The following is a 64,208-nucleotide window of genomic DNA, read 5'->3' as shown; positions in this document are numbered from 1 at the left end:
AGAGCAAAATGATCCTTGGTATGACCTTCTTAAAACAATTCCATATAGAAGAACCTTGTATTCAGACTTACCTTATGAAGGTGCGTAACGGGCTTTGCAGGTGTGGTTCCCTTGCTCGCTCTGAATAAATATAATTCAACCACTGAAAACCCTCCCATTTGCTGGCCAACACATTTTCTCATGGAGTTTTCATTCAACAGGGTTTTCAGTACATTTATCTTAAGCCATCCCTTTAAAAACAGTGTACCTTTAATTTGAATTTGGTTGATAGACTCGAATACATCAAGACAACGGGCTCAGACGATAGGGCTCAATGAAAGTAAGACATCTAAATATATGCATATTCGTTTCCGTTTCAACACCAACAGGTAGATTAAAAAATACTCCGATGTAGATTATTTAGGCACATTTTGGAGTTAGAGAAGTATGTATGGTAAGCTTTTTACGCAGAAAATATATTAACCCATGGTAATGAAGGAAGATTAGTGTACATAGAATTATAATATGGAGAATAGCGAACAATAGTAGGCTATACACTCCTCTATTGCCTGCACTAACCATGGAACAGTGTGATGACAGACAATTATTGGGCCATGTGTCAGGTTTAAACTGTTGCAGTTTAGTCTGCGCTCATCTCCATAACAATTTAATTAGCCTACATTTCTTTTTATTTTATTTTAAGAACTGTTACTAAGGATCCTCAGCAACAACCACATGTCCGTGACAGTGTATACAGAGGAAACAAATGAAGGTAAATGAAACAATGTCATTAAATGGAATGATAATGCAGGCTATACCAACTGAAGGGAATTAACAGTAAATTGGCAGTTGAATACGTGTGATTATTAGGCCTACTGACGGTCAGTACAGATAGTGGCTAATATTTAACATGATAGAAATAGGAAACGGAGAATGTCGGGGTAGCCTATAATTAACACATTCGAGACTTAACATGCAGGAATGGGCAAAGGCTGTACAATTTAAATTCGACCTAATGGCACAGCATTTCATAAACCGTACTGTGGGAAAGTTGATACAGTATGTTGACATGCTTCAGTGTGCTGCCATATGACTGGTTTCACATTTGTCTCCAGAGATGTTAAGGTAAAATAGATCTAAAACAAGTATAATTGATATTTACAATTCCCTTATCCAAATGGATAACTCATTTACCTAGCTCTTATCAATAGTTGTTCTCAAGTTGTAAATTACAGTGCATGGAGAATGCTGCTATTTCTATCAGGAAAAAATTAAGTAGATGATTTTTCCACTTGGTACCGGTAGATTCATGGGACCTTATTCATGGTTTCCTCTCGCGTAAAGGTAGTGGAATTATGATGATTTTAAATCAAGGTGAGAATATCTGTAGACATACCTCCACCACACCTTCATTTCTTAGATCTCCATCCAGAACGAATAGCAGGTGAATATCATGTTATTCTCATGCTTACAGTAAGTTCAAGGTCAGAATACACATAGAGAAAAGTGCAAAGAAAGGGAATTAACGTTCAATTTACGCGTGCTTAACTCGGGTCGGAATCGGGGCCTAAAAACGTTCACTGTCTTTGTGATATGCAACTCCAGTGTAGATTTGGCCTTGTGTTGTAGGTTATTGTTCTGATGAAAGGTGAATTCCTCTCCCAGTGTCTGGTGTAAACCAGATTGAAGCAGGTCTTCCGCTAGGATTTATCCTGTGCTTAGCTCCATCCCGTTTCTTTTCATCCTACACTCCCCAGTCTTTGTCGATGTCAAGCAAACTGTTACGAAACCCATAACTAGCCTACGGATATTGTTGCACTCGCTTTGTCTAGGGGTCCTAGGCCTAGTTGCATGGTCTGTAACCTGAATGAATGTGTGCATTTATGTGAGAAATCACTATTTGAGGACTGTGTTGCAATTTACAGAGTTTAGGGCCAGCTCCGTCTTGACCTCTTGGTCAGACAGTTCAGGCGTATGATTATTTTTTCAGATGATGACAAAAAATAAAAATACCAAAGGTATGCCAAAACTCAAAAACACTCTGACAGATCACCTTAATTGGAAGCACCTGATGTGCTTATCAAGCAGGCTCAGCATTTAGACAAGATTGCTGCTGCCCCCTGGGAGAATGGAGTGTGGAAGTGTAACCTGGATAGTGTGTTTGCCTTTGTCCTAACACTAACCTCCCCATATCATAACAATACCCATACCATGATGCACCTACCACCATGCTTGGAGGCAGTTACTCAGTGATGTGTTGTGTTGAATCTGCCCAGAACATAAGGCTTTACATTTAGGTTGAAAAGTGTATTTCTTTGCCATGTTTTTTTGTTTGTTGCTGTATTACTTTAGTGCCTTGTTTGCATATAGGATGCATGTTTTGGAATATTTATATTCGGTGTATTTTTATTGTTATTTTCACTCTGTCATTTAGATCATTCTTGTGGTGTAACTACAATGTTGTTGATACATCCTCAGTTTTCTCCCTTCACAGCCATTGAACTCTGTAGCTGTTTTAACATCACCATTGGCCTTATGGTGACATCCCTGAGCAGTTTCCCTCCTATCCTGCAACTCAGTTCAGAAGGACGGCTGTTTATTGTGTCTGGGTGGTTTAATGCATTATCCACAGCATAATTATTAACTAAGATTAACTAAGAGATAAGAGATATTCAATGTCTGATTTGTTATTGTTACCCATATACCAATCACTGCCCTTCTTGAGGCTTTCGAAAAGCTCCCTGGTCTTTGTAGTTGAATCTGTGCTTGAAATTCCATACTGACTGAGGGACCTTACAGATGATGTATGTTTGGGGGACAGAGGAAGGGGTAGTCATTCAAAACTCATGTCAAACTCTATTATTTCACACAGAGTGAGTCAATGTAACTTATTCTGTGATTTGTTAAGCTAAATTGACTCCTGATCTAATTTAGGCTTGCCTAAACAAAAGGGGAGAATACTTCTGCAATAACTATATTTTAGTTATTTAATTTGTATTAATTTGTTAACATCGTATAATTATCTTTTCACTTTCACATTAAGGAGTATTGTGTGTATGTCAATGAAGAAAATCACGATAAATCTGTTTCAATCTTGGTCATGCAACAATGTGAAACAATCCAAGGGGGGTGAATACTTATGATACTCACAGTATGCTATACCAACAGTAAGTTGAGATGCCGACTGACTCCCCCCACACGCAGCAAGTAGTCTGCGTACGCACACATGCACAAACACACTCTCTCTCTGCCCCCCTCTCTCTCTGCAGCATTGAGAGAATCTTGAATGGCTGCATCACTGGTTGGTATGGCAACTGCATCACCCTTGGACTGCCCAGTACATCACTGGGGCCGAGTTTCCTGCAATCCAGGACCTCAATATCCAACCTGGTCTCATACACTAGACGTAACGTAGTTAACGTTAATCCGGGACACTCAAATGATTATGATATGTTACGTTTGGTATGGACAGAAAGTTACTTATTTAACCCTTTAACCTTACTCCTAATCTTAACCCCTAACCCTGAGCCAAGCTAACATTAGCCAGCTAGCTAACTCTAGCATTAGCCACCAAGCTAATTGTTAAAGACTCCAGCCACCGAAGCCATAGATCAGGGATGGGCAACTTTGATGGGGATGGGGGCCACAAACAATTGGAACTCATAATGAGGGGCTGCAGTTGCTTGCTGGTCTGGGTACCTACATCTATAGCCGTGGGCTAATTGACTGACTATCGGTGCCTGACATAACAAGAAAAAAACTGCTGATGCACGACCAAATGTCTAAATTGCACCTTGTTCTATTATTCTAACTCGCAACAGTAAGTCGAGACCTCGACTGAGTTCCCTCCCCTCAAAATAATAAAATAAAAAAGTGAATTGAGATACCGGAGCGATACTGGAGTAACAAGTCTGACACCAAATGATCCTGAACAGCTTCTATCCCTAAGTTTTCACTCACTCAATCACTCACTCACTCACTCACTCACTCACTCACTCACTCACTCACTCACTCACTCACTCACTCACTCACTCACTCACTCACTCACTCACTCACTCACTCACTCACTCACTCACTGTCACACTCCAACACACACACACACATACATACACACACACACATTTAATTTGCTCTCATACACATAACACGTCACACATTCATACTGACTCTACACACACACACATACAATCATCATATACTGTATGCTGCTGCTACTCTGTTTATCATATACCTTACCCTTATACTTATCTGCCCCTACGACTCCAGTATTCCTGCACATTGTATATATGGTATTGGCACTGACCCTGGAACTGACCATTTATATAGCTCACTTACTTTCTCATGTTCTTCTTTTTTGTTCTGCTTTACTTTTTTATATAGTACTACTGATATCGATTACTTCATTGTTGGGAAAGCAAGAAAGGCATTTCACTGTTCTTGTGCACATGACAATGAACCTTGAAACTCTCTCTCGCTCTCTTCTGACTCTCTCTCTGTCTCTCTTTCTCCCTCTCTACGTCCTCTTAGATGAAGTCTCTGTCCGGAGTAATTGCTTGTATGGCCATTTTGTTATTGTCAGCTCGGCAGAGATTTTGGCTGGGCCCCTCACACAGCGGCTGACTCATACAGTACTTAAGGCGGCATCCCAAATGGCACCCTATCCCCCATTAAGCCCCATGGGGCACTGGTCAAAAGTAGTGCACTATATAAGGAATAGGGTGCCGTTTGGGACACAAACCTATAATTTATGTTTATCTTAATATTTATGGGGGAAAAAATACACTGAGTTTGCAAAACATTATGAACACCTGCTCTATCCATCACAGAGACTGACCAGGTGTATACAGGTGAAGGATATGATGCCTTATTGATGTCACTTATTAAATCTACATCGATCAGTGTAGATCAGGGCTGTCAAACTCATTCCATGGAGGTCCTAGTGTCTGCAGGTTTTTGGTTTTTCCTTTCAATTAAGACCTAGACAACCAACTCTGTATTAGGAAGGTGTTCTTAATGTATAGAACCATCTTTTATGCCCTCATCTGTGGTAGCTATACTACTCTGGTAGTGCTACTGTTACTCAAATGGTGTCAGAGAAGCCATCTTTGATGTGATCATGGAAATTTGAAGTGAATTGTGATTGTGAGGGATTGCAGCTGGTAGGGCATTACAGTAAATGGTAAATAGCAGCTGCCAATAGTGACACCTGCTGGGAATGACAGGTACAGTACAATAATAGATAAAATGCATATTTGATGTACAGTGGCGACCCGTCATTCAGGACAGGTGGGGCAGAGCCCCACATGTTTTGAGCCCCACATTTTTGGGGGCTTGCCTGTTAAGGCATGTTATTTTGGCATTCATACGTGTCACATATCAGTTTGCAAATAATTAAAAATATATATATCATTCAGCTAATAAAGCTGCATACACACATGGTCTCCTTTTTGTTTTCTGGAGTAAGGCAGCTCCAGAATGCAGGGGCTTCAGCCTAGCTCAGTGCTTGTGGTGGGGCAAGCCAGCAGAAAATAGGAGCCCTGCGCCGTGATTGGCTCAGTGTTCTGTCACTCACAGGGACAGTACGTCATCGGCAAGTTTAAGTCCTTAGTAAGTGTAGACATCCGACATTTCAGCCCTTTGGGTCCTGCCATAGAGTTACATTACAAGTGTCCTTCCAAGAATGCTCAAGGTCATTGGCCACAGATACAATTACGTCAACTCACGTTATATGTACAATAGCTTTGATAGTACTGATCATGTCAGCATCTTACTTTTATTAATGTCTTAGTTAGCAGTCATCATCATGAATCAAGTCGACAATCTACTGGCAAATCCTTTTTAATCCTTGTCATATGAAGAGAAAAAAATGAAGAGAAATTATAGATCAAACGTATCATCGGCCATTGGACATAAAGATTACCCTACAAGTTGGAAATCGCAAATTCAACAATGAGTCGTTTGGAAGGAATCAGAGGCTAACTGCAAGCATTGCAAAGCAACTACTAATGTTAGCCTGCTATTCAATGTAATAGTTGTGTGTTTTTTTCCCGAGTTCCCACCATTAATCCAGAGAATGCCAGACTTTGATAACAAAATTTGCCCGCAAAGGACCGCCGCGCCACCTTCACAAGGTGAGTCCAAAAATGTCTTGTATGCTACTGCATAAATTATGTAATATGCAAGGGAGATATGTATAATGTAGCTAAGAAAGTAATACTAAGTGCATGATGTGTAGTAAGCTGTAAGTAGCCCATGTTCCTCACCCGAATAATTTGGTCTATTTTCACCAACGGTGTATTGTAAACACATCGTACGTGGCCGGTGTATGCTTGCTTGACAACTTTTTTTATACAGCTTTGACAGTGCTACTGATAGTAGTGGTGGCGCTTGGCTTGAACATGCAAATTCAGCACATACAACATTCTATAATAGAATTGTGTTGTTTGACGTGTCAAATTAAAGCTTATTTAATGTGTCAAATAGTGTTATGACATGTATCTGTTTTGACACGCAAAGACCCAAACGGCGTTCAATGTGCCTCACCCTAATAATTTGGTCTATTTTCTCCTCTTAATTTTGCCTACTGTTCTAACTTGGTGGTACACATGTAGCCATAACCTGTTTTTAGTGAAATGTAATCATCAAATATTGTAAGAGCTTTCATTGTCTGTTTATATGCCCCATTTATTTATCCTACGGTTCTGACTTGTTGTACAGGGGGTACACAGTAAGAACGGCCCATGTTCTGAATTCTGTCGCTGTACATTTCAAAGGTGCTGAACAAATAGTTATATTGACTACGCCCGTCGTTGCTCGCTCATTAATGTCTTAATGGAAATCACTGACTGCCTCTTATCTGCTTGTCGTCCCCTTATGCCATAGTTTACACATCTCAATTGTCAGTAAAAACCACATTTGTTTAAGCAAGTCAGCCATATCATATGTTTTTTTAAAAGGCAGTAATTGAGGCTGAATGATCTGTTTCGCTGCCAGACAAGGCTCCGCTGAAAGCCAGGTGTAGAGGTGGTAAGGTGTTGGGACTCTGCCGTTGGGACAGCTTTATGTAGGCCCTAACAGTTTGTGGGCACCGTTTGTCACTGTTGTAGTGCAATTCATGTATTGTTTAGTGTTGTGATGTGTTGTTAGTGGCTTGGCTGACATGCATCCCACATTGTTTTTATTGCCCCACCAAGATTCGCCACTACTGGTCTTGTGTAGTTTGTCCAAACCTAGCTACCGTACAATGTACCTGATACAGTCAGTTAAGGTTTAAGGTTTCGCTAGTTCCTCAGTTGAATCGTTAGGCTGGAACAAAACCCTGCACCGACCATGGCCACCCTCCAGAACTGACATAAAATTTAAAAAAAAGTGGTCTTTTTTTCCATTTTTATTTTGCTTGACATTGACAGACGTCATTGAACCATCAGTAAATACAAACAAAATCAAAGTGTCTTTTTGGCAATGCAAAGAACAGACAGGTAGTGTAATCAATGGGTTCCAGGCTTTGATTCTGTCAATCCCTTGTCCTTTCAAAAGATAAATGACCTCTCTTCTCTCTGGCTCTGAATGCAGTTAAGGTACATACACCACGATACTTATTCAACTGGTCCAAACATTGTTTTCAGTCTGAACGTGACCCATCACTTTTATAATGCTGTTTCACAGAGGTCTGCTCATGTCAGTTCATCACAGTTCACTCCACTCATTCACTTAGCAAAATAATCAGCTGCAATTACAATTACCAATACACTACCCTATGTTTACCCATATCATCCCGAAATTGTCCTGTGCAATGGTTTCGTCATTCAAGTCAGTGGCTTTCACTTTGTTCTATGTGTTTGCTCTGTTCAGACAACACACATCTGTGCCCAGCTGCATTGTGTTAAGTTGAGCTGGATGGTCTGATACCCTAGAAAAGGGATGTTTGTCTGTAGGTTATATGGTAGAATGGAGGTTCATAGTGTCTCCGTGTTGCTGCTGGTTGTAGGGGTTGAGCTGTTTGGAGTTGAGAGTGAGAATGCTCAAAGGACACAGTGACCGGCTGCTGATGAGCCCAGCCTGTCATTGAGAAGTCAGTTTGACATCTTGCCACCTGTCCAGAAAGTGACTTTTCCATACCCACTTATTGTTCTGCGTTTATCTTTTTAACGCAGCTCCAAGAAATAATGTTTCATTCCACTTCACTTCAATCGCCATCCAACAAAATGAAACAAACACGATACAATCATTAAGGTTTGGTATCATATTTTGGAGCAATTTGTGCTTGGATCAAAGTGCGCCATTTCCAGACAAAATGAACTCAACCCTTTGATCGATGTCCAAACAACTCTCTGCAGACAAATGTTCTTTCAGTCCTGTTTGTTTGCTGGTCAAATGTTCCCGTGATAACCCCATGTTCCGATCTTACATTTTGTGGAATTTTCCGCATTCCATTCCATGGCGCAAGTGGAAAAGAGCACTTTCCTTTTCCTTTTACCTCTTTCTGGTTGGCAACGGCAAATCCCATCTAGGTGTTTTATGGCGGAATTATATTGGTTATTCCCCATGTTGACACCCCAATGGCAACCATCAAGCGCTTTCACTTGCAGCGTCACTGCAAATGTCATTGAAGAAGGTTAAGCAATTGAATGACAGTAGCCATCCATATTAGCCAATCCCTTTGTCTGTCCCTCAAGAATCTAGATGTCTGTCTCCTTCAGGCCGTAGCACTCTGTGAGGTCATAGATCTGATAGCAGCTCTGCTCGGCAACCTCGTTGTAAATCCCCATGGAAACCGTGTCTATCTCAGTCCTCGCCAGGGCGGGGGCCGTGACGCCTCCCTTCCCGCCCGGACCTCCCTTAATCTTATTGGACAGATTGTTCATCTTCTCTTTGAGCTGGAACGATGACTTTTGTAGCGGCGGGAACAGGCTCCACCCTTTAAAACTCAGCGAAGGTCCTTTAGTACCCTTGTGGTAGTGCGAGCTCCCGCACGACTCGTGGTTGATGGTGTAACCCGGTCGGCAGTCTGTCACCCTGGCATTGCCGATACCCATCGTATCCATTTCCCTGCCACCTATGCCCTGGTGGTGGTGGCCCTTGACGGCCGTGCGCCAGCGCTGGTTGTAGAAGCGCCGCAGGACCCGGCGGCGGCGGTGGCACTGGCAGCGGAGGAGGCGGGTGAAGGCGCGCTGGAACTCTTTGCTGGAGCACGGGTAGATGACAGGGTTAATGCAGCTGTTGAAGTAGCCCAGCCAGAAGATGACCTTAAAGACCATGTCAGATGGCTTCAGTGCCGGGAAGAAGGAACCTGGGAGGGGACAGAGGAGAGAGGCGTTAGGATCTGTGATAATCTTTAAGATAACTTATGTGCTAGACATTTTCATCTCTCTTCATTTTTAAACTTTGACTTTTTGTGTGTAAGACAAGAATTGGCCTGAAATGAGACATCTAGCTGGTTTTTCTATGCATCGTCAAGACCGAACGGCAGCTTCTTCGGGTAAGGTTAAGGGGGAGGTGTGTGTTTCTTTGTTAACAACAGCTGGTGCGCAATCTCTAATGTTAAGAAAGTCTCTAGGTTTTGCTCACTTGAGTGAGAATACCTCATAATAAGCTGCAGACCAAACGATTTACCTTGTGAGTTTTCGTCTATATTTTTCGTAGCTGTCTATTTACTACCTCAAACCAATACTGGCACAAGGACTGCACTCAACAAGCTGTATAGGGCCATAAACAGCTGTATAGGGCCAGTGATTTTAATGCAGGGAATCTGAAAAACTGTTTTACCTAATTTTCCACAGCATGTCACCTGTGCTACTAGAGGGGAAATGCTCTAGATTACCTTTATTCCACACACAGAAATGCATACAAAGCTCTCCATCGTCCTCCATTTGGCAAAGCTGACCATAACTCTATCCTCCTGATTTCTGCTTACAATGAAGTGGATGCTAAGCTGGAAGACTGTTTAGCTAGCACAGAGTGGAATATGTTCCGGGATTAAACAGTTTACCACATAAATCACTGACTTCATTAATAAGTGCATCGACAACACAGAAGCCATGGTTTACAGGCAAAATCTACACTGAGCTAAAGGCTAGAGCTGCAACTTTCAAGGAGCGGGACACTAATCCGTATTGTCTGCTTGAAACATGTTGGTATTACAGACTAGGTCAGGGAGAGGTTGAAAATGTCTGTGACGACACTTGCCAGTTGGTCCGGGTATGCTCTGAGTACACGCCCCTTGACCTGTTTAAAGGTCTTACTCACAATGGCTACGGAGAGCGTGATCACACAGTTGTCTGGAACAGCTGGTGCTGTCATGCATGCTTCAATGTTGCTTGCCTCGAAGCTAGCATAGAAGGCATTTAGCTCGTCTGGTAGGCTCGTGTCACTGGGCAGTTTGCGGCTGGGTTTCCCTTTGTAATCCGTAATAGGTTGCAAGACCTGCCACATCCGACATGCATCAGAGCTGGTGTAGTAGGATACAATCTTAGTCCTGTATTGACGCTTTGCCTGTTTGATGGTTTGTCAGAGGGCATAGCAAGATCTCTTACAGGCGTCCGGATTAGTGTCCTGCTCCTTGAAAGCGACAATTCTAGCCTTTAGCTCGGTGCAGATGTTGCTTGTAATCCATGGCTTCTGGTTGGCATACGTACATATGGTCACTGTGGGGATGACATTATCTATGCACTTATTGATGAAGCCAGATAAATCTCACCATTGGATAAATCTCGGAACATATTCCAGTCTGTGCTAGCAAAACAGTCCTGTAGGATCCGTGTCATCTGACCACTTCCGTATTGGGCGAGTCACTGGTACTTCCTGCTTTAGTTTTCCCTTCTAAGCAGGAATCAGGAGGATATAATTATGGTCAGATTTGCCAAATGGTGGGGGGAGCTTTGTATGCATCTCTGTGTGTGGAGTCAAGGTGGTCTAGATTGTTTCCCTCTGGTTGCACATGTAATATGCTGGTAGAAATGAGGTAAAACAGATTAAAGTTTTCCTGCATTAAAATCCCTGGCTACTAGGAACGCCGCTTCTGGAACTGCATTTTCTTGTTTACTTTTGGCCTTATACAGCTGGTTGACTGCGGTCTTGGTGCCAGCATCGGTTTGTGGTGTTAAATAGACAGCTACGAAGAATATAGATGAAAACTCTCTTGGTAGTGATGTTTCAGTGGAGAGGAATGCTTTGTACAGCCCCCACATCCCTAATCTCATCTCATCTCCGCCACGGTGTTGACCAGCCCTCCTTTCCCTCATCTCTCCTTGCCCTGGCTTGAGCCCTCTCCTTAGGGACCTGTGGGCAGTTTAGTTTAGATTGGAGCTGACGTGGCACACACGCACACACGGACACACACACACACGTTTGTTTTTACTATCCTTGTGGGGACCAAACAATTGATTCCCATTCAAAGTCCAATTTTCCCTAACCCCTAACCCTGAACCAAACTCTAACGCTTAACCTTAAAGGGAAATTTCACAATTTTTTATTTCCTATTCGTCATCTCCAGCACCACCCCAACATCAACATATGGAAACACACCCTCTATCTTTTTTTTACTACAAAACATAGAAACGCCCCATTTTAACATATGTTGATGTTGCGGGGTTAAAATGTCCTTTAAACCTTAACCCCAAACCCCTAACCTTAACTCCTAACTCTAAACCTAACCCCTAACCCTAGTTCTAACCCTAACCAGGGGTGAAAGTTGAATTTATTTCTTTGCGGAATGGGACCTCCTATATGTGCACACACTTGCATGTTTTTTTTTTAATACTCCGAATCATATAATTTCATATAGAATCCCTATTAATTCAAAAGGATCTCTGTGGGCCTCGTCAACATGTATTACCTTTTATTGTGGCATAAACACAACCAGTCGTGGTTTCATATGATTGTCAAATAATCACTTCAAATGGCTCCTTTACTAGGCTACCCATGCACGATCATCCACTCGCAACATATTTCCAGCCTCATAAACAGTGGTTAATGGAAAGAGACATCGGCTACACAAAACACCAAGAAGTGTAATGACATTTGGCGATTGTCATTAGGCCAGAATTTACAGTCCACTGCTCTCCGCGCTCGCCTTGGTCTCGGCCACTCGTCCCTGCCTTGGCGAAATTTCAGTGTTCCCGTCAAACCACGTTCCAAGTACATTGGCGTAATAGCCTACGGTTTTCTTGTCATTTTGATTTCATTATTGTGACCTTACAGTGAAATGCTTACTCACGAGCCCCTAACCAACAATGCAGTTTAAAAAAAATACGGATCAGAATAAGAAATAAAAGTAACAAGTAATTAAAGAGCAGCAGTAAAATAACAATAGCGAGACTATATACAGGAGGGTACAAGTACAGAGTCAATGTGCAGGGGCACCGGTTAGTTGAGGTATTATGTACATGTAGGTAGAATTATTAAAGTGACTTTGCATAGATGATAACAACAGAGTGTAGCAGCGACGTAAAATAGGGGGGGGGGGGGGGGTCAATGCAAATAGTCTGGGTAGCCATTTAATTAGATGTTCAGGAGTCTTATGGCTTGGGGGTAGATGCTGTTTTGAAGCCTCTTGGACCTAGACTTGGTGCTCCGGTACCACTTGCCGTGCAGTAGCAGAGAGAACAGTCTATGACTAGGATGGCTTGAGTCTTTGACAATTTTTAGGGCCTTCCTCTGACACTGCCTGGTATATAGGTCCTGGATGGCAGGAAGCTTGGCCCCAGTGATGTAGTAAGATGTTCGCACGTCCCTCTGTAGTGCCTTGCGGTCGGAAGCCGAGCAGTTGCCATACCAGGCAGTGATGCAACCAGTTAGCATAGTCATTTAGGCAGGTTACCTTAGTGTTCTTGTGCACAGGCACTATGGTGGTCTGCTTAAAACATGTAGGTATTACAGACTCGGACAGGGATAGGCTGAAAATGTCTGTGAAGACACTTGCCAGTTGGTCAGCACATGCTCGCAGTACACTTCCTGGTAATCCGTCTGGCCCAGCGGCCTTGTGAATTTTGACCTGTTTGAAGGTCTTACTCACATCGGCTGCGAAGAGCGTGATCACACAGCCTTCCGCAACAGCTGGTGCTTTCATGCATGTTTCAGAGTTATTTGCCTCGAAGTGAGCATATAAGTAGTTTAGCTCGTCTGGTAGTCTTGTGTCACTGAGCAGCTCTCGGATGTGATTCCTTTGTAGTCTGTAATGGTTTGCAAGCCCTGCCACATTCGACGAGCGTCAGAGCCGGTGTAGTACAATTCGATCTTAGTCCTGTATAGACGCTTTGCCTGTTTGATGGTTCGTCCGAGGGCATAGCGGGATTTCTTATAAGCTTCTGGGATAGAGACCCGCTCCTTGAAAGTGACAGCTCTAGCCTCTAGCTCAGTGCAGATGTTGCCTGTAATCCATGGCTTTTGGTTGGGACATGTACGTGTGGTCACTGTGGGGACGACGTCATCAATGCACTTATTGATGAAGCCAATGACTGATGTGGTGTACTCCACAATGCAATCGGAAGAATCCCGGAACATATTCCAGTCTGTGCTAGCAAAACAGTCTGTAGCTTAGCATCTGCTTCATCTGACCACTTTTTTTTATTGATCTTGTCACTGGTGCTTCATGCTTAAATTTTAGCTTGTAAGCAGGAATCAGGAGTATTGAATTATAGTCAAATTTGCCAAATGGAGGGTGAGGGAGAGCTTTGTATGCATCTCTGTGTGTGGAGTAAAGGTAGTTTTTTCCCCCTCTGGTTGCACATTTAACATGTTGATAGAAATTTGGTAAAACGGATTTCAATTTCCCTGCATTAAAGTCCCTGGCTACTAGGAGTGCCGCCTCTGGGTGAGCGTTTTCTTGTTTGCTTATGGCGGAATACAACTCATTCAATGCTGTCTTAGTGCCAGCTTCTGACTGGTGGTGGTATGTAAACAGCTACGAAAAATAAAGATGAAAACTCTCTAGGTAGATAGTGTGATCTACAGCTTATCATGATATACTCTACCTCAGGCGAGCAATAGCTCGAGACTTCCTTAGATATCGTGCACAAGCTGTTATTTACAAAAATACATAGTCCGCCACCCCTTGTCTTACCAGAAGCCGCTGTTCTATCCTGCCGGTACAGCATATAATCAGCCCACTGGTATGTTGATATTGTTGTCGTTCAGCCACGACTCCGTGAAGTATAACATATTACAGTTTTGAATGTCACTTTGGTAGTTTAATCTTCCGTGTAGGTCATCGATTTTAGTCTCCAAAGATTGCGCGTTTGCTAGCAGAATGGAAGGAAGTGGGGGTTTAAGCAACCGCCTACGAATTCTCAGAAGGCAGCCCGCCCTCTGGCCCCTTTTTCTCCGCCTCCTCTTCACGCAAATCACGGGGATCTGGGCCTGTTCCCAAGAAAGCAGTATATCATTCGCGTCCTACTCATCAGACCCGTTAAAGGACAAAAAGGATTCTGTCAATCCATGGTGAGTTATCGCAGTCCTGATGTCCAGAAGTTATTTTCGGTTATAAGTAGCAGCAACATTATGTACAAAATAAGTTACAAAAGAAGTTACAAACAACGCAAATAAACAAACAAAAAAACACAATCGGTCGGGGACACCTAAAACGTCAGCCTTCTTCTCCGGCGCCATTGTTAAATTGTGTTTTACCAGTACGGCGTACCCACACTATTTATTTTGCCGGGACGCTGTACCGGACCATACCGCCTTACTTTTACCCCCGACTCTAACCCTAAATATAACCCTTAACCTAACCCCTAAGCCTAACATAGCCTTTTTACTTGTGGGGACTGGTGAAATGTTGTCCAAGTGTTCCTTGTTTTACTATCCTTGTGAGGAAAACACACACCCTCAGACGCAAGTGTGAAATTGTCAGAGTTGCTCCGGCTTCACAGGCACTATATCAGTAGCAAAGCGATAAATAACGAAAGAGAGGGACACTTGCAAGTAGAGAGGAAGGGAGGTAGCGCAGTGAGGGAGGAGAGGAGAGGTTATTATCACCCATCGTCACCCACTGGAGTAGCTTTAACAACCTGAGATAGGGTCACAACAGGCCCCCTCTCTTGGCCAGTATGGCTCTAATTTGGGGGTAATCAGGTCTCTGAGATGAAAGCGCGTTCCATTGGACAAGATGGGTGTGTGTGTGTGTGTGTGTGTGTGTGTGCAATGGGTAATTGGTGTGTTTGCATGTGCTTGTGTGCAATGGGTAATTGGTGTGCTACTGTTGCTAGGAGGAATCCACCGCCACCGAGCAGGATGTTTGGGGCATTACTGTACAATAAATATTCCTTGAAAGAACCAGAAGACCCCTTGTGACCCCCTGTGTGGGATCTGACTGATGACACCATTATAGACTACTGTACTGTTGTTGGATGTATGAGGCCCATTAGGCTACTACTGTACTGTTGTTAGAGAGGGCCCTACAGGGGCCCCACAGGAAGCCACGGTATCATTAGGTGGGTGATGTAGACAGATGTGAAACTAACTGGTGGTTCATTGTTTGAAGCTTGCTGTGTTTTTCCTCGTTGTTAGTGTTGTGTACTTTATGTAGAAGGCTGATGATGAAACAAAGATAAAACTCTCAGTGTGTTGTATACAGTACAGCCGTTTTGGGGAATATACAGTACAGCTGTATACAGTACAGCCGTTTTGGGGAAATATACAAGAGTTCGAAGACTATTTCAAATCTTTCAAATCTATTACTTGCTGTTATTGAGCTTGCCTGGCGCAACGGAACCAATGAAATAGTCCCTAAAGTGTGCCCATCTGGCACTCCAGGCAGATTCAAGAGAACGTTCAAAAGTATTTGAAACGATTTCAGACCCAGGTCTGTTGTGTATACGGCACACACAGATGCATTATTCACACTCACATGCACACACTTCTAACTTTGCCGCAGGGGGTATGTATATCATATAAACAACTCTATACCCTCCTTCCCCTAGTCTGCCCTCATCTGCCCAGTTTGAGATTGACTTTCATCTGGTGTGGAGCTAGGAATCGTGTTTCAAGAATGAGTCACGCCAATTTACATCTGCCAGAAGGAGAGCTTTATGTCCCTTTGTTCCTGTTCTTCCCTAAAGGCTTCACTGGTGACTGGTTCAACACATCAACACAGCATTAAAATGAACTATCAGACACAACGCATCATGGAAAAAGTAGTTGTGTATTGATTCTAATTGGCAAAATGACAACTTTGAGCGATAACTTCCGATTGTAGTCACAAGTCATATGCTACTTAGGAAGTGCCTGGGTTGATTTGGCTTGTTGCCTTGACACATCGCCGCTGTTGCCATGACCACATCAGCAGCGGGAGACGATGAACTACTTTATAGTACTTTAGCTGCTTTTAGGAGATCGTGGAGTCTCTTTTATGGGGAGCTTCTCTGTCGATAGGATGTTTTGTTTTAGTCTTTTGTGAGGATATGGTTTTGAAAAGTTCAGTCGTGACAGTTTAAAAGAGTTCACAGAGTCCCAGCCCTACAGTGCCTTCAGAAAGTAGTCATACTCCTTGATTAATTGCACATTTTGTCTTACAATCTGAATTCAAAATGGATTAAATATTATAATTATTTTGCCCATCTATACACAATACCCCATAATGACAAAGTGAAAACAAGTTTTTAGAAATTTTAGCACATTTATTCAAAATGAAATATAGAAATATCTCATTTACATAAGTATTCACACCCCTGAGTCAATACATATTAGAATCAGCTTTGGTAGAGCTTTGCACACCTGGATTGTACAATATTTGTCACGCCCTGACCTTAGAGATCCTTTTTATTCTCTATTTTGGTTAGGTCAGGGTGTGACTAGGGTGGGTAGTCTAGTTTTTTCATTTCTATGTTGGCCTGGTATGGTTCCCAATCAGAGGCAGCTGTCTATCGTTGTCTCTGATTGGGGATCATATTTAGGCAGCCTTTTCCCACTGGGTTTTTGTGGGATCTTGTCTGTGTCTAGTTGCCTGCGAGCACTACATTAGTTTCACGTTTCGTTTTACGAGTTTCATCTAATAAACATGTGGAACTCTATGCACGCTGTGCCTTGGTCCACTCATTTAAAAAACGAACGTGACAATATCTGGTTTCTAGGTGTGTCCAAACTTTTGACTGTAATATTCCTACTTCCAGGAGAATCTCTGTAATACTTAGAAGCAGCAGATATAATGCATTATGATACAGTTATAATGCATTGTAAGACTTATAATGGCTCATACAGTACATGCTTATAAAAAGTTATAAAGCATTATAACGGCAGGCTTTAAGTTAAGTGTTACCGGATACTATTCTGCATGTCAGACAGTTCTAATATGCAAATAAGCTACCTGTCAATCAACTGTGGTGTAGTGTTGGGGGAGAGGATTGCTTTATTGAAGACGACACTCAAGGTAAAGGTCATTTTTCTATGAATCTATGCTTTGTAATTGAAACCTTGAGTGGAGAGGGCTACAAAGGACTGTGCAACAGTGTAATGAGTGTTGTGTGAGTGTTGTGCAAGCTTTGACAGGCGCCACTCACTAGGGGTGAGTCACCTACAGGTCTGGCTGATGGATCTGGCTGGGCCATATGATACTTAGATACTTTGAATACAATGCTGTTTTTTGTTAGGGGGTAGATCAGCTTTAATATTGCAGATAGATTGTAGCTTCCATCAATGTAATTGTCTGCATCACTTCCAATCCCCAATATATTTTTTTGCAAATATACATACATACATACATACATACATACATACATACATACATACATACATACATACATACATACATACATACATACATACATACATTTACACATACATACATACATTTACACATACATACATACATACATACATATAAATACATATACATACATACGTACATACATACATTTACACATACATTCATGCATATATATACATATACAGTACATACATATATTTACATCTTTAAAAAAATATATATTTCCTTTATTTCCTTCCAACCCTACCACCCCTAGTGAACAACAACGCTTAGACATGTATTTCCAGCTTATACATACTATATACATTTTATGGATAAAGTCTATTTTACAATAGTTCTACTTTGTTTGTTTTTACACCTTTCCTTCCTTCCTCTACCCTCAACCTCTCCCATTCTATTTCTGATGTCCATCCGGTTTGATTTCTATTTGCCATATCTTTCAAACTGTGCTCTTTCAAAAAAGTTCTTAACCTATATACGTTTTACGGGCACAGTATGTTTTATATTAGTTATCTTGTTGTTATTAGTTGTCCCAACCTTCAGTTCCATTCAACCCCTACCATCTATCTCTTAACACCATCCATATTGGATTTATATTTGCCATATATTTTTCAACTGTGCTGTGATGTTTCACAAAAGTTCTGAACCTTTCTATTCTCATTTCTCTAGAGAATGTAAATTGAAAATATTTTATTTTGTTAAAAGTATTCCTATGTTATTGATCGATTGACTATGACTTTTCAGAAAGCCCAGTAGTGCTATCTGCAGGGTTAGCTCCAGGTAAATGTTGCAATTCTTCAGCCATTCCTCATCCTGTGACCAAAAACAAGCTACGTATGGACAGTACTAAAACAAATGATCTAATGATTCTGCCTCTTCGCAGCAAAATCTGCAGAGCTGGGAAGATTGTATCCCCATATAAATAACATTCTATTGGTTGCAAGAATTTTGTATAAAAATTTAAATTGAACAATTCTAAGTTTTGAATCCGGCGTCGTTTTGTGTATCAGTTCATACACCATGTGCCAGAGGGAGATGTTTAGTCCCAGGGTCCTTAGCTATGGTGTTGAACGCTGAGATGTAGTCAATGAATAGAATTCTCACATAGGTGTTCCTTTTGTCCAGGTGGCAAAGGGCAGTGTGGAGTGCAATAGAGATGAATTCATCTGTGGATCTTTTGGGGCGGTATGCAAATTGGAATGGGTCTAGGGTTACTGGGATAATGGTGTTGATGTGGGCCATGACCAGCCTTTCAAAGCACTTCATGGCTACAGATGTGAGTGCTACGGGTCGGTAGTCATTTAGCTAGGTTACCTTAGTGTTCTTGGGCACAGGGACTGTGGTGGTCTGCTTGAAACATGTAGGTATTCCAGACTCAGACAGGGAGAGTTTGAAAATGTCAGTGAAGACTCTTGCCAGTTGGTCAGCGCATGCTCGGAGTATACATCCTGTTAATGCGTCTGGCCCTGCGGCCTTGTGAATGTTGACCTGTTTAATACATTTTGAAGTTCATAACTGTGCACTCTCCTCAAACAATAGCATGGTATTCTTTCACTGTAATAGCTACTGTAAATTGGACAGTGCAGTTAGATTAACAAGAATTTAAGCTTTCTGCCCATATCAGATAGGTCTATGTCCTGGGAAATGTTCTTGTTATCTACAACCTCATGCTAATCACATTAGCCTACGTTAGCTCAACCATCCCGCAGGGGGACCGATCCTGTAGAGGTTTTAAAGGTCTTACTCACATCGGCTACGAAGAGCATGATCACACAGTCGTCCGGACATAACTCCACCAGTCCTATTTATGATAGAATTTATGAAGATTATATATTTTTTTTTTTATAACTTTTTTTTCAATTAGTATATTTGAGTTTAACCACAATATTTGTTGTAGTATTTGTTCTGTCTTTTCTGGTGGATTAAATTGAAATTGCAACCAACTTTCTATGTCTTGTTTTAAAAATAGCAATATTTGGGAGAGAAATTCCTTTCCAAATAACTGAGAGTGAGAGGTTGTAATCTGAATAAAGGGAAAAAGGCCTTTCTTGAACATAGGGTGAGACATTCTTACTAATTTGCTAGAGAACCAGTTTGGGTTTTAAGTATAACTTTGGTATGACTGAAGCCTTTAGTGAGAGGTCTAATTCTGTAATATTTTATCATTTCTGCCCTCCGAATTCATATTCATTATATAAATAATTTTGTCTGGCTTGCCATTCCAAATAAAATTGAATATTTCTTTCTCATATTATTTAAAAAAACTGTTTGCTAGTTTTAGGCAAGACCATAAGCAAATAGGTAAACTGGGATATGACTAAAAAGTTAATCAGGGTGATTTTTACACACATATAAAGGTATTTACCTTTCCATGGTAGCAATATCTTATCTATTTTTGCTAACTTTCTATTAAAATGTATTGGAGTGAGATTATTTATTTATTTTGGGATATGTATACCGGGTATATCCACATCACCATCAGACCATTTTATTGGTAAACTACATGGCAATGTAAAAGTTGTATTTTTTTGTGATCCAATACATAATAATACATAACACTTCTCATAATTTGGTAATCCAGAGAAGTTAGAACAATTAAATAGATCCTCAATGAGGCTGTGGAGGGATCCAAATTGTGTATTTAAAAGAGTACATGAACCATCAGCATACAATGATACCTTTGTTTTTAAGCCCTGTATTTCTAAATCCGTTGATATTATTGTTGGATCTGATTGTAATAGCTAACATTTCAATGGCCATAAAAAATAAATATGCCAATAGTGGACAACCTTGTTTTACTCCTCTTGACAGTTTTAAACTTTATGAGAAATAGCCATTATTTACAATTTTACACCTAGGGTTACTATACATGATTTTAACCCATTTTATAAGAGATTATCCAAAATTGAAATGTTCCAGGCATTTACACCACCATTCAAAAGTTTGGGGTCACTTAGAAATGTCCTTGTTTTCCATGAAAACATGCATGAAATGAGTTGCACAAAATTAATAGGAAATATCGTCAAGATGTTGTCAAGATTATAAATAATGATTTTTAATTGAAAGAATAATTGTGTTCTTCAAACTTTGCTTTCGTCAAATAATCCTCCATTTGCAGCAATTGCAGCCTTGCAGACATTTGGCATTCTAGTTGTCAATTTGTTGAGGTAATCTGAAGTGATTTCACCCCATGCTTACTGAAGCACCTCCCACAAGTTGGATTGGCTTGATGGGCACTTCTTACATACCATAAGGTCAAGCTGCTCCCACAACAGCTCAATAGTTTGAGATCCGGTGACTGTGCTGGCCACTCCATTATAGACAGAATACCAGCTGACTGCATCTTCCCTAAATAGTTATTGCATAGTTTGGAGCTGTGCTTTGGGTCATTGTCCTGTAGGTGGAAATTGGCTCCAATTAAGCACCGTCCACAGGGTATGGCATGGCGTTGCAAAATGGAGTGATAGCCTTCCTTCTTCAAGATCCCCTTTACCCTGTACACATCTCCCACTTTACCACCACCAAAGCACCCCCAGACCATCACATTGCCTCCACCATGCTTGACAGATGGTGTCAAGAAACTCCTTTAGCATCTTAATTTTTTCTGCGTCTCATGAATGTTCTTCTTTGTGATCCGAACACCTCAAACTTAGATTTGTCTGTCCATAACACTTTTTTCCAATCTACCTCTGTCCAGTATGTGTATTCTTTTGCCAATCTTAACGTTTTCTTTTTATTGGCCAGTCTGAGATATGGCTTTTTCTTTGCAACGCTGCCTAGAAGGCCAGCATCCTGAAGTCACCTCTTCACTATTGACGTTGTGACTGGTGTTTTGCAGGTACTATTTAATGAAGCTGCCAGTTGAGGACTTGTGAGGCGTCTGTTTCTCATACTAGACACTCTAATGTACTTGTCCTCTTGCTCAGTTGTGCACCGTGGCCTCCCACTCCTCTTTCTATTCTGGTTAGAGCCAGTTTGCGCTGTTCTGGGAAGGGAGTAGTACACAGTGTTGTACAAGATTTTCAGTTTCTTGGCAATTTCTCTCATGGAAAAGCCTTCATTTCTCAGAACAAGAATAGACTGACGAGTTTCAGAAGAAAGTTATTTGTTTCTGGTCATTTTGAGCCTGTAATCGAACCCACAAATGCTGATGCTCCAGATACTCAAATAGTCTAAAGAAGGACAGTTTTATTGCTTCTTTAATCAGGACAACTATTTTCAGCTGTGCTAACATAATTGTAAAAGGGTTTTCTAATGATCAATTAGCCTTTTAAATTGATAAACTTGGATTAGCTAACACAACGTGCCATTGGAACACAGGAGTGATGGTTGCTGATAATGGGCCTTTGTACGCCTATGTAGATATTCCATAAAGAATTGTACATTTCCAGCTACAATAGTCATTTAGAACAATAACAATGTCTACACTTTATCAAAAGCCTTTTCAAAGTCAAAGCGTATTTGCTGTACCTATGTTAAGTCGAATAAATTCAGGTATACCTTTCTCTGTCCTAGTAAAAAGTAAAAAGTTATCATCCAATAGGCTTTGGTTACATTTCCAACATCCTCACCCACGTGGAAACTCAGTAAGAGTAATATATATGCCAATTATCTGATGGTCCAACCGCATTCTATCCCCTATCAACACTTTTTTTTTACTTTTTGTACCAACGAGAATGACAAGAAAGTACTCAAGACGACTAGCTTGATTGAGCCTCCTGCCATGTATATCTCACTAACTTCCTGTATTTACTTACACTTTCTTGTAAGCCTTTATAGGGTATACGTTTTCAAGAGAGCATTACAGGTATAGTTCAACCCCCCCCAAAAAATGACATTGTTTTTCTTACCCCTGTAAGTAGCCTATGAACAAGGTAACACAGCACTCCATGTCCATAGACCAACGTGTTATTTCGTCATTTGGATGAAGGATCCCTTTAAGTCTGCCTTAGGTTGTGTTAAAGGTGAGTTATAAGATGCCTGGTCCAGACTAATGACTTTGGATGTCCTATAGAGATGTGGCTGAGAAAAGCACAGGAGGACATAGTAGGACACACCCTGATTCAACATTCTCTTTTCACTCGGATGGTTTCTGGCAATAGTGGCCCATTATGAATCAGAGTGAACGGATCGGTGCAACAGAGAAAGGACTTGATTGCAAAAGTGTTTAGAAGTGCTAGGAAGCATCCTTCTCTGTACAAACGGACAGATATCCTCTAAGTGTATCCGTACAAAAAATTTGGCCGTACAAAAAAAATGTATGTAAGAATAATTGTTTTTGCATCTGATAGGCCTACAGCAGGTTGAAAATTGGACCAACATTGGGGAAAAGGAAAAACCATGGAAAATTAGACCAACATTGATCACTATATATATAGCCAAGGGGGAAGGGTAAAACTATGCTTACAGAGGTAGTCTATTGGTGGACACAACCTGCTAAATTGGACAAGCCCTCACAATCTGTCTTCTTTCAAATAGATGATGAGAGAAACAAATGGCAAAGCCCCTCTCGCTATTGGCCAAAGTATTCTCAAGACCTATCAAGAATGTGAAATAAAATAAATCCCCTCAAAGATAATATCGGGCAGGCCTGTTTTTCCTGAGCTAATTATTTCCTTTGGCAAAGCAGAGCTTCCCTTGCCCCCTCCCGCCTCTCCCCCAACACGGGTATGGGGATATTCTCAGTGGCATCATGGGGAAAAAGCACAACAACATATTAGTCATGGGGTGTGTCCCAAATTGCACCCTATTCCCTATATAGCGTACTACGTTTGACCCATATGGCTCTGGTCAAAGTAGTGCACTATGTAGGAAATGGGGTGTCATTTGGGACGAATCCCTACAGTAGTCTCGTTTTGCTTGGAGTCAAAGGCCTCCTTCCTTACAACATCAGTGTCCTCAATAACATTTTGATAGTGGTGCTGAGGCCATCATCAGATGCCTTTGTAACAATCAGAACCGATACGTAACCGCAGTTTCAGATTACGTACAACGTGTCTGTTCAGTTTGTAAAAGTATTGAGTTTGGATATCTACAGAATATGGTTAGAGTTGTATTACTAATGTTTGTAATGTGTATCCTTTATCAAGGTTTTTGGACCACTGTACACATTGGATACTGCATATAGTATATGACTAGTTTATCTCCTTAAGGTAGAAACATTTGGCCTCAAAATGTCTTGTTTGTTTTGTTCCTCGACTTTAACAGCACACACAGTTGATATTTCCTCAGTTTTAGATTAGACCTATGGACAGCACTGACATTTGGTTTATAGGAAAAGGTCAAACGTTGGGCTGACTGTATTACATTTTTTTCTCTTGCTGTCAGTCTGTCGCAGTTTCTCCACCACATTAACACTGCCATTCCTACAGCGATAAGGCCCGTGGAAGAAGTGTAAAACATGATCTCTTTTGAACTGCTCTCTATTCCTAGAATTCGAGGGTCACTCAACATTTGAGTGGTGAAGTGAGGACATTTGAAAGACTTTGGTAACTAAGGCTGTGTGTGTGTGTGTGTGTGTGTGTGTGTGTGTGTGTGTGTGTGTGTGTGTGTGTGTGTGTGTGTGTGTGTGTGTGTGTGTGTGTGTGTGTGTGTGTGTGTGTGTGTGTGTGTGTGTGTGTGTGTGTGTGTGTGTGTGTGTGTGTGTGTGTGTGTGCGCGTTTGTGTGTTCGGACAAATTCTGAAGCTTGTGTTCCAACACAAATAGATGTGTCATGCGGACTGGAGCCACAGAAACGTAGTTATGAGCATCATCAGTGTCACATTTCTTTAGCCTAAGATAATGACAATGCCTTCAGTGGTTGCTTATTGTGGATTTATTGTTGCGCCCTGTCTTGGACGTTGCCTTCCTCGCTCTGTGCACTATCAAGAGGTTACCAAGCCCTGTTTCTCACTTCATTCTACCGAGCCATTGCATGCAAAGGCTAGCTCAGAGATATGGAGAGGAAAGGCAGAGAGGAAAGGCAGGTTTTGAGAGAGAAGGGGGGGGCGAGAACAAAAGAACGAGAGGGGTATTGTACGTGTGGAATGGTGCCATCTTTACCTCCTCCCTTCCCCCTCATCCTTTTTCTTCCCCCCATCCTGGCTGTTGGGTGTGTGAGGAAGGGGGGGGGCAAACCCCCCACTCTAATGAAGCTCAATTACAGCCGTCCTAATGGCAGTGGACCGTTTAGTTCCTGGGGTCAGCGGCCTGAATACCGCAATTAGAGTTACCCATCTCTCTTAATAGACTCTCTTTGGTGCCGATGAAATTTAAACATCCTTGTTTAGTATTTCACTTTCTAAATAGTGCTCTTGGAATACGTAAACATAAGCACAGGGAAAGAGATATATAACTTAAAAGTAATCGAATCAGGGTTGGGGAGCTGGGGACTGAGGGACTGGAAGTTGGAGGGCTAGAGGACTGAGAGGCTGGGAGGTTGGAAGGCTGGTGCTGGGGGGGCACAGCTAGCCTGGCACAAGTAGCAGAGCGTGCTGGCTGGGGGCCGAGCCAACAGATGCTATCAGCCAACCAACAGCAAAGTATGCACAATAACATTCCGGGGGATTGGAGGAATTGAAATCTAAGGAACTCAAGTTGATTAGTAGGCATAGTATGTTATGTGTAGGCTTATACAAAACAAGGCTGTGGTGGCTTGCTCTACATGAGAAGAATGTTACAAACAATGGTCCATTGACACGGAAATTCCAAATGGTTTTAAACACACTTTTCTGGCTAAACCTAACACCTGTGGTGCGAAAAGGATTTCCCATTAAAGAAAGCCCCATTGCAAAGTTAGCAGCTGTCCTCTAAAAGATGCCTCCCTCTCTAAACTATATGGTGCCTGACTAAACTCCTCCATTGTTCCAAAAGCAATGCTTGCCAGAATATTGCTATTAAAATGACCCGTCTCTAAAATCTTTTGTCTGTCTTGGGGGCACAGTCCGTTTGTTCTATTGTTCAGTTGTTAAGAGTTTAGAACTGAGGCCAAAAAATTGAGCGCTGGGTGGAACACATCAAATAATTGATGAAAATACACTGTTTTGCAATGCAGCTGTACAGTAGCCTCAACTGCACTCAGTACAGTAGCACCATGGTGTAGCCGGAGGACAGCTAGTTTCTGGCCTCTTCTGGGTACATTGACTTCAATTCAAAACCTAGGAGGCTCATGGTTCTCACCCCCTTCCATAGACTTACACAGTAATTTACACAACTTCCGGAGGACATCCTCTAACCTATCAGAGCTCTTGCAGCATGAACTGACATGTTTTCCACCCAATCAAAGGATCAGAGAACGAATGACATAAAGGCTAGAGCTTCCGCTTTAAAGGAGCAGGACTCTAACCCGGAAGCTTATAAGAAATCCCACTATGCCCTCCGACGAACCATCAAACAGGCAAAGCGTCAATACAGGGCTAAGATCGAGTCGTACTCCATCGGTTCTGACGCTCGTCGGATGTGGCAAGGCCTGCAAACCATTACAGACTACAAATGGAAGCACAGCCGAGAGCTGTCCAGTGACACGAGCCTACCGGACAAGCTAAACTACTTCTATCCTCGCTTCGAGGCAAATAACACTGAAACATGCATGAAAGCACCAGCTGTACCGGAAGACTGTGTGATAACGCTCTCCGCAGCCGCTGTGAGTAAGACCTTAAGACAAGGCCGCAGGGCCAGACGGATTACCAGAATGTGTACTCAGAGCATGTGCTGACCAACTAGCAAGTGTCTTCACTGACATTTTCAACCTCTCCCTGTCCGAGTCTGTAATACCAACATGTTTTAAGCAGACCACCACAGTGCCTGTGCCAAAGAACACCAAGGTAACCTGCCTAAATGACTTCCGACCCGTAGCACCTACGTCTGTAGCCATGAAGTGCTTTGAAAGGCTGGACATGGCTCACATCAACACCATTATCCCAGCAACCCTAGACCCACTCCAATTTGCATACCGCCCCAACAGATCCACAGATGATGCAGTCTCTATTGAATTGCACTCTACACTGCCCTTTCCCACATGGACAAAAGGAACACCTACGTGAGAATTCTATTCATTGACTACAGCTCAGCGTTCAACACCATAGTGCGCTCAAAGCTCATCAATAAGCAAAGGACCCTGGGACTAAACACCTCCCTCTGCAACTGGATCCTGGACTTCCTGACGGGCCGCCCCCAGTTGATAAGGGTAGGTAACAACACATCCGCCACGCTGATCCTCAACACGTGGGCCCCTCAGAGGTGCATGCTCAGCCCCCTCCTGTACTCCCTGTTCACTCATTACTGCACGGCCAGGCAAGACTCCAACACCATCATTAAGTTTGCCGATGACACAACAGCGGTAGGCCTGATCACCGACAACTGCTCTTTAACTACTTGTTACTTTTATTGGATGGGCAGCGACGCTCCCCATCCAACCTTACAGATTTTGAGAGGATCTGCAGAGAAGAATGGGAGACACTCCCCAAATACAGGTGTGCCAAGCTTGTAGCGTACTACCGAAGAAGACTTGAGGCTGTATTCGCTGCCAAAGGTGCTTTAACAAAGTGCTGAATAAAGGGTCTGAATACTTATGTAAATGTGATATTTCTGTTTTTTGGGGGGGATACATTTGCAAAAATGTTTAAAAACCTGTTTTTGCTATGTCATTACGGGGTATTGTGTGTAGATTGATGAGGGGAAAACACTATTTAATCAATTTTAGAATAAGGCATTACAAAATGTGGAAAAAGTGTGGTCTGAATACTTTCCGAATGCACTGTATATCCATAAAAATTATGCCGGCTGATTCATGATTTTGACTGGCTGAGAAACGCTGCCTGCCTGTCTGTCTCGTCCTGACTCCCGACACGTTCATTACTATGGGACAGTAGAATATTGAAACAATGTTGCAAATGTCATAGACAGACAGCAAGGTTCATACAAATTTCCGACGTTGAAAACTAAATGTTAGTCTAAAAGATATGTGAGATAATGTCTAGATGCTTTTAGGCATTTTAATGTCTTAGACTTTGCCAGTGTGTTGTGGATTGAAGTCCACACGCGAAGTGAAAAGGTAAGAAGAGGAGAGCGCAGAGATGCGAGAAGGAATACAACGTGGCTGCTATGAAAGGGAAGTGTGTTTACATGTGATCAGGGGTGTATTCAGTCAGCAGAATTCAGTTGAAAACGTTTCTTAAACAGAAGCAAACAGAACGAAACAAGGACAAACTTTCCTGAATTTGTCCAATAGAAACTCTATGTTTGCAACTGTTGGACTAATGATTACACCCTAGATCAGCTAGATGCAGGCAAGTGTGCAACGCAGTATTGAATGTGTCACTGTCTGTCCATGTGTCACTTTCTGTCACCTTAAAATGTTCTCTCAACCAGTGTGCACCTACGTTGTAAACTTTCATTCCTAGGCTAGGTTGGAGCAACCTCATGATGGGTATAGGGAAAATTTGAGTATCATGTAGTAGCCTAAACCTATCAATGTTACATTGAACTGGGTGAATGGAATGTGAATGACAGCCATCCAATATGCTGTAAGAGAAATAAGGCCATGCTCATGAAAAGAAAGGTGTGTCCTACCTCATCTTACATGGCACTGACCGCCATTGGTGTGTACAATGTGTGTGTCTTTCTTATTTGACATCACACTGGGCAGAGACGCCAGATCAACATCTAGTATAGATTTTTTTTAATGTAATTGTTAAATTTGTACCTTCATTTAATTAGGCCAGTCAGTTAAGAACACATTTGTATTTACAATGACGGCCTACCCCAGTCGACTCTGGGCCAATTGTGCGCAGCGTCGACCGGGACTCCTAATCGCGGCCAGATGTGATACAGCCTGGATTTGAACCAGGGACTGTAGTGACAGCTCTTGCATTGAGACGCAGTGCCTTTATACCACTGTGCCACTCAGTTCTCAACTAATGTGAATTCAACAAAAAATGTCACCATGTCATTGGATTTCGGTAAAAATTTGGGTGAAAAAAAGATGAAATGCTCCTAAGTTGATCCAATCAGTTTTCCATGTTGATTCAATGTCATCACATCATTTTGTGGGGTTGAAATTACGTGGAAACAATGTTGATTCAACTAGTTTTTGCCCAGTGGGATGTTACCCTTAATGGCTCCGCTATGCCCCAGTCTTTCCCATTGACGTTCCTTCTAAAACCTATTACCTGACATAATTAGTGGCATTTGATTCCCTCCTGTTATCCCTCTAGTCTCTACACCCGACCCCATTTCACCATTAAAGCACCTTTCTATTCATTCGCCTTTTATTGACCGTCTGCTGCTCTGTGAGCAAGTCACCTGTTTGTTTCTCAAATCATCATCAGCCAAAGGTTCTAGCACTTAGGAACACATTGTTTTTATTGCTGTTTGATTATCTGTATCATGTATTGTGTTGTGTATCTATGTGTTGTGTTTTTACACCTTCTACTCCCTTTCGACTCCCTTTTCTATTGAGCTGTTGTTAATTATTATTAAGTAACTGGTTACACAGCCTTTTTTCTGTTTACTCAAGTTTTCTGTTCAAGTGTTACCTGAACAACAAAAAATGTAGTTGGTCCAAACCAAGCTCCAACTTGAGAAAACTTTGTCAAACATTCGGTCAATTTAAAATGACGTTTGCTCAACTCATACCTTCATTCAACTAGAAACGACTACTTTGGGAATCTTAACTAACAAGGGCTGTGCAACTGATTACACACTGCTTTTAACATGACATGTTTTCAATTTAGTTTATTAAATGGCGCACGTTCATTTATACAGTAATTATGATTCAACATGTCCTCACAACCGCTTGGTTCATGACATGCCAATCTTCCTGCCACGCCACCATGTCTGTGTCAGCTATCAGTTCATCATCATTGATTTAATTTACTTATTTAAGCAATTTTACTTTTTCTGTATAGTTGTCTAATGTTGGTGAGGCATATTGTATATTTTAATGTGACTCCTTAATCAGGCTGATTCATGATTTTGACTGGCTGAGAAACGCTGCCTGCCTGTCTGTCTCGTCCTGACTCCCGACACGTTCATTACTATGGGACAGCTGGAGATCGAATTAGAATATTGAAACAATGTTGCAAATGTCATAGACTGACAGCAAGGTTCATACAAATTTCCGACGTTGAAAACTAAATGTTAGTCTAAAAGATATGTGAGATAATGTCTAGATGCTTTTAGGCATTTTAATGTCTTAGACTTTGCCAGTGTGTTGTGGATTGAAGTCCACACGCGAAGTGAAAAGGTAAGAAGAGGAGAGCGCAGAGATGCGAGAAGGAATACAACGTGGCTGCTATGAAAGGGAAGTGTGTTTACATGTGATCAGGGGTGTATTCAGTCAGCAGAATTCAGTTGAAAACGTTTCTTAAACAGAAGCAAACAGAACGAAACAAGGACAAACTTTCCTGAATTTGTCCAATAGAAACTCTATGTTTGCAACTGTTGGACTAATGATTACACCCTAGATCAGCTAGATGCAGGCAAGTGTGCAACGCAGTATTGAATGTGTCACTGTCTGTCCATGTGTCACTTTCTGTCACCTTAAAATGTTCTCTCAACCAGTGTGCACCTACGTTGTAAACTTTCATTCCTAGGCTAGGTTGGAGCAACCTCATGATGGGTATAGGGAAAATTTGAGTATCATGTAGTAGCCTAAACCTATCAATGTTACATTGAACTGGGTGAATGGAATGTGAATGACAGCCATCCAATATGCTGTAAGAGAAATAAGGCCATGCTCATGAAAAGAAAGGTGTGTCCTACCTCATCTTACATGGCACTGACCGCCATTGGTGTGTACAATGTGTGTGTCTTTCTTATTTGACATCACACTGGGCAGAGACGCCAGATCAACATCTAGTATAGATTTTTTTTAATGTAATTGTTAAATTTGTACCTTCATTTAATTAGGCCAGTCAGTTAAGAACACATTTGTATTTACAATGACGGCCTACCCCAGTCGACTCTGGGCCAATTGTGCGCAGCGTCGACCGGGACTCCTAATCGCGGCCAGATGTGATACAGCCTGGATTTGAACCAGGGACTGTAGTGACAGCTCTTGCATTGAGACGCAGTGCCTTTATACCACTGTGCCACTCAGTTCTCAACTAATGTGAATTCAACAAAAAATGTCACCATGTCATTGGATTTCGGTAAAAATTTGGGTGAAAAAAAGATGAAATGCTCCTAAGTTGATCCAATCAGTTTTCCATGTTGATTCAATGTCATCACATCATTTTGTGGGGTTGAAATTACGTGGAAACAATGTTGATTCAACTAGTTTTTGCCCAGTGGGATGTTACCCTTAATGGCTCCGCTATGCCCCAGTCTTTCCCATTGACGTTCCTTCTAAAACCTATTACCTGACATAATTAGTGGCATTTGATTCCCTCCTGTTATCCCTCTAGTCTCTACACCCGACCCCATTTCACCATTAAAGCACCTTTCTATTCATTCGCCTTTTATTGACCGTCTGCTGCTCTGTGAGCAAGTCACCTGTTTGTTTCTCAAATCATCATCAGCCAAAGGTTCTAGCACTTAGGAACACATTGTTTTTATTGCTGTTTGATTATCTGTATCATGTATTGTGTTGTGTATCTATGTGTTGTGTTTTTACACCTTCTACTCCCTTTCGACTCCCTTTTCTATTGAGCTGTTGTTAATTATTATTAAGTAACTGGTTACACAGCCTTTTTTCTGTTTACTCAAGTTTTCTGTTCAAGTGTTACCTGAACAACAAAAAATGTAGTTGGTCCAAACCAAGCTCCAACTTGAGAAAACTTTGTCAAACATTCGGTCAATTTAAAATGACGTTTGCTCAACTCATACCTTCATTCAACTAGAAACGACTACTTTGGGAATCTTAACTAACAAGGGCTGTGCAACTGATTACACACTGCTTTTAACATGACATGTTTTCAATTTAGTTTATTAAATGGCGCACGTTCATTTATACAGTAATTATGATTCAACATGTCCTCACAACCGCTTGGTTCATGACATGCCAATCTTCCTGCCACGCCACCATGTCTGTGTCAGCTATCAGTTCATCATCATTGATTTAATTTACTTATTTAAGCAATTTTACTTTTTCTGTATAGTTGTCTAATGTTGGTGAGGCATATTGTATATTTTAATGTGACTCCTTAATCAGGCTGATTAATGATTTTGACTGGCTGAGAAACGCTGCCTGCCTGTCTGTCTCGTCCTGACTCCCGACACGTTCATTACTATGGGACAGCTGGAGATCGAATTAGAATATTGAAACAATGTTGCAAATGTCATAGACAGACAGCAAGGTTCATACAAATTTCCGACGTTGAAAACTAAATGTTAGTCTAAAAGATATGTGAGATAATGTCTAGATGCTTTTAGGCATTTTAATGTCTTAGACTTTGCCAGTGTGTTGTGGATTGAAGTCCACACGCGAAGTGAAAAGGTAAGAAGAGGGGAGCGCAGAGATGCGAGAAGGAATACAACGTGGCTGCTATGAAAGGGAAGTGTGTTTACATGTGATCAGGGGTGTATTCAGTCAGCAGAATTCAGTTGAAAACGTTTCTTAAACAGAAGCAAACAGAACGAAACAAGGACAAACTTTCCTGAATTTGTCCAATAGAAACTCTATGTTTGCAACTGTTGGACTAATGATTACACCCTAGATCAGCTAGATGCAGGCAAGTGTGCAACGCAGTATTGAATGTGTCACTGTCTGTCCATGTGTCACTTTCTGTCACCTTAAAATGTTCTCTCAACCAGTGTGCACCTACGTTGTAAACTTTCATTCCTAGGCTAGGTTGGAGCAACCTCATGATGGGTATAGGGAAAATTTGAGTATCATGTAGTAGCCTAAACCTATCAATGTTACATTGAACTGGGTGAATGGAATGTGAATGACAGCCATCCAATATGCTGTAAGAGAAATAAGGCCATGCTCATGAAAAGAAAGGTGTGTCCTACCTCATCTTACATGGCACTGACCGCCATTGGTGTGTACAATGTGTGTGTCTTTCTTATTTGACATCACACTGGGCAGAGACGCCAGATCAACATCTAGTATAGATTTTTTTTAATGTAATTGTTAAATTTGTACCTTCATTTAATTAGGCCAGTCAGTTAAGAACACATTTGTATTTACAATGACGGCCTACCCCAGTCGACTCTGGGCCAATTGTGCGCAGCGTCGACCGGGACTCCTAATCGCGGCCAGATGTGATACAGCCTGGATTTGAACCAGGGACTGTAGTGACAGCTCTTGCATTGAGACGCAGTGCCTTTATACCACTGTGCCACTCAGTTCTCAACTAATGTGAATTCAACAAAAAATGTCACCATGTCATTGGATTTCGGTAAAAATTTGGGTGAAAAAAAGATGAAATGCTCCTAAGTTGATCCAATCAGTTTTCCATGTTGATTCAATGTCATCACATCATTTTGTGGGGTTGAAATTACGTGGAAACAATGTTGATTCAACTAGTTTTTGCCCAGTGGGATGTTACCCTTAATGGCTCCGCTATGCCCCAGTCTTTCCCATTGACGTTCCTTCTAAAACCTATTACCTGACATAATTAGTGGCATTTGATTCCCTCCTGTTATCCCTCTAGTCTCTACACCCGACCCCATTTCACCATTAAAGCACCTTTCTATTCATTCGCCTTTTATTGACCGTCTGCTGCTCTGTGAGCAAGTCACCTGTTTGTTTCTCAAATCATCATCAGCCAAAGGTTCTAGCACTTAGGAACACATTGTTTTTATTGCTGTTTGATTATCTGTATCATGTATTGTGTTGTGTATCTATGTGTTGTGTTTTTACACCTTCTACTCCCTTTCGACTCCCTTTTCTATTGAGCTGTTGTTAATTATTATTAAGTAACTGGTTACACAGCCTTTTTTCTGTTTACTCAAGTTTTCTGTTCAAGTGTTACCTGAACAACAAAAAATGTAGTTGGTCCAAACCAAGCTCCAACTTGAGAAAACTTTGTCAAACATTCGGTCAATTTAAAATGACGTTTGCTCAACTCATACCTTCATTCAACTAGAAACGACTACTTTGGGAATCTTAACTAACAATGGCTGTGCAACTGATTACACACTGCTTTTAACATGACATGTTTTCAATTTAGTTTATTAAATGGCGCACGTTCATTTATACAGTAATTATGATTCAACATGTCCTCACAACCGCTTGGTTCATGACATGCCAATCTTCCTGCCACGCCACCATGTCTGTGTCAGCTATCAGTTCATCATCATTGATTTAATTTACTTATTTAAGCAATTTTACTTTTTCTGTATAGTTGTCTAATGTTGGTGAGGCATATTGTATATTTTAATGTGACTCCTTAATCAGGCTGATTCATGATTTTGACTGGCTGAGAAACGCTGCCTGCCTGTCTGTCTCGTCCTGACTCCCGACACGTTCATTACTATGGGACAGCTGGAGATCGAATTAGAATATTGAAACAATGTTGCAAATGTCATAGACTGACAGCAAGGTTCATACAAATTTCCGACGTTGAAAACTAAATGTTAGTCTAAAAGATATGTGAGATAATGTCTAGATGCTTTTAGGCATTTTAATGTCTTAGACTTTGCCAGTGTGTTGTGGATTGAAGTCCACACGCGAAGTGAAAAGGTAAGAAGAGGAGAGCGCAGAGATGCGAGAAGGAATACAACGTGGCTGCTATGAAAGGGAAGTGTGTTTACATGTGATCAGGGGTGTATTCAGTCAGCAGAATTCAGTTGAAAACGTTTCTTAAACAGAAGCAAACAGAACGAAACAAGGACAAACTTTCCTGAATTTGTCCAATAGAAACTCTATGTTTGCAACTGTTGGACTAATGATTACACCCTAGATCAGCTAGATGCAGGCAAGTGTGCAACGCAGTATTGAATGTGTCACTGTCTGTCCATGTGTCACTTTCTGTCACCTTAAAATGTTCTCTCAACCAGTGTGCACCTACGTTGTAAACTTTCATTCCTAGGCTAGGTTGGAGCAACCTCATGATGGGTATAGGGAAAATTTGAGTATCATGTAGTAGCCTAAACCTATCAATGTTACATTGAACTGGGTGAATGGAATGTGAATGACAGCCATCCAATATGCTGTAAGAGAAATAAGGCCATGCTCATGAAAAGAAAGGTGTGTCCTACCTCATCTTACATGGCACTGACCGCCATTGGTGTGTACAATGTGTGTGTCTTTCTTATTTGACATCACACTGGGCAGAGACGCCAGATCAACATCTAGTATAGATTTTTTTTAATGTAATTGTTAAATTTGTACCTTCATTTAATTAGGCCAGTCAGTTAAGAACACATTTGTATTTACAATGACGGCCTACCCCAGTCGACTCTGGGCCAATTGTGCGCAGCGTCGACCGGGACTCCTAATCGCGGCCAGATGTGATACAGCCTGGATTTGAACCAGGGACTGTAGTGACAGCTCTTGCATTGAGACGCAGTGCCTTTATACCACTGTGCCACTCAGTTCTCAACTAATGTGAATTCAACAAAAAATGTCACCATGTCATTGGATTTCGGTAAAAATTTGGGTGAAAAAAATATGAAATGCTCCTAAGTTGATCCAATCAGTTTTCCATGTTGATTCAATGTCATCACATCATTTTGTGGGGTTGAAATTACGTGGAAACAATGTTGATTCAACTAGTTTTTGCCCAGTGGGATGTTACCCTTAATGGCTCCGCTATGCCCCAGTCTTTCCCATTGACGTTCCTTCTAAAACCTATTACCTGACATAATTAGTGGCATTTGATTCCCTCCTGTTATCCCTCTAGTCTCTACACCCGACCCCATTTCACCATTAAAGCACCTTTCTATTCATTCGCCTTTTATTGACCGTCTGCTGCTCTGTGAGCAAGTCACCTGTTTGTTTCTCAAATCATCATCAGCCAAAGGTTCTAGCACTTAGGAACACATTGTTTTTATTGCTGTTTGATTATCTGTATCATGTATTGTGTTGTGTATCTATGTGTTGTGTTTTTACACCTTCTACTCCCTTTCGACTCCCTTTTCTATTGAGCTGTTGTTAATTATTATTAAGTAACTGGTTACACAGCCTTTTTTCTGTTTACTCAAGTTTTCTGTTCAAGTGTTACCTGAACAACAAAAAATGTAGTTGGTCCAAACCAAGCTCCAACTTGAGAAAACTTTGTCAAACATTCGGTCAATTTAAAATGACGTTTGCTCAACTCATACCTTCATTCAACTAGAAACGACTACTTTGGGAATCTTAACTAACAAGGGCTGTGCAACTGATTACACACTGCTTTTAACATGACATGTTTTCAATTTAGTTTATTAAATGGCGCACGTTCATTTATACAGTAATTATGATTCAACATGTCCTCACAACCGCTTGGTTCATGACATGCCAATCTTCCTGCCACGCCACCATGTCTGTGTCAGCTATCAGTTCATCATCATTGATTTAATTTACTTATTTAAGCAATTTTACTTTTTCTGTATAGTTGTCTAATGTTGGTGAGGCATATTGTATATTTTAATGTGACTCCTTAATCAGGCTGATTCATGATTTTGACTGGCTGAGAAACGCTGCCTGCCTGTCTGTCTCGTCCTGACTCCCGACACGTTCATTACTATGGGACAGCTGGAGATCGAATTAGAATATTGAAACAATGTTGCAAATGTCATAGACTGACAGCAAGGTTCATACAAATTTCCGACGTTGAAAACTAAATGTTAGTCTAAAAGATATGTGAGATAATGTCTAGATGCTTTTAGGCATTTTAATGTCTTAGACTTTGCCAGTGTGTTGTGGATTGAAGTCCACACGCGAAGTGAAAAGGTAAGAAGAGGAGAGCGCAGAGATGCGAGAAGGAATACAACGTGGCTGCTATGAAAGGGAAGTGTGTTTACATGTGATCAGGGGTGTATTCAGTCAGCAGAATTCAGTTGAAAACGTTTCTTAAACAGAAGCAAACAGAACGAAACAAGGACAAACTTTCCTGAATTTGTCCAATAGAAACTCTATGTTTGCAACTGTTGGACTAATGATTACACCCTAGATCAGCTAGATGCAGGCAAGTGTGCAACGCAGTATTGAATGTGTCACTGTCTGTCCATGTGTCACTTTCTGTCACCTTAAAATGTTCTCTCAACCAGTGTGCACCTACGTTGTAAACTTTCATTCCTAGGCTAGGTTGGAGCAACCTCATGATGGGTATAGGGAAAATTTGAGTATCATGTAGTAGCCTAAACCTATCAATGTTACATTGAACTGGGTGAATGGAATGTGAATGACAGCCATCCAATATGCTGTAAGAGAAATAAGGCCATGCTCATGAAAAGAAAGGTGTGTCCTACCTCATCTTACATGGCACTGACCGCCATTGGTGTGTACAATGTGTGTGTCTTTCTTATTTGACATCACACTGGGCAGAGACGCCAGATCAACATCTAGTATAGATTTTTTTTAATGTAATTGTTAAATTTGTACATTCATTTAATTAGGCCAGTCAGTTAAGAACACATTTGTATTTACAATGACGGCCTACCCCAGTCGACTCTGGGCCAATTGTGCGCAGCGTCGACCGGGACTCCTAATCGCGGCCAGATGTGATACAGCCTGGATTTGAACCAGGGACTGTAGTGACAGCTCTTGCATTGAGACGCAGTGCCTTTATACCACTGTGCCACTCAGTTCTCAACTAATGTGAATTCAACAAAAAATGTCACCATGTCATTGGATTTCGGTAAAAATTTGGGTGAAAAAAAGATGAAATGCTCCTAAGTTGATCCAATCAGTTTTCCATGTTGATTCAATGTCATCACATCATTTTGTGGGGTTGAAATTACGTGGAAACAATGTTGATTCAACTAGTTTTTGCCCAGTGGGATGTTACCCTTAATGGCTCCGCTATGCCCCAGTCTTTCCCATTGACGTTCCTTCTAAAACCTATTACCTGACATAATTAGTGGCATTTGATTCCCTCCTGTTATCCCTCTAGTCTCTACACCCGACCCCATTTCACCATTAAAGCACCTTTCTATTCATTCGCCTTTTATTGACCGTCTGCTGCTCTGTGAGCAAGTCACCTGTTTGTTTCTCAAATCATCATCAGCCAAAGGTTCTAGCACTTAGGAACACATTGTTTTTATTGCTGTTTGATTATCTGTATCATGTATTGTGTTGTGTATCTATGTGTTGTGTTTTTACACCTTCTACTCCCTTTCGACTCCCTTTTCTATTGAGCTGTTGTTAATTATTATTAAGTAACTGGTTACACAGCCTTTTTTCTGTTTACTCAAGTTTTCTGTTCAAGTGTTACCTGAACAACAAAAAATGTAGTTGGTCCAAACCAAGCTCCAACTTGAGAAAACTTTGTCAAACATTCGGTCAATTTAAAATGACGTTTGCTCAACTCATACCTTCATTCAACTAGAAACGACTACTTTGGGAATCTTAACTAACAAGGGCTGTGCAACTGATTACACACTGCTTTTAACATGACATGTTTTCAATTTAGTTTATTAAATGGCGCACGTTCATTTATACAGTAATTATGATTCAACATGTCCTCACAACCGCTTGGTTCATGACATGCCAATCTTCCTGCCACGCCACCATGTCTGTGTCAGCTATCAGTTCATCATCATTGATTTAATTTACTTATTTAAGCAATTTTACTTTTTCTGTATAGTTGTCTAATGTTGGTGAGGCATATTGTATATTTTAATGTGACTCCTTAATCACTATGAAAAATAAAATAGTTTTTCTTGAGTGCACTTTTATGTCAGGACAGAATTACAATGGCTTGTTTTTGCTCTTCAACATACTGCTACAAAACAGTAGGGCGCAACTGATGACGCCGTTGAAGGATATTTTATGTCTATGGACTGCAAACAATAAATCGATGAATTGCACATGTATATAGGCATATGGAATTTCGGACTTGTAGTTATGTTTGATGATGCCGGATGCCACAATTAGAACTGTTCATGATTGGTTTAAGTACGGTATTACAGAGCATATGTCGTGCGTAATTGTGAGTAATTGTGAATTTGCTCAGTCTGCTACGTTTATCTTCCAGAGACAATAGTGGTCATGTCCGTACATTTACAATAGGGGCAACAAATAAATACCAAAACCTCACAATTCCAGATATCAAAAGAGTGTATTGCATTGGCAGTTTGCACGCTGCCCGCAACCTTCTCATAATAATTATGCACTTGGAGGAATTTTAAACATCCTTGTTTAACGTTTCATATTCTAAATAGTGCACTCCAATATGTAAACATAAGCACAGTGAACAAGATATAACTTTAAAGTAATTGAATCGTATTTGAGTAATATGGACACCGTTGGATAGGCTACATCCTGACCGCAGTGAAGTGCACACTCGTCATTCATTACAGAGAATCCTACTGATTACACACGCGAGCGCACACACATATTTACGAATTCTGGGACACATATTTTACATATGGTAAAAAAAAAAAACACAGAACCAATAGCCTCAATAAATTGCAATTGAAATGTTGATAATCAAACCAACACTTACCCAGTGGTAAAACAAAGAAAAACGGTAGCCAACACAGGATGAACATCCCGACGACAATCGCCAGCGTTTTGGCAGCCTTCTTCTCCCGGGAGAACTTCATCAAGCGCACGGACAGCGAACTCCGGAACGGGTGGTTTTTACTCTTGGAAGTATCCTCCAGCATGCTCCGACAGTGTATCCTAAGCACCACTTCTATCGACTTATTTCTTTCCCGTTTGACCCCCGCTTCTAAACTCTTGGTAGTCCTCCTGGCCACCACGTAGACCCTGAAATACATCACTAGGATGACCATAAGCGGGAGGTAGAAGGAAAAGAGCGAGGAGAAGAGGGCATAGCCCGGTTCTTCCGTGATGCTGCAGACGCTCTCGTCCGTCGGCGGCGGTTCCTTCCATCCCAGCAGCGGTCCTATGGAAATGACCATGGAGGAGACCCAGACCAACACCAGAATGACGGCGGCTTTCTTCTCCGTCATGATGGTGGGGTATTTGAGGCAGTGTTTGACCCCGATGTACCTGTCTATGGAGATGACACAGAGGCTGAGGATGGACGCGGTGCAGCAGAGAACATCCACCGCTGCCCAGATGTTGCAGAAGACCCGGCCGAACACCCAGCATCCCAGCACTTCCAAAGACGCGGAGAAAGGAAGCACAATAATGCTCAATAGCAAGTCCGCTATGGCCAGGTTGACTATAAAGAAGTTCGTTACGGTCTGTAAGTGTCTATTGCACAGCACCGAGAGGATAACCAAAATGTTCCCAACGATAGCCACCAATATGAACATGGATAGAAAGACCCCGACTGCAATGACCTGGGGGTCCAGTGTGATGTTGGTGCAGCTGGTGGAGTTGGTGCTGTTGTCTGTGAATAACATTTGCTCCAGGAAAGATTCGTTGAGAGCTTTTTCAAAATATATTCCATCATTGCTTTCGTTCATCAAATTAGAATATGTCATTTTGAAACTCCATAAAGAAAACTTTATAGTTGGATTACTAGGCAAAACAAAGTGGTGTTCATAATGTTTTTGTTCAGTGTTGTTTGTTTCCAATATCAAAAGAAAACGAGATGAAATGGAACATTCTTCTCACACATGTGAATTGTCTTCAATTTATAAAAAGCTCCAGGGGTATCTCGATTGGTTCATCTATTAAATGCGTATTTTTTCCCCCAACAAAAATAAAACTGATGCGCAATAACAGCACCATCCCTCTGTCTGAAAATGCAGGATCAACTATTCCTTCTTTTTTTTTAAACTGAAGACTGCTCCAGCCATGGATTTTCTTGGAGTTCTTTGAGGTAGTAAAAATGTCAGAAAATCTCAAATGAAGTATCAGTAAATATATTTTTGTAGCTCAATAGCACCGGATGATCCGATTCTATTCCACTGGCGGCATTCTTTTAGTGAGAAGTCCAAACCAAACCACAGAGTCGCAGCCTGCCTAGGACCCCAGCATCTGAGCCCTGCGCTCCTCCTTAGCAAGTGGATTAAGTGAGGCGTCGCATAATAACTGCGACGCCACAAGAGGGAGTCGCGCCCGTCTCTACACACTCAACAGGCATTCCAATGTAGCCAACAGTGTATAGATTTGACCCATAGCCTAATATTCAGTTGATGTTTAGACTACTTCAGTATTACATCACTGACATATACAACCTGAAGCCAGACTACATGCAAACTAAACCCTTCAGTAGAATATAATACACTACATCTCATTCAAAAACATGGGCATTAATATGGAGTTGGTCTGCCCTTTGCTGCTATAACAGCCTCCACTCTGCTGCTAGGACTTGCTTCCATTCAGGCACAGAGCATTAGCGAGGTCGGCACTGATGTTGGGAGATTAGGCCTGGCTCGCAGTCCGCATTCCAATTCATCCCAAAGGTGTTCGATGGGGTTGAAGTCAGGGCTCTGTGCAGAACAGTCAAGTTATTTCACACTGATTTCAACAAACCATTTCTGTATGGACCTTGCTTTGTGCACGGGGTCTTTGTCATGCTGAAACAGGAAAGGGCCTTCCCCAAACTGTTGCCACAAAGTTAGAAGCACATAATCGTCTAGAATGTCATTGTATGCTGCAGCGTTAAGATTTCCATTCACTGGAACTAAGAGGCCTAGCCTGAACCATGAAAAACAGCCCCAGACCACTATTCCTCTTCCACCAAACTTTACAGTTGGCACTATACATTGGGGCAGGTAGCGTTCCCCTGGCATCCGCCAAACCCAGATTCGTCCGTCGTACTGCCAGATGGGGAAGCGTGATTCATCACTCCAGAGAACGCGTTTCCACTGCTCTAGAGTCCAATGGCTGCAAGCTTTACACCCCTCCAGCCGACGCTTGGCATTGCGCATGGTGATCTAAGGCTGCTCGGCCATGGAAACCCATTTCATGAAGCTCCCGACGAACAGTTCTTGTGCTGACGTTGCTTCCAGAGGCAGTTTGGAACTCGGTAGTGAGTGTTGCAACCTGGGACAGACGATTTCTACGCTATACGTTTTCACTTCACAATAACAGCGCTTAGAGTTGACCGGGGCAGCTCTAGCAGGGCAGAAATTTGAGGAACTGACTTGTTGGAAAGGTAGCATCCTATGATGGTGCCACGCTGAAAGTCACTGAGCTCTTCAGTACGGGCCATTCTACTGCCAATGTTTTTCTTTGGAGATTGCATGGCTGTGTCCCCTTTTTTCATACACCTGTCAGCAACGGGTGTGGCTGAAATATTTGAATCCACTAATTTGAAGGGGGGGTCCACATTCTTTTGGCCTTGTAGTGTATACAATATAATAGAATGGAATAGACACTTAATTGTGCATTTTGTAACTCTGGTACATAATGCTAAATGTGTTTGTATTATTTCATTTTTTTGCCAGAGATGTTTGAAACATAGCAAAATCAAAACCACAAGTGAGTTGAAATGACCACTGCAACAAAAACACTGTCAGTCATGGCCCCAACCCAGAGCTGTTGGCTTGAGTGAAATTGGCCTTATGGGTCCTAGCTGTAAAGTTCTAAGTCCCCAGTGACTCTGTGCAGCTGCTGCCGTCCCCCAAGGAGGAACGGAGGGGGCGATTGGTCGTTACGAGTCACCAGGGAGCTCAGGGGGGGAGCAGCGGAGGGGACACAAGCTCTGGGAAAATGGTGCGAGGCAGAATGAGGAGTCGCTGCCGGACTCACAAGGGGCAACACACATGCTGCGCTTCAATCTGCACTCCCTCTTTTTTTGCGGTTGCATTTCAAAAGATACCTAAATGGAGAAAAACACACAAAAGCATAGAGCAGGATGAGTGGCAGAGGAGTATAGGCTAGCCGTGATATTGCCTTAAAAAGAGGTTTGAATGATATATTTCTATGCGTATTGCATGGGACGTATGACAAGCATGTCAAGTTTAGAGAGGAGCTGAATGAGCACAGGCCTACATCTCATTTGTATCATCACTGGACATAGTTTAATAATATCTGATTCCAAATAATCACTCCTTAGGCTGCACATCCAGGGTTAATCCTCAAAACAAGTCATCAAATATTTCCCTTTTCATTCCTTTCGGATTCATTGTGTCGTATGGGTGAGAAGGGGGTGTGATATTTTGTGTGTGCAAATGACAATGTGCATGATTATACCCCCCTTCTCACCCATATGACAATTGCATGGCCAGTAACTATTCACTAAGTAATACCTGTTATAGCCACGCCACCTCATCAACCCTTGCCATTACGTCAGTCATCAATCGTCAAAATATGCCAAGAGTTGCGGCACCGGCTAATTGGATGCGGCCCCCTGTTTTTGTGAGCAAATGACTCAATGATACCTGTCAGGGGTCCGGATGCTAGATGACTTTCTGCTGATGCAGAATAATGCAGTAACTAACTACACAGTGTCAGTCACTACAGAACATGTGAGGGAATGTATTTACTGTTGTTCTGTGTCAGCAGAACACTACTGTTATCCAATCCAACATACTTTTTTGTTCAACTTTATTATTCCACTTTTGGACAGCTGACACAAACAGACATTTCATTTTCTTGTTGTCTTATGAATGTATTAACTTATACGGATAAACGTGTAACTTTTCTGTGAGGTGCTTTAAGGAATAATGAGTCCAGTCTCCTTCGGTAACACACCACTTTAAAACGAGGATATTCATTAACATGGTCTGTGATGTGACTGTGTAGTGCAATTGACAGGTCTTGGTGAAACCAACCTCCATCATTGTTCTGCTTTTTGTTGCAGACACACTTGACCATACACGGGACTTTCAAAGTTCATATTTGACATGTTATCCATTATTCAAGGAGGATATAGACTAATGCTATTTAGGAGAACTCCATGGCCAAAGGGCACAATAGTACAGTCTATATCCAAATCCAATTATCCAGCCGTCTCGTTTTGGTATATCTTAACACTGCTCTACGTTTGAAACATGAAAAAGTGGAATGAAAAACAGACGAGGTACATTTCCCCTACATCTGTTTTCCTCCTGTCGCTAAATCAACTGTTATGACTTTTTAGATTTTAAATACACGCTGGATAGTGGATATCCCACCCTGTCCAAACTGGTAAGAGTGTCTGAAATTGAACCCTGAGTCCAGCACTTTCCTGTTTAGCGTTGAGGACGCTCAGCTGTCACAGCCACTGCCTCGTTACAGTCCCCAGTCAGAAACCTTTATGTGCAACACGGGCTCCTGTCCTGTTAAAACATTCTGTCCCTTCCCATTCCTTCCCATTCAGACCTGGGTTTAAATATTATCACATGTCCAGGAACTTCAGTAGTAACAGCAGCTTCACTATATCGTTACCTAAACATGCACAGTTCCATAGTGCTCTCGTTCACACAGCACACAAGTGCAACACTTTCATGTTCTTGGCAGTGGTTACTTAAGTAAAAATACTTTAAAGTACTGCTTAAGTCATTTTTGTTGGTATCTGTACTTACTTTACAATTTATATTTTTTTACAAATTTTACTTCACTACATTCCTAAAGAAAATAATGTACTTTTTACTCCATGCATTTTCCCTGACACCCAAAAGCACTCTTTACATTTTGAATGCTTAACAGGACAGGAAAATTGTCCTATTCATGCACTTATCAAGAGAACATCCCTGCTCATTCCTACTGCCTCTGATCTGGCCGATTCACTAAACACAAATGCGTCATTTGTAAATGATGTCTGAGTGTTGGAGTGTACCCGTGGCTATCCGTAAATTAAAAAACAAGAACATCTTGCCGTCTGGTTTGCTTATTTTAAGGAACGTGAAATTATTTATACTTTCACTTTTGATACTTAAGTATATTTGAGCAAATACATTTACTTATGATACTTAAGTATGTTTAAAACCAAATACCTATACACTTTTAAGTAGTATTTTACTGAGATTTCTTTCACTTTTACTTGAATCATTTTCTATTAAGGTATCTTCACTTTTAGTCAAGTATGACAATTCGATACTTTTTCCACCTCTGGTTCTCGGTCACCTTTACATCACAATGACAACATACTGCCAGACATAGTATTGTAAAGACCAGGGAACCGATGCATCTGGTTTGGTCATTTTCGGACTCATAATAACCAGAAAATAGGACAGTATGTAGAATTAAGTTATGAATTGTCCTTGCTATTCGCTGACACGTAAATTAGTAACTGTCACGCGGGACTAGGTTGGCGAAAGAACCAGACGCAGAGAGAGAGAGCCGCTTGGGAAAAAATATACCTTATATTTATTCTCCACAAGAACTGAATAAGCCCGAACATCCAGGGCGTAGAGAAACACTTGCCAAACACCCAAAATACACACACGTAACAAAAAACAATCCCGCACAAAACAAGGGCGGGTCTTACTCCTAATTATAGGGAAGCTCATTACGAAACAAAAACAGGTGCAACTAATAAGACAAAACAAACAGACAAACGAAAAAGGGATCGGTGGCGGCTAGTAGGACGGTGACGACGACCGCCGAGCACCGCCCGAACAGGCAGGGGAGTCAACTTCGGCGGAAGTCGTGACAGTAACATCACGTGTCATTTCCTGTGTTGGCTGGCTGCGTTACGCCAGCCCTTTATAAGGTGTACTCAAAGCACCTCGCTCCACGATTGATGTTTCCTATTTCTCACAGCTATTACAAAGACTATTGAAACGGCATGTTTTTATTGGCAACTGGTTTTAATGCTGTTACCATAACTCTGGTGTCTGGAGGAAAGGACTCACACATGGGATTTGTCCCAAATGGAACCCTTTTCCCCCCTTTGGGCTCTTGTCAAAAGTAGTGCACTATACAGGGAAGAGGGTGCCATTTGGGACGGAGGGGTCCATTAACCGCAACCCTGTCCTCCTCGTGTGAAAACACTAGTTTTGTCTGCCTGCCATGAAGATATCAATAGAGGCACAGTGCACCTGTCTGTGCCACTGTTCAGCTGAAACAATAGCCTGGTTAAACAAGCACCACACTCCATGTCAGACCTGGGTTCACATTTAGCTGGGGTTGATTGAGCCTGGCGCCTTGGAACCAAGGGAATAGTTCCGCATTTTCAAATCCAGCACCACATCTGGCACTCCAGGCAGGCTCAATCTAACGCTTACCTTCCAAATACTTTTTGAACCCAGGTCTGATTCTCACAGATCATGAGGTTATACAAAACCCATGCCACTCACTATGAATGACTGTGGCGTAATACAACATTTACACACAATACAATGTTTCTTTTTACACAATATCATGTGTTCATCATGGCAACAGAGGCATCTGAGAGGGATTGTAAATGAGACAAAGACACAACTCTTCAAGTAAACAGGGGATTTTTGGTTGAATATTGTCACTCGTGTGGATTACCCGTCAAGTCTCTTTGATATCATCTGCTACAGTATATGACACTTTTACACACAGTCAGTCGTATGTTGTGATCTCACAGCGACAGTGTTGTAGTGGGCATAATATTGATCATGTATGATAAATACCTCACATGTGATTCGTAATAAGACTAAGCAAGTAGCCTATTGAAAAGTATAAATCGTTTAACGTCCCGTATATTTAGTAAACCAGACGGCACGATTTTTGTGTTTTTAAAATTCATGGCTGGCCGGGGGGCACACTTAGGGCAAAACTCAGACATCATTTACAAACGAAGCATGTCTGTTTAGTGACTCTGCCAGATCAGAGGCAGTAAGAGGGACCAGGGATGTTCTCTTGATACGTGTGTGAATTGGACCCTTTTCCTGTCCTGCTAAGCATTTGAAATGTAACAAGTACTTTTGGATGTCAGGGAAAACGTATGGAGTAAAAGTACATAATTTTCTTTAGGAATGTAGTGAAGTAAAAGTAAAAGTTGTCAAAAATATAAATAGTAAAGTAAAATACAGATACCCCAAAAACGACTAAACTAGTACTTTACACCACTGCACACACCCTCAGACTGTCTCTCACCATGGCTTTCTCTGCTCCAGCCTCCGGTCTGTTTGAGTGTCTCCGGTCTTATCAGCTTCTCTGCAGGGTGCAGGTTAGGGCTTCCGCTGGACACATATCACGTGTGTGTGTGTGTGTGTGTGTGTGTGTGTGCGCTCGCTTGGGTGCATGTGCGTGTCTGCACTGTGGTGACATCACCCGGCAGGGTTGTCGTCTTCTCTTCAGATGTGCAGCTGGCTGTCTCCTGTCTCTCAGGGGGTTGGTGGGGAAGCTCTCCATAGAATGTTGTGGTCCACAGGGTCAGGCTTTTCACAGATCTGCCTCTGGCCTATCATATCCGCTGGTCTGCAGCATGTTTGTGTGCACGAGTTAGGGGCGGAGTTGGGCTTCACACTTCAAATCACACACAAACACACACACCACTGTTGCTTCCGTCCCTCTCTCTCTTTGCCCCAACCTGGGCTCAAACCAGGGGCTCTCTGAACACTTCGACAACAGGCACCCTCGAAGCATCGTTACCTATCGCTCTACAAAAGCCACGCTCAACCAGTGACCTCAGAGCAACTGGGGTCACTGATTCAAACGCTACTAGCGCGCAGCGCTAACTAGCTAGCCATTTTACACCGGTTACACACACACTCACACACACACACACACACACAGATTTTAAACAATCGTTTCTCAGCTGCATCCGAATATACAGACATGCACACACGCACGTACAGTACGCACGCATGCACATGCACATGCACACACGCACTCTTGTACGCACAAACACATGCACACACTTTGAACACTTTGAACCTGATGACATGTATGCGGACTCCAAAGCCTATTCAAACATGTAGTATCATTCTTGCTATTATTTGCATATTTTCCAGACTCTTCTGCAGGAAGAGCACATCCCCTATAAGGAAAGGTTAGCTCGCTTGGAAGCAGAAATGGGGGAAAGTAAATTACGCTTGTTGATTATTTAATGCAAATTTTTATTTGAACATCAGTCTTAAGGGAAGGTGCTGGAGCAGCATCATCAGCACTGTGAAAGCATTTAAAAAAACATCCAAATGGCACCTATTCCCTTTAGAGTGGACTACTTTTAACCAAAAGTAGTGCACTTTATAGGGAACAGGGTTTCATTTGGGACGCGCCCATTGATTTATGGATCGGCCATCTTCTCCCTCTAAGAGCACTCGTTACTCTAAGTACCGTCTTATCAAGGGAGAAAACCTGTTTGTATTCGGCGCCCTGGCCATGCTTTATACATGTGTAAATGAATGCATGTATCACTAGTTTCCCCGGTGCCCCATTAACGCCTGTGAGCTAGTGGTGGAGTGGGCAACAAAGGTGTGTGTATGTGTACAGTACATCATTTACTGTTTGTACAGAACTAGTATAATGCAGGCCCATTGTAATGTACACCTAACGTATTTGTCCAAACCTGGAATATCGACATTTAATAAATGCATAGGACATCTTCATGCATAATGAACTGACATGAGTAACTAGTATGATCACATAGCCCATTCTTGTAAACATTCTTGTAAAAATTCTTGTAAACATTCTTGTAAACCTTCTTGTAAACCTTCTATGCATGGCGTTCAGATGTTTTTCGTTATGGTATCCTGTGCTTTGTTATGGCAGGCTTGAAATTCAGCAACCAAAAAATAAGAATTTGCTCATAATGGCGCCTGAAGAATGTAAACCATTTTGATGTTGTTTGGGCTGGATTGCCATGTTCTTAGATTATTGTGTTTGTGTAAGGAGCTTTAGGAGTTTAGGGCTGGATTAAGACATGCCAGAGGTAGTTTATTCCTGGTCTGTCTGGGTGACCAGCATAGATAACACACAGTGGAGAATTAGAATATAATATAATGTATATGTATATACTGTACTCTATATCATCTACATCTGTAAGTCGCTCTGGATAAGAGCGTCTGCTCTTGGTCGGTAGGGATATCCTTGTCTCAGTATGTAAAAATGTAATAAAAATGTATGCACTCTACTGTAAGTCGCTCTGGATAAGAGCGTCTGCTAAATGACTAAAATGTAAAATGTAAAATGTACTGCATCTTGCCATCTTATGTAATACATGTATCACTAGCCACTTTAAACTATGCCACTTTTATGTTTACATACCCTACATTACTCATCTCATATGTATATACTGTACTCGATACCATCTACTGCATCTTGCCTATGCCGTTCTGTACCATCACTCATTCATATATCTTTATGTACATATTCTTTATCCCTTTACACTTGTGTGTATAAGGTAGTAGTTGTGGAATTGTTGGGTTAGATGACTCGTTGGTTATTACTGCATTGTCGGAACTAGAAGCACAAGCATTTCGCTACACTCGCATTAACATCTGCTAACCATGTGTATGTGACAAATAACATTTGATTTGATTTGATAGAAGAGGTATGTATAAGATGGAAGCTCCTGCCACAAGTCATGTTTGAGCAAAAATGGCTACAGAGGCTGGTAGGAACAGACACGTACCTTTCCCCCCAGGAGCCCACCAGTAAAAGTCAGGTGGCAGCTGAGAGATTAGGGGTTGGGAGGTTGATGTGGAGTTTGGAGAGAGAAGGTTTGGGGAGAGAGAGGAGAGAACAGGGGAGAAAGAGGATGTTAGCGCAAATACCCTTTTCACACAGAGACAACACAGGGCTGAGACGATGGTGATTGTTTTTGAGCGATTGAGATGTAGAGGATCTCTGATGGAGACAGGTGGCCAGGGAACCAGTGTGTGCTTGTTAGGGTTTATTAGAACACGCTGTTTATGGAAGCACGCTGTTTATGGGAGCACGCTGTTTATGGGAGCACACTGTTTATTACAGCACACTGTTTTATTACAGCACACTGTTTATTACAGCACACTGTTTATTACAGCACACTGTTTATTACAGCACACTGTTTATTACAGTACACTGTTTTATTACAGCACACTGTTTTTATTACAGCACACTGTTTATTACAGCACACTGTTTATTTCAGCACACAGTTTTTATTACAGCACACTGTTTTTATTACAGCACACTGTTTTTATTGCAGCACACTGTTTTTATTACAGCACACTGTTTTTATTACAGCACACTGTTTATTACAGCACACTGTTTTTATTACAGCACACTGTTTATTACAGCACACTGTTTATAACAGCACACTGTTTTTATTACAGCACACTGTTTATTACAGCACACTGTTTTATTACAGCACACTGCACACTGTTTTTATTACAGCACACTGTTTTTATTACAGCACACTGTTTTTATTACAGCACACTGTTTTTATTACAGCACACTGTTTTTATTACAGCACACTGTTTTTATTACAGCACACTGTTTTTATTACAGCACACTGTTTTTATTGCAGCACACTGTTTTTATTGCAGCACACTGTTTTTATTGCAGCACACTGTTTTTTATTGCAGCACACTGTTTTTATTGCAGCACACTGTTTTTATTGCAGCACACCGTTTTTATTGCAGCACACTGTTTTTATTGCAGCACACTTTCTTTTATTACAGCACTGTAACGGCAGCCTTCCTTCTCTTCAAGAGAAGAGGAGGTGTAGCAGGGATCGGACCAACACGCAGCGTAGCCAGTGCTCAACATGTTTAATTAAACGATAAACAGAGAACACTTACAAATACAAAATAACAAAAAGTGGCAAACCGATACAGTCCTAGCTGGTGCAGAGAAAACACAGAGACAGGAAACAACCACCCACAAACCCCAACACAAAACAAGCCACCTATATATGATTCCCAATCAGAGACAACATAAAACATCTGCCTCTGATTGAGAACCATATTAGGCCAAACATAGAAACAGACAAACTAGACACACAACATAGAATGCCCACCCAGCTCACGTCCTGACCAACATTAAAACAAGCAAAACACACAAGAACTATGGTCAGAACGTGACAGTACCCCCCTCCTGAGGTGCGGACTCCGAACACACCCCCTAAAACTCTAGGGGAGGGTCTGGGTGGGCATCTGTCCACGGTGGCGGTTCCGGCGCTGGACGAGGACACCACTCCACCATTGTCTTTGTCCCCCTCCTTAGCGTCCTTTGAGTGGCGACCCTCACCACCGACCTTGGCCTAGGAACCCTCACAAAAGGCCCCATCAGACTGAGGAGACAGCTCCGAACCGAGAGGTAGCTTAGGACAGAGAGGTAGCTCAGGACAGAGAGGTAGCTCAGGACAGAGAGGTAGCACAGGACAGAGAGATAGCTCCGGACGAATGGCAGCTCCGGACTGAATGGCAGCTCCGGACTGAATGGCAGCTCCGGACTGAATGGCAGCTCCGGACTGAATGGCAGCTCCGGACTGAATGGCAGCTCATGACTGGAGGGCAGCTCATGACTGGAGGGCAGCTCATGACTGGCGGGCAGCTCATGACTGGCGGGCAGCTCATGCCTGGCGGGCAGCTCATGCCTGGCGGGCAGCTCATGACTGGAGGGCAGCTCATGACTGGAAGGCAGCTCATGACTGGAGGGCAGCTCATGACTGGAGGGCAGCTCATGACTGGAAGGCAGCTCATGACTGGAAGGCAGCTCATGACTGGAGGGCGGCTCTGGCAGCTCCCGACTGGCTGTCGGCTCTGGCAGCTCCTGACTGGCTGGCGGCTCTGGCAGCTCCTGACTGGCTGGCGGCTCTGGCAGCTCCTGACTGGCTGGCGGCTCTGGCGGCTCCTGACTGACGGACGGCTCTAGTGGCTCCTGATTGACGGACGGCTCTAACGGCTCGGGACAGACGGGCGGCTCTGACGGCTCGGGACAGACGGGCGGCTCAGATGGTGCTGGGCAGACGGATGGCTCAGATGGTGCTGGGCAGACGGATGGCTCAGATGGCGCTGGGCAGGCAGGCAGCTCAGATGGCGCTGGGCAGGCAGGCAGCTCAGACGGCGCTGGGCAGGCAGGCAGCTCAGATGGCGCTGGGCAGGCAGGCAGCTCAGATGGCGCTGGGCAGGCAGGCAGCTCAGATGGCGCTGGGCAGGCATGCAGCTCAGATGGCGCTGAGCAGGTAGGCAGCTCAGATGGCGCTGAGCAGGCAGGCAGCTCAGACCTGCTGAGGCGCAGAGTAGGCCTGGTGCGTGGTACCGGCACTGGTGGTACCGGGCTGAGGGCACGCACCTCAGGGCGAGTGCGGGGAGAAGGAACAGTGCGTACAGGGCTCTGGATACGCACAGTAAGCTTGGTGCGTGGTGCCGGAACTGGTGGTACCGGGCTGGAGACACGCACCACAGGGCGAGTGCGTGGAGGAGGAACAGGGCTCTGGAGACGCACTGGAAGCCTGGTGCGTGGTGTTGGCACCGATGGTACTGGGCTGAGGGCACGCACCTCAAGGCGAGTGCGGGGTGCTGGAACTGGAGGCCTGGTACGTGGCGCCGGCACCGGAGAGCTGGTGCATGGGGCTGCCACAGGAGAGCTGGTGCGCTGAGCTGGCACAGGACGTGCAGGGCTAGGAAGGCGCACAGGAGGCCTGGTGCGTGAGGCTGGCACAGTCTTCACAAGACGGCTAGCCCGCACCTCAGGACGAGTATGGAGAGCTGACTCAGGTGACATCAAATCCCCGACATGCTCCGTCGGGCGGATGTCGTACCTCATGCACCAAATCAGCAAATCCCTCATTTTTCTCTCCTCCAATTTCCCCATTAGATCCTTCACAGTCTCTACTTCGCTCACCTCCAATACCGCCCTCACCGGCTCTGGTTCCATCCTTGGCTCCTTACGGTAAGCAGGGGGAGTTGGCTCAAGTCTCCTACTTGACCCAGCTACACACCCCTTTAGCCCCCCCCAAGAAATTTTTGGGGGAGCCTCTCGGGCTTCCAGACGCTCTGCCTTGCTAGCGCCTCATAATGCCGCCTCTCTGCTTTTGCTGCCTCCAGCTCTGCTTTGGGGCGGCGACGACATTCCTCTGGCTCTGCCCAGGGTCCTTTTCCGTCCAGCTCATCCTCCCATGTCCACTCCTGAACTCGCTGCTGCTGCTGCTATCGCTGCTGCCCGTTACTACGCTGCTTGGTCCGAGTTTGGTGGGTGGTTCTGTAACGGCAGCCTTCCTTCTCTTCAAGAGAAGAGGAGGTGTAGCAGGGATCGGACCAACACGCAGCGTAGCCAGTGCTCAACATGTTTAATTAAACGATAAACAGAGAACACTTACAAATACAAAATAACAAAAAGTGGCAAACCGATACAGTCCTAGCTGGTGCAGAGAAAACACAGAGACAGGAAACAACCACCCACAAACCCCAACACAAAACAAGCCACCTATATATGATTCCCAATCAGAGACAACATAAAACATCTGCCTCTGATTGAGAACCATATTAGGCCAAACATAGAAACAGACAAACTAGACACACAACATAGAATGCCCACCCAGCTCACGTCCTGACCAACATTAAAACAAGCAAAACACACAAGAACTATGGTCAGAACGTGACAAGCACACTGTTTATTACAGCACACTGTTTTTATTACAGCACACTGTTTTTATTACAGCACACTGTTTTTATTACAGCACACTGTTTTTATTACAGCACACTGTTTTTATTGCAGCACACTGTTTTTATTGCAGCACACTGTTTTTATTACAGCACACTGTTTTTATTACAGCACACTGTTTATTACAGCACACTGTTTTTATTGCTGCACACTGTTTTTATTACAGCACACTGTTTTTATTGCAGCACACTGTTTTTATTGCAGCACACTGTTTTATTACAGCACACTGTTTTTATTACAGGACACTGTTTTTATTACAGCACACTGTGTTTATTACAGCACACTGTTTTATTACAGCACACTGTTTTATTACAGCACACTGTTTATTACAGCACACTGTTTTTATTACAGCACACTGTTTTTATTACAGCACACTGTTTTTATTGCAGCACACTGTTTTTATTACAGCACACTGTTTTTATTACATCACACTGTTTTTTATTACAGCACACTGTTTTTATTACAGCACACTGTTTTTTACAGCACACTGTTTTTATTACAGCACACTGTTTTTTACAGCACACTGTTTTTATTAAGGACACTGTTTATTACAGCACACTGTTTTATTACAGCACACTGTACAGCACACTGTTTATTACAGCACACTGTTTTTATTGCAGCACACTGTTTTTATTACAGCACACTGTTTTTATTACAGCACACTGTTTATTACAGCACACTGTTTTTATTACAGCACACTGTTTTATTACAGCACACTGTTTTTATTACAGCACACTGTTTATTACAGCACACTGTTTATTACAGCACACTGTTTTATTACAGTACACTGTTTATTAGAACATACTTAAGCAATAAGGCCCGAGGTGGTGTGGTATATGGCCAATATACTATGGCTAAGGGCTGTGCTTATGCACAACGCAACACGGATTGCTAAGACACAGCCCTTAGCCGTGGTATATTGGCAATATATCACAAACCCCAAGGTGCCTTATTTCTATTATAAATTGGTTACCAACATAATTAGACTAATACAAATACATGTTTTGTCATACCCTTGGTATACAGTCTGTTATAAACTGGGTGGTTCGAGCCCTGAATGGTGATTGGCTGACAGCCATGGTATATCAGACCGTATACATGTATTTTTACTGCTCTAATTGGGTATGTTGGTAACCAGTTTATAATAGCAATAAGGCACCTCGAGGGTTTGTGGTATATGGCCAATGTACCACGGCTCCGCGTTGCTTCGTCCTTAAAAACAACACTTAGCTGTATTATATTGGACATATACCACACCCCCTCGGGCCTTATTGCTTAAATATACCACGGCTTTCAGTCAATCAGCATTCAGGGCTTGAACCACCCAGTTTATAATCTTAATTAGAACACACTATTTATTAGAACACACTGTCTCTCTCTCTCTCTCTCACACACACACACACACACACACACACACACACACACACACACACACACACACACACACACACACACACACACACACACACACACACACACACACACACACACACACACACACACATACTCTCACACACACCCACAACCCCCCCCCCCCCCCACACACACACACACACTACTCACAGACTCTCTCATTCTCACACACACTGCACTCACATCAGATAATGACCTTCCAAAATACACATACACACTGATTCCTAAGGGGCAATACGGTGCAGGGGGACAGCTACGGAAAACTCACTGTTTCTCTGGCCACCAACAACATTTATGAAGACAGTCCCTACTCCCTACAGCCCTCGGTTGGAATGAGAGTTTCAGTTGTGGATGGGAAGTGCCAGCAGCTTGCAGAACGCATGCTGTGAGCCTGCCTATACCCACACACAGACACACACTCAGCAGCCACTGAGAGAGAGAGAAAAAAGAGAGAGAGTCAGAGACAGAGAGAGGAGTGAGGGAGAGAGAGACAGAGCGAGCGAGAGAGACAGTGAGAGGAGGGAGAGGGAGAGAGAGAGAGAGAGCGAGAGAAAGACAGAGAGAGCGGGAGAGAGACAGAGAGAAGGAGGGAGAGAGAGAGAGAGACAGAGACAGAAGATAGAAGAATGGAGAGAGAGAGAGACAGAGGGGACTTGTGTCTGGGTAGTGGCAGAGGCAGACACGCCAAAGGGGCTAGTTAGTTAAGCAGGCAGCAGCACTGGCTATTTACTGGGCCCTCCTACTACCACAAAAACAGAGACGAGGCTAGAAAAACACTCAGAGGAGGGAGTGTGGTGGAAGCAGGTTGATGTTTACGGTCATGACTTTTTGGTCTTAATTTAAGGTTAGAGTTAGGCAGCGTGGTTACGGTTAGGTTTAAAATCAGATTCTGTGACTTTGTGGCTGTGCCAGCTAGTGACCACTCTGCAGAGCTGCCTCCAGAACAAGCCTCATGACAAAACAAAACGCTAACCTGCCATACATGGACGAGGAGAAAGTAAAGGTTGCGGCACGATAATAATAAGTTGTTTACAAAATATGACCTTGCACACAGTGACATTTGGGATGACATTTGTTGGAGGAAATGTGTACAAATTGCAGCACAACAATTAGGTGTTTAAATAACAGAATTGGCACACGGAGGCTCGACGTTTGGCTCGGCGTTGAATGAGGTTGGTGGATTTGAAAATGATTAAGGTCGGGCATTGCACTCTTTCTCTTACACACAAACACGGGCAAACCAATGTATTTAAAACGTCACATCACAATTGAAAAATATATGGCACATGGGAACCAAACGATGTTGGTCTATGGTGATAGGTGGGATGGGCTGAGAGTGGCTGAGGGTTTGTATTTAAGAGTTTATGTTTGGTAATGTGTTATTGTTATGTGACTGCTTTATATAAAGTACCATGTATGTAAAATGTGTATGCAAAATGTCTAGGCAAAATGTATATGTAAAATGTCTATGTAAAATGTATGTACAGTATATGTAGCAAAAAACTGTAAAAAACAAACAAGAAATGTGTCCTCCGAAGAGGGGGGATGGGTTAATTAAAACCACAGGCGAACTACAGTTTGCATTCACAGGCACACCTAACATCAAGCATAACCTGTTGACAACATAGAATTGGCCGACATGCATTTGGGCCAACATTTGTTCAGGTTGTTCTGTGGATTAGAAAATATTGAAGTCTCCGTTTCAGTTTCAAGTTTTATTGGTGGTATGTACAGGATACACGTGGTATACACCGTCCAACGGAATGCTTACGTCTCAACAATGCAACATCGATAGGAAATAATAAAAGATAAGAATGCGAACATAAAGTCAATGGCTCCACCGTCTTAATGACTGGCAGGGAAAAAGAGACATCTAACAAAAGCAACAATGACTTGGAATGTAGTGATTCATATTCCTAGCTGAGGTGTCCTTTGGTCTTTTATTTGTGTATCCTTCCTCCTTCAAGCAGTATTATCCACCCACCAGAAAACGCTCACACACTCTCCCTCTGCCTTAATTAGACATCCTCAAGATCTTCAATTACACTGTCAGAGGCAGGAAGAAGATGCACTATAGTGTGGAGTTTGTGTTGTTTTTCAGGGCCGCGCTATAGGCGGCGAAACTCATCTCAGGGTATTTGGAAACCCTCTGCAAGGTGATGACGAAGGGCCATGGAAAAAATGAGCAATTCTTCTCCGAGGTTACAGCAACACTGAGGGGGTTTACTAGTGCACGCACGCACACACACACACACACACGTCGCACACACATCCCACGCACACGCACACACACAAACATACACACACACACAAACAAACAGCAACACTGAGGGGGCATAAAAGCGAGGAGCATTATGTTACCCCTTCTGACCACTTTACAGCAAATGACTCGCCATCGCCGGTAGCTGTAAATTACCTTGGCCTCCATCTCTCATGATGGCTAAAAAGGCCTTGATGCAACATTTACACACACTTAATTATCCTGCTTCGTATGTTTGACAGACTGCAGTTATGTCCCAAGCAGCTGTGTGGGGGCAGCGCTCAGCAGATGGTGAACATCGAAACAACAATTCATTAGTCCACCGCTACCAGATATCCATATCAAAGAGCTAATCGTCTCACAATACTGGGAACAAAGTTTGTTTTTGCTTGCGAGAGATGGTTTTGGGAAGCCTGGGGGATCCAGACTGAACGCTATGTTCTGGATCCACCAGGCCTGGGAAGTCAAGCCTGGGAATCTATTTGTTTGAGTATTTTGTTGGTTTAACCAAACCTTAAAACACCCAGGTGGCTGAACCAGACGATAGCAAGCATTTTCTTATTCAGATATTCTATTCAAATCTCACCTGAAACTGTCCCATACTTTCTCTTGGAGGTTGCGTTGTAATTAAGGATGGAAGGGAAGGAAAGAGAAGATTTCTATTCATCCAAACACCAGCAGTGAGCGACCTTGTCCTTCATTCAAATCACCTTACGTGCATTAGAGAGATGAATAAACCACTGAGTACATTCATAACATGCAGAATGCGCAGAACTCCCATCAGAGATTATTCTCTCTAAGTGTAGCCCACGCCTATTAAGTTTCATCACACATAAACACACAGAGGGCACAAAACCGACAAACTGGTTAAAAGCTATATGTAAACGCATTATATATGAAAACACATTATATATGAAAACACATTATATATTAAAACACATTATCAGCCGGAAAGATTATGTACATTAGACTTCCTCCACATTTCTATATTGGACAGAACGTGCAGTAACTTCCGAAATTATTCATACCCCTTGACTTATTGCACAATTTGTTGTGTTACAGCCAGAATTCAAAATTGATTAAAACATTTGTTTTCACCCATGTACACACAATACCAAGAACATTCGATGTCTTCTTGGTATGCAACTTCAGTGTATATTTGGCCTTGTGTTTTAGGTTATTGTCCTGCTGAAAGGTGAATTTGTCTCCTAGTATCTGTTGGAAAGCAGACTGAAGCAGGTTTTCCTCTAGGATTTTGCCTGTGCTTAGCTATATTCCATTTATTTTTATCCCCAAAAACCTCCCTAGTCCTTGCCGATGACAAGCATACCCATAACATGATGCAGCCACCACCATGCTTGAAAATATGAAGGATGGTACAGTACTCACTGATGTGTTGGATTTGCCCCAAACATAATGTTTTTTTTATTCAGGACATAAAGTAAATTTACCAATTTTTTAGCAGTTTTACTTCAGTGCCTTATTGCAAACAGGATGCATGTTTTGCAATATTTGTATTCTGTACAGGCTTCTTTCTTGTCACTCTGTCATTTAGGTTAGCATTGTGGAGTAACTACAATGTTGTTGATCCATCCTATGTTTTCTCCAATCATAGACATTAAACTCTGTAACTGTTTTAAAGTCATCATTATCATCATGGTGAAATCCCTGAGCGGTTTCCTTCCTCTCCGGCAACTGAATTTGGAAGTATGCCTGTATCTTTGTTGTGACTGGGGTTATTGATACACCATCCAAAGTGTAATTAATAACTTCATCATGCTCAAAGGGCTATTCAATGTCTGCTTTTTTTACTCATCTACCAATAGCCATCCTTCTTTGGAAAGTCTCCCTGGTCTTTGTGGTTTAATCTGTGTTTGAAATTCACTGCTCGACTGAGGGACCTTACAGGTAATTGTATGTGTGAAGTACAGAGATGAGATAGTCATTAAAAAATCATGTTAAACACTATTTTTGCACACAGAGTCCATGCAACTTAATATGTGACTTGTTAAGCAAATGTTTACTACTGAACTTATTTAGGCTTGCCATAACAAAGGGGTTGAATACTTAGACACAAGACATTCCAGCTTTTCATTTTTAGTTACTTTGGAAACGGTTCTTAAAACATCATTCACACTTTAACATTACGGGGTATTGTGTGTAGGCCAGTGACATAAATTCTAAATTTAGTCCATTTTAAATTCAGTCTGTAACACAACAAAAATTGGAAAGGTCAAGGGGTGTGAATACTTTCTGAGGGCACTGTATATATTTTTTCTCAGAAAAGGTAGAAAGCAATATCACATCCAGTGATCTAATAATGATTTTTTCCCCCATAAATTATATATGGTGATACGCACGAACACACACAGTACACACTCCACCACCACCGCTCTGTGGCTTCCCCCTGACCCTCTGAATGTCAACACTGCTGCTTTCTGCTACATCAGCCAGTCAGGGAGAGAGATTTTCCATCTAGATTAGCACTGTGGCCTCCAGCTACGCAGCAAAATACACATTTTGGTTTTCCTGCTCACCTGCCACTATGTTAACGGGGTGTAGGACCCTGTATACTGTGAAAACATTAATTTGAATATTGATGTCGGTCTCTCTCCCTAGTAAGCGACTGAGGAGACATTTACTGTGCGAGATGTGGCTACTGTGTCTGTCCCCTATCTGATTGTGGACGACTAGACTATTGCACTTATAGCTGGTAACTTACTGGGATGGAATTGAGACACCGATTGATCAGAAATTTGGAGTAGATGAGGATAAAAAACTACTGGAATTAGCTGGAAGCCATGTCCGAATGTGTTTTTAAATCACATGAGTGATTACCGAGTGGAAGTTCGAGAAAGGAGACTTGGTGATTATGGTTTATTTTCCCCTCACAGCTGTATAGAAAAACGCACACACACACACACACACACACACACACACACACACACACACACACACACACACACACACACACACACACACACACACACACACACACACACACACACACACACACACACACACACACACACACACACACACACACACACACACACACACACACACACACACACTCTCTCTGCATCCTTTGGCCCCTAGTTGACACCGTGTGTAATTCCCAGTTGATTGTGGAGCGGGATCCCAGTTTACAGAGAATAAATCTCCTGGGGCCCACTCTGTGTACTCTGTGTCCTCGGAGGATCGCGAGGGGCCCGGACGGCTCCTTTTCTCACGCTGGACACGTCCATACTCTAAAAGAACACCCATTCTGAGGGCCAGTGGATGTTTCTCAATTGTCTCTCATAATGTCCTCAGCTCCTTTCGAAACGCCTGGGAGAAGTTCGGAGAGGAGGGACCTCGGACCTCCAATGCGTTTTGTAAGGGAGGTGAGCGAGGATGAGAGGAATCAAGGAAAGACATTTGAGAGGAAACAATGTCTCTGTGCTTCCCACTCCCTTCTAGTCTAGTGATTGTGTGTGTGTGTGACACACTGTGACACTGATTCGTTTTTAATCACTGTATAGATTGTCCTCTTAACCGCTCTCACTGACAGTCACTTTACTCAGGGTCACCTTTTGCTCACCCGTGAAATTCAAGTATTTCCTTCTGAATCTGAAATATCCATTTACACCGACAGAATTGTAGACTGTTTCACTTTCCACCTTGAGAAACCGTTTTTAATTCAATATCCACTTTTCCTGGTGTCATTGTGAATAGTTATAATTTCTCCTCCACACTATAACTGACAAGTCAGCTAGCCAGAATTGAAAATAAGCTGTGGAAATACCATTTTACACACTTCTACCCTGCTTCCTGGTTCTACGCCCACTCAGATTTGAACATGTCAAGTTCCACTGGGCGAACCACCGCATTTTACCATGGAAAGGTGACTGGGAATATGGCCAAATACAAACAGTGTAGTTATTTCCTCCGTAAGGCAATCAAACAAGCCAAATGCCAGTATAAAGACAAAGCGGAGTCGCAATTCAACGGCTCAGACACGCGACGTATGTGGCAGGGTCTACAAACAATTACGGACTACAAAAGGAAAACCAGATATGTCACGGACATCGACGTCTTGCTTCCAGACAAACTAAACACTTTCTTTGCCCGCTTTAAGGATAATACAGTGCCACCGACTCGGCCCGCTACCAAGGACTGTGGGCTCTCCTTCTTCGTAGCCGACGTGAGTATGACATTTAAACGTGTTAACCCTCGCAAGGCTGCCGGCCCAGACGGCATCCCTAGCCACGTCCTCGGAGCATGCACAGATCAGCTGGCTGGAGGGTTTACGGACATAATCAATCTCTCCCTATCCCAGTCTGCTGTCCCCACATGCTTCAAGATGGCCACCATTGTTCCTATATCCAAGAATGCAAAGGTAACTGAACTAAATGAGTATCGCCCCGTAGCACTCACTTCTGTCATCATGAAGTGCTTTGAGAGACTAGTCAAGGATCATATCATCTCCATCTTACCTGTCATTCTAGACCCACTTCAATTTCCTTACCGCCCCACTAGGTCCACAGACGATGCAATCGCCATCACACTGCACACTGCCCTATCCCATCTGGACAAGAGGAATACCTATGTAAGAATGATGTTCATTGACTATAGCTCAGCATTCAACACCATAGTACCCTCCAAGCTCATCATTAAGCTTGAAGCCCTTCCTGACTGGCCGCCCACAGGTGGTGAAGGTAGGAAACAACATCTCCACTTTGCTGATCCCCACAAGGGTATGTGCTCAGCCCCCTCCTGTACTCCCTGTTCACCCATGACTGTGTGGCCATGCAGGCCTCCAACTCAATCATCAAGTTTGCAGACGACACAACAGTAGTAGGCTTGATTACCAACAACATAACACGGAGTGTGGTGTCAGAAAACAACCTCTCACTCAACGTCAACAAAACAAAGGAGATGATCGTGGACTTCAGGAAACAGCAGAGGGAGCACCCCCCTATCCACATCGACGGGACAGCAGTGGAGAAGGTGGGAAGTTTAAAGTTCCTCAGCTTACACATCACGGACAAACTGAAATGGTCCCCCCACACAGACAGTGTGGTGAAGAAGGCGCATCAGCGCCTCTTCAACCTCAGGAGGCTGAAGAAATTTGGCTTGTCACCCAAAACCCTCAAACTTTTACAGATGCACAATTGAGAGCATCCTGTCAGGCTGTATACGGCAACTGCACCGCAAACAACCGCAGGGCTCTCCAGAGGGTGATGAGGTCTGCACAACACATCACCGGGGGCAAACTACCTGCTCTCCAGTACACCTACAGCACCTGATGTTACAGGAAGGCCACACGGTTCATCAAGGAAAACAACCACCCGGGCCACTGCCTGTTCACCCCGCTATCATCCAGAAGGCGAGGTCAGTACAGGTGCATCAACGCTGGGACCGAGAGACTGAAAAACAGCTTTCATCTCAAGGCCATTAAACAGCGATAATTAACATGAAGAGGCTGCTGCCTACATACAGACTTGAAGTCATTGGCCACTTTAATAAATGGATCACTAGTCACTTTAATAATTCCATAATGTTTACATATCTTACATTACTAATCTCATATGTATATACTGTATTTTTTACTATCTATTGCATCTTGCCTATGCCGCTCTGTCGTTGCTCATCCATATATTTGTATGTATATATTCTTATTCCATTCCTTTTCTTAGACTTGTGTGTTCGGTAGTTGTTGTGGAATTGTTAGATTAATGTTAGATATTGCTGCACTGTCAGAACTAGAAGCACAAGCATTTCGCTACACTCGCAATAACATCTGCTAACCATGTGTATGTGACCAATAAAATGTGATTTGATTTGATTTGACTTGAAAACACAAAGATGTTTTTGGGGCGGCAGGTAGCCTAGTGGTTAGAGCGTTGAGCCAGTAACCGAAAGGATGCTTGATCGAATACCCGAGCTGACAAGGTAAAAATATGTCATTCTGCACCTGAACAAGCAGTTAACCCATTGTTCCTAGGCCGTCATTGTAAATAAGAATTTATTCCTAACCGACTTGCCTAGTTAAATATATATTTTTTAAACATGATGATAGGGGTATTAAGTCATCTCAGTTAAAGGGGCAATCTGGGATTCGAACGACGACAAATTAATATGAAAGTCAAAAAATTTACGTGCCAATCATAGGTTGCCGTTTCAAATTGTTTTAATAAAAATCTTTTACAGCAGCATTTATTATGATCTCGTGATGGTTCATGCGAGAGAGGATGTTTAATTGTCTCATACACCAGATAGGTGCAGTGAAATGTGTTGTTCTACTAATTCTACAAAGTAGTATGGCACCCCTGGCAAGAATTAGGGTAAAGTGCCTTGCTCGAGGACACATAGACAGATTTTTCACCTTTTCTGCTTAATTATTCGAACCAGCGACCTTTTGGATACAGGACCAACACTCCAACCGCTAGGCTACCTGCGAGGGAAGAAGGGGGAGTTGGTAAGAGAGGGGGAGTGAGAGCAAGGAGAGGAAAGTGACAGCGACAACAGTGAGTGAAAACAAGGATGATGGAAAGTGGAGGAGATGGAGAATGAGGATGGAGAGAAAGTGGGCTCAGAAAAGCAGCTTGCCAGTCCGAATGTGGGAGACCAGGCAGGCACACTTTGGCTGCAACAGTGAGGGAGAAGCACATCATATTTCATTTAGTTCCGTTGTGAAGAATATATAATCACATGGAATACCAGGGATATAGCTTTCCCTCGTGTTCCCATTATAGCATTAGTTATTTCTCAAGGTAGCCATCCAATTATTAAGTATTTCACTTCAAATATTCATTGTCCTTCCAAGTTACTGTCACCAAACTGACTTGTTGAGATTGTGCATGTGGTGCACACTGGTACAATTCCATCACCAATGGTTATCACTGGGACCAAAGCAATTACATAATCAAGTAATGCTTAATCCAAGATGGCGTAGCAGTCAGATGTCCTTTGTCCTCGTCCTGTCCCGTGTATATATTTTTTATATATTTTTCTTCGCATTTCTTTTTATATACAGTGGGGAGAACAAGTATTTGATACACTGCCGATTTTGCAGGTTTTCCTACTTACAAAGCATGTAGAGGTCTGTAATTTTTATCATAGGTACACTTCAACTATGAGAGACGGAATCTAAAACAAAAATCCAGAAAATCACATTGTATGATTTTTAAGTAATTAATTTGCATTTTATTGCATGACATAAGTATTTGATACATCAGAAAAGCAGAACTTAATATTTGGTACAGAAACCTTTGTTTGCAATTACAGAGATCATACGTTTCCTGTAGTTCTTGACTAGGTTTGCACACACTGCAGCAGGGATTTTGGCCCACTCCTCCCTACAGATCTTCTCCAGATCCTTCAGGTTTCGGGGCTGTCGCTGGGCAATACGGACTTTCAGCTCCCTCCAAAGATTTTCTATTGGGTT

General features: G+C 42.5%; 1 protein-coding gene across 1 annotated transcript; it reads right to left on the bottom strand.

Moving 5' to 3' along the window:
* Positions 1–7,348: 7,348 nt before the first annotated feature.
* On the bottom strand, positions 7,349–40,677 carry LOC139578909 (alpha-1A adrenergic receptor-like). The gene is made up of 2 exons (XM_071407043.1): positions 39,197–40,677; positions 7,349–9,268 (listed from the first exon to the last, which is right to left on the bottom strand). The coding sequence occupies exons 1-2, from the start codon at positions 40,146–40,148 to the stop codon at positions 8,658–8,660; spliced, it is 1,563 nt and encodes a 520-aa protein (XP_071263144.1). The 5' UTR covers positions 40,149–40,677; the 3' UTR covers positions 7,349–8,657.
* Positions 40,678–64,208: the final 23,531 nt, after the last annotated feature.

This window comes from Salvelinus alpinus, chromosome 6 (assembly GCF_045679555.1).
Source record: "Salvelinus alpinus chromosome 6, SLU_Salpinus.1, whole genome shotgun sequence".
Classification (NCBI taxonomy): Eukaryota; Metazoa; Chordata; class Actinopteri; order Salmoniformes; family Salmonidae; genus Salvelinus; species Salvelinus alpinus.
The sequence above is the reverse complement of the archived record's forward strand: the minus strand, read 5'-3'. Positions and strand labels throughout refer to the sequence as shown.

Coding starts and splice junctions, on each gene's coding strand:
- LOC139578909 (XM_071407043.1), bottom strand. CDS start 40,148: ATGACATATTCTAATTTGATGAACGAAAGCAATGATGGAATATATTTT. Junction 9,269..39,196: donor TTTCTTTGTTTTACCACTGG/GTAAGTGTTGGT, acceptor GTCCCCTCCCAG/GTTCCTTCTTCCCGGCACTG.